Here is a 72,089-nt window from a genome sequence, read left to right on the forward strand (position 1 = left end):
CGATAATAAATAGAAGTAGTGTATACTATATATTACGGTGTGGTATTATGAGACATAATTTTATTTATTTAATTTTTTTAGAGGGTTGATGGGGGAAATTTCTCAATAAAACAGAACATGTGCTGACGTGTACAGAGCAGGACCACCCAGTTGGTGGCAGATCATCTAGGATTGAGAAGAGAAAAAAAGAAAAAAGGAAAAAATAATTGGTCAAAGAGATTAAAAAAAATAACAATTATCCCCACGTTTACACGTGGGACCCATGTAAAGTGGAATGGCATATTCAGCAATTATGACCACACATCAAGGTCAAACTTATAATTATAAGCATTTGACAACAAAAAAGAAAAAAACCTCAACATAAATAGAATATAAAAAATGAAAAAATATATATTATTAAAAGGAAAAGAAAAGAGAGAGAAAGAAAAAAACCTTAAAAATTTTGCTGCCGGGTTAACTCGAGCCAACGTTGTTGCCTGCTTCGAAGCAGACAACGAAAGGGAACGGCAACAACTAACGGTGACGTCTTCCGTTAACTCCGATGACACGCATCTCTATGTCTTTTTACCGTACTTCACTACATTTATTTTATTTCCTTTTTATTTAATCGGCCGTTATCACACGGCAGCCCTCGCCGTAAAGCACTTTCTTTACCTCTACCTCTCCTTTTGGTTAAATTCTAACCATGGTTCTCCTTTCTTTAAAAAAGAAATAATGTAAATGGCCAAAAAAAAAAAAAAAAGCTATAATAGAGTGTGATTTTAAATTTTGAGTATTTAGGAATTTAGAAATTTAGGAATGAAATTAAACTTTTTTTTTTTTTTTGACTTGGGATGAAACAAACATATATATTATCACCTATAAACCTTCGAATTTTCAATCAAATTTATTTATTTAAGTTTAAGTTTGACTAATCGTTTGAAATTTTGAAGCTTATATGGTATTCATTTCAATTAGCAATTTATATGGCATACGTTTCATTTAGCCGAAATCATGTCAAACTCAAACAGAAAACAACGATAACGCTCCTATAGTTTCCTTCAAATGTCCTTAAAATGTGGTATGTTGGTAACTCATTTATACATTTACAATGTAAACTTCTGGAAAAAAAAAAAAAAAACAATTGAAATAGCATGTTATTGAGATTTGAGCTTGCATAACCTAAGTTAAATGAGATGCCTAGATTTAGATCGACCATAAGATTAGTAAATCACATAAACTAAACAAGCAAAATTCATATATCACACACATATGGAAGATGTATTTAAGTTAAAATTAGCTTCATTCTATTTAAAGTAAAATCATCATTCATATACATATTTAGAATATTACATCACATACAGCATGAAAGGAATTCAACCTCCAATTTTTTTTTGGAGAGGAAGTAAAATATGACTTTAACTATTAAACAATGTTATACTTTTATGTATATATATGTATGTATATATAAATAAATAAAGAAAACTATTAAACAATACTAATTAAGGCATGTTTATAAGTGATTAAAAAATAGTTAAAATCACTTTCGACAGTATCAAAATAACTCATAAAATATTTTTAATAATTCAAAATCAATTTTAGGAGTATGAAAAATGTGTCTAAAAGTATAAAGTTAAACATTTAATTGATTTTGAGTGATTAAAGATGTATTTTGAAGTAATTTTAATTGTGTTTAGTGTAATAATTCTCTGATTGTTTTTTATATTCTAAGTCATTCGAATCACAGACCTATCAGTTAAGTTTATAATGTCTTAACTAGTTGAATTATGTAGAAGACAACTATTTTTTTTAGTATAATGAGTGGTGTATGAGGATTTAACTTCTTAATCTCGAAAAAACGAGAACATATCAATTATCGTTAAAACTGTATTTTACTTTGTCAATCATTCTCTTTGATTTTTCTTAATACAACTAGAGTAAAAAAAAAAAATTTAAAAAGTGATAACTAACATATTTATATGTCAATTGAAGTATAATCCGATTATAAAACAAAGGATACACACAATCCTCAACCTCAAATTAAAAACAAAGAAAAAAAAAAGTAGGAGAATGCTTAGGATTTTTCACATTATAAAAAGTGGAAGGTGGAGTGGATTTATTCGATGAATACCCAAAAGAAAAAGAGAAAAAAACATAAGAAAAACAATAGTGTGTGATTGATATCATGTTTATTCTCCTTATAACAAAATCATGGATTGCGACTCTGTTTATTAGAAAATAAAAAAGAAAGTGAAAAAGACAAGTAGAGAGAGAGAGAGAGAGAGAGAGAGAGAGGCAGCTGAAGCAAGAAGGCACCGGTATAATAGGATGCGGGGAAGGTTTTTTTGGCATTCTCTGTAACGGCGTTTTTCCCGGATTCCAAAAAACAAAAAACCAGAGAGAAAGTAGAACAAGAACAAGGCGAGACTAGCAGAAAAAAAGGAAAGCAAAAGCCGTTTTTAGAGTAGAGCTCTCTCTCAAAAACGCTTCTGTAACGGCAATCAAAGGAAGGGAGAAAGTGGAGGCCGGTGGAGCGTTACAGTTTTGCACTTACTCAACGGACAACACTTGTACTTCTTCTTCTTCTTCTTCGTCGTCGTCGTCGTCTACCTGGGAAATCCTTTAAATCCCCCATCAATCTTCATTCTGTTTCAAATCACAACTGGGTTTATGTGTATTTTGCTTTTTGGGCGATACTATTTCTGCTCTGTTTTTGGGTAATCTTCGTCTTCTGTTGTTGACTTGTGGGGGAGGGGGGAAGTTTCATTAATAATGGCTAATCGGGGAGGAGGGTCGTTTTTACCCTCAAATGTCTCGACTCAAGGTAACTTCAAATGGGGTTTTTCTTGTTTTGTCATCTGATTCTGGGTTTAATCTCTCTAAACCTTGTTTTCTCCTCTGTTAAATTGTGGTTCCTAAGGTTGGCGAAGAGATGAACTTTATATTGAGCTATGGAGGGTCTCGGCTGGGCCTCTTGTGGAAATTCCTCGAGTTAATGAGAAGGTTTTATATTTTCCTCAAGGTCACATGGAACAGGTAAGTTCGTTGAAGAATCATTTTGCTGCTTTTTCAGATCGACCTCTGTTGCTGGATGAAATTGTGTTTTTTGATTTCTTTCTTTGATGATTTTGGTTATAGGGTTGTTTTTGTTGTCCCCTTTTTGCGTTTAATTAATTTTTTTTTATTCATATAGTTGGAGGCATCTACAAATCAGGAGCTAAATCAGAAACTTCCTTTGTTTAATCTTTCCTCAAAAATTCTCTGTCGAGTAGTTGATATCCGGCTGCTGGTACCTTCTCTTCCTAATCATTTCTTGTTGTTTGGGGGGGTGGTTTAGAAAACAGCCTCTTGTGTTTCCTCAGGAACCAAACCATGTGATTAGGCCTTCTTGTTTGGACTTTTGACCTCTAAATATTAACCACTTTTGATTGATCCTTTTTTGAAATTATAGGCAGAGCAGGACTCAGATGAGGTTTATATACAGGCAACTTTAATGCCAGAAGCAAATGTAAGAACTCTTTCTTGAGTTTATGTTACTTATCTATTTTGCTAATTTTAGACAAACGAATTTGAGTCTCTGACCTCTTATACTAAAATTGGATTGCTGTTCAGCAAGAGTTACCTACAATTCCTGATCCTTCACCCCCAGAGTGTCGAAAAGCAAAAGTCCATTCATTTTGCAAGGTCTTAACTGCTTCTGATACTAGCACCCATGGCGGGTTCTCCGTGCTTCGGAAACATGCCACAGAATGCCTGCCTCCATTGGTAATTCTGCTTTACCGAGATATCTTTTCCTCTTCTCTTGTATAATAGTTCGAATATCAATTTTGTAATCTTTTCATGTGGATTTTCTTCAGGATATGACCCAGCAGACCCCAACTCAGGAACTCGTAGCCAAAGATCTTCATGGTTATGAGTGGCGATTCAAGCATATATTTAGGGGTGAGCCTCCTCCCTGTTACTCTGATTACAACCAGTTTATGAACAGTTAGCTTCAGCATATAGTCAATTTCGATTCAATTTGTATGTGTTTTTGCAATTATAATACTAAACCTATGCTATGGACAACAGGTCAGCCACGAAGGCATTTACTGACGACCGGATGGAGCACCTTTGTTACTTCTAAGAGACTAGTTGCTGGAGATTCTTTTGTGTTCTTGAGGTATCTTGATTTTCCTTCTGTGGATGTTCGTCAGTGTGGGGGAGGTTATACTTCTTCTGTTAACTCCTTATGAAATGGTTTCTTAGGGGGGAAAATGGGGAATTGCGAGTTGGAGTGAGGCGTCTTGCTCGCCAACAAAGCAGCATGCCTTCGTCTGTGATTTCGAGTCACAGCATGCACTTAGGAGTGCTTGCTACTGCATCTCATGCCGTGTCGACTCAAACTCGCTTTGTTGTCTATTATAAGCCAAGGTGATATGATTTATTTTTGTTCTATGTACTTGAATGATGTTTATCCTTCCAAGTTATTCAATTGGGATGCTCATGTTGCCCGTTTATATCTACCAGGGCAAGCCAGTTTATCGTTAGCTTGAATAAGTACATGGAGGCAATGAACAATAAGTTCTCGGTTGGGATGAGGTTCAAGATGAGGTTTGAGGGAGAGGAGTCTGCAGAGAGAAGGTAGAAGGGGAAAAAAACATGCCATGCTGCAATGCTTTTTTGCGTTCTTCTTTCATGAACTTTCTCACTTACTTTTGTTTTATTTATTCTAAATCACAAGGTTTTCGGGTACCATAGTTGGAGTTGACGACATGTCTTCTCATTGGCCCAATTCAGAATGGCGATCTCTGAGAGTAAAGTCTTCCTCTGGAGTCTTACTGCCGGATTCCTTTTAACAAATGCAATTTCTGATCGTATTTGCCTTTCCTTTTCAGATTCAATGGGATGAACTTGCATCTATCCAGAGACCTGATAGAGTTTCACCATGGGAGATTGAACCTTTTGTAGCTCCTGCGTCCCCAAGCATTCCGCACTCTATTCCCGTAAAGAATAAAAGGCCTCGGCCTCCACTTGAAATTCAAGGTATTGCTAAGAGTTAACTATTCTTTCATTTTTTTTCTCTTTCAACTATTGCTTCCTTTGGATGCATGAGGAGATGAAATAAGTTATTGCTAACCATGACCATTTTTTTATCTTTCATTCCTTCTACATGATACAGATTCTGATAATTCAACTGTAACAACTCTACGACACCCAGGATCAACTCAATCACATGATGATAGAACACAGCTGACTGTTGCTGCTGCTGAAATTAAAAGATTTGAAAATCATGCAACATGGCATTACAAGCAAACAGATGTTAGCAGCAATGAAAATTCTGTATCAAGGACGGCAATGGAGGGCTCTTGGTTAACATCCCCAAGTGGCTGTGTTTCTCAGCATCGGTTACAGGATTTGACAGATGATCGTAAAAGCAGTTCTGTTTGGACGACGGTCTTCCCAGGAGCACCAGCAGCACACTTGACATGTCCAACTCCACGCTCATCAAATCCAAAGAGTGACCAAATACGTGACCTTGGGGAAAAGGGGAGGAAAACTGAGGTGGCTTCAAGCTGTCGCTTGTTTGGGATCGAACTCATCAATCATTCTAAGAGCCCGATTCCTCCTGAAAGGTCAACTGATCAACCAATGAGCACACCAAAAGAAATCACTGATGCAGAGCAGAACTCAAACCAGCCAAAGGTTTCTAAAGAAAGAAAATTAGGACTCTTACAAGTACCTCCTAAAGAGATCCAGCACAAGCAGAACAGCTCGACCAGCAGCCGAAGCCGTACCAAGGTGAGTCTATAAGAGATCTATTATACAGCTGCTTCATGTTTAGGACTCTATGGGCTTAAAACTAATTTATTGTCTTCTTTTTGTTGGTTGTCAATATATTGAAGGTTCAAATGCAGGGGATGGCTGTTGGACGTGCGGTAGACCTTACCACATTGGAGGGGTATGTTCAACTCATTGATGAACTGGAGAAGATGTTTGATATCAAGGGAGAACTCCGCCCTCGTAATAAGTGGGAGATTGTTTTCACTGACGACGAAGGAGATACGATGCTCATGGGCGATTACCCGTGGCAGTAAGTCATACACTTGACCAGTAACCACATTGTTTCATTCTATATCAGTTGCATAATTTAACGTTGGTTTAAACCATCTTGCAGGGAATTCTGTAACATGGTGAGAAGAATATATATATGGTCAAGTCAGGATGTGAAAATGGGTTCAGGTAGCAAACTTGCAATGTCTGCAATCGAATGTGACGGGACAGTAATAACCTCAGAGTCGGCTGACAGCTGAAGCTGGAAGTACATCGCTTCGAAACTTAAATAATCTTTTGGGTTGGGGGGAAATTGGGGGGCTGTGGTGAGAGTTGTTCAAGTCTTTTGTTGTTTGTCTATGGAAAAAAAAAACTGGTTCCAAATTTGATCGAGAGGGGGGGGGTTGGGTTGGGTTGGGTTGGGTGGGGTTGGGGACACAGCACAGAGATACATGAGATAATCTTTGGCTCATTTTCAAAATGCTTTTGGAAGAGAGGTGAAGATTAGAATTTGAAAAACTTTGTTCATTAATGATGAGTGGGTTGGAAAATGTAGAGGTTATGGAGTGAGTAGCCTTTGCTTCTTCTATTTATGTAAATATACCCATTTTGTCAAATGTAAAACTTTATCTTCTAGACTACCACTGCTTCAATTACCTAACTGGATTTGGGTTTCACTTGCACAAGATAAGTATAGTAGATCGGAGTGCAAGTGGGTCGGTTCAAATAGGATTTTAACCTAAATCGGCTCGGAATTGATTGTGATGGTCTGGAAACCAAGTTGCTCTATTAAGTGACTTATAAAATTGACTAACATAAATTCAGTTTAGTGGTATTGACATGTGTTTCGATCTAAGAGGTTGGAGGTTCAGTCCCCCAACCCTATAATTATTGGACTAAAAAAAGTGACTCATAAAATTGAAATAGATGTTGATATTAAGACATATCAAAGGTATGAAAACATTTTTTGATTTTGTAACCATTGATACTTATATTAGTTGGCACTTAAAAAATGTTTCAACATTTCGAGTAAATACTTCCTTATTATCTATCAAATATAGGTTAACTAAAATGAAATTTGTTAGGATGTAATTAGTTTTTTTTTTCTTGGAAAGAATATGATGTATAGTTTGGAACATACTATATTTTTGAAATTAATGTACAACTCATATTAGAGAATGGTGGATAGAATCATCACAATAAATAAAGGATGAGTGGGAGAATCATTAGTGATTTCTTCCATAAGTATAATTGAGCTCATTGCTTTGAAGTTGATCTTGTCCACTCATACACGAAGTGCTCCAACAATTGAATTGCCAATGGGAATAAAATACATGTTTATGTTTATTGCTTTATGAAAATTGTCCAAAAGAAACCTTAAAAAATTGTGGATGGGCTCAAGTCACTTTTATGTATTATTATTATATTGTTATTGTTGGTGTTGTTTTCAATTAAGTTGGTTCATTAAATGGAACACTGTAGTTAAAGCAAACACAATTCAATTGACTTACTTATAGTAAATGGAACACTCAATTGTGGATTAAGTTAGTTTTGTCCTTGGGTTGAGTTGGGTGGAAATTTTTCTATTGTAGTTGGGTTGAGTTGGATTGGATCTTAGGTTGAATAAAAAAAATTCTGAATTGATCAAACAAAATTCAGATTATATATATATATATTTATTTAAGTATTTTTAAATTGATAAAAAAACAATAATCTAACGACTCAACCCAGTCCAATCTGAATTTTAAGGATTAGGTTGGAGATCTTGTTCAGATTTTTCACTCTCTATCTATGGTGGGATATAAAAAGAAATATGAATGGAATATCTTTGGTATAATTCAATGGAAAGAGGAGAAATAAAAAAAATCCATGGAATAACAAAAACTACCCAATTAGAGATACTTGTTTGTAGAGAAAAAAGAAGGAAAGAAAGTATCCTTATTTAAAGCAATTGACCCATAGTAAACTAGTTTTCATCTTCTTCAAAAGCATATTTGAATTTTCGTTTTAAACACATCATAATCTTTAACTTTTTATGATAGATAAATCTCAATTCCTAAAGCCAATCCGAGTAAATAAAGCCATGATTCCTATTATATTCTAAAGTATGAAATTCTAAGGATGCATTACAATAATTTTGGCTTTAGATATCAGTTTTGAACTGTCATCATAAACGTAAATTGTATATATACTATGGTGGTTGTGAACTGTCATCTTATTATAGGCATTTGATGACGGTTAAGAACTGACATCATACCTATGCTGTCATACATAATATGATGACGGTTAGCTACGATGTCAGTTTGTAATAGACGTAATATGGAACATGGATGACAGTTGGGAACTGACATTGATTCTAATCAAAGTTGTTTTGTTTAAATGACGTTTAATAATTGTTATTATTGTATACTACGATTTCAGTTTAACACTGACATCATACCTGTTATATCCTATAACAAATTGTTAGCAAAATATGGAACCCAAATCCTACATAATTTTTATAATACTAATAATTCTAATCCTCTGTTTCAATTAGTTTTTCCACACAAATTCAGCAAAACAAAGACGAACTTCCAGAGAACAAAATTTATCATATCATTTCAGTATTGATGATCAATTCATAATTGAATTTCAATATAGAGCTACATAGCATGTTTTTAAACCTATACAAAATGTATAAAATCTACCAAAATTTCAAAAAACATTTTCAATAGCTTGACAACCAAATGATGCTACATAATATGTAACAAAACTGCATAATGCCTATGATCTACCAAAATTTCAAAAAACTCTCTAGCAACTGCATAACCAAAATGCCTAAAGTGTTGGGGATGATGCCCTAAAGTCTCGTGTCCTGTAGTTTGTAAATAGTTTGTATGAACACTTGTAATATATAATATATGATTTTACTTCACTTCTTGATTTTGCTCATCTGGATGTTTTATTTGCTTTACCACAAACCAATAAACTAAAATCCCTAGTTGTCTTTATGTAACTTAAGCATGTATGTAGTGACACACACTTTATCATGGCCCGAGAGGTGTTCACACATAGCTGGACTATGTTGTATTGTTCATTAGAGGGATCAGTGGTACTTAAGGAGTGAGATGTAACTACAGGGACAAGATGGTAAATTGGCCCAATTGTGCTTATGAGCATCTGTGAAGGGTTATCATGCTCATGATTGGTTAAATTCGATGGACACAGAAATATATCTGTGGTAAAAAGAGTTCAGCTGTTGGTCTTTAGTGGAATGCCTGGCAGTTAATAGATGGTGGATCTCGTGACTAAAGAGTTTAGTTAGCTATTCACGTACCATTGGAGCTTCGAGCCATAGGTCCATAAGGTCCCCTTGGTAGCTTGGATAAAAGTTGAGAATCAGTTTCTGGGTTAGTTTGAAATGTTCAAATTGACAAGAGAGAGTTCGATTATATATGATATAATTGAACTGATTAATTATATATGATATGATTGGCTAAATATATGAGATACATTATTTTGGAGGAAATTGGATATAAATATGATTTATATCATGTAGAGGAGAAAACACTATAGTTGATATATGATACCAAACTATAGGTTAAGAATATAATATGATTATATTTATTATTTTATTAATTTGGCGGTTATGAGATAATTGGTCGAAGTTTTCTCCGAATTCGTGCGATAGTGGGAAGTTCTATTCAGTTTTAGTAATTGAAGAATAAAATGAAAATTGTTTTTATTCTACAAAAGAGAGACGGATAATCACTCACGGTGTGTTAGCCTTCTATCACTTAATGTTCGAGAGCCTATACGATAGTGCCCGCTTACTAAACGATCGCACACCCACACTTTTCTAAACAATCGCCTGTGATTTCCTAAACGATCGCTTAGCGCTTGAGCTGAACTAAACGATGGTATAGACGATCTCTTAACTTTTACTACACGATCGTGTACCCCGCACTAAACGATCAAACACCTAACTATACGATAGTCATTCCTTTCTCCCACTTGCTAGATCGTAGTACACGATAGCCTTTCCTCCTCCCATCTACCATTTCCATAAAAACCCACCCTTTGGATTCTCACTCTGAGAATACTGAAGGCTTTGAGTGGTGGTGTCGTCCCCGTTGCCTGTTGTTCGTGTAGACGATCGTAGAGTGTTGCTGGGCGATCACTTGCTGGACGAGAAAGAGCAAGAGGAGTTCGTTCACGGAGAGACTGAGTTTTGTGAAGAAAGTCTTCAACTGATACGTTCTCTCGGTCTTTTGTTTTTTAGTCCTTTAAGTATGCCAGTAATTTAGTGTAATCAATACATATCTGTTTGTTTGAATGTATATGTGTAAATTTTGTCACAATGAATTGGAAAGATCCGCTTCTGCTCATAGGTATTCTTGTATAAGAGTTCCTTCAATTGGTATCAGAGCCAGGTTTCTGATATTCCAATTTCATTGATGCAAAGAATTGTATATACATTCTTGGTGGGTGCAACATGTCTACTCTCTGTTTTAATTGTTAAATCGTTTGTAGATGCGTGAATTAATGGAGTTTTCTGGGATGAAACCTCGATTTGTTAATTTCTTTTACATTTTTAGTTAATTGTAAAGGAACATGCATTTTTGGGCATAATTAGTTACTATCGAGTCTGTAATTTCAAAGTTAGTTTGAGTTTTGAGTCGTTAGTGAAGAAGTTCGTAGCAAAGGTTGCTGTTTTTCGAGGAAGAAGACGACCAAGCATTGGTCGTGTCATTTAGATGATGGGGTAAACGATCGTTGAGTATCGATGCTCGGGTGTCGTTTAACGAGTGCGCGCACTAGACGATCATATAGTTTAGCAAGTCTCATCGCTTAGTTACTGACTATACGATCGTGGAGTAATCACATGGTAAATCGTTTACCTTTTCGCGTGTTAAGCGATCATCTAGACGATCAGGCTTCGCAACCGCGTTGTCGTCTAAGCGATCGTTTAACTTTTCATGCTATCGTCTAGTGTGCGCTACACGATCATTTACCTAGAGGCGTTTACTAAACGATGGAGCTTCACCCGACGGTTCAAGACCCGGTTCGCCTGTGAACCGATTTACTCGATGAAAAAATGTAATAGATAGAATTTTCATTCCGATTTTGTGTTGGTTCATCCTGGTCCATTAATCTTTGGTTTAATACATGAGATGTATGTTTATTTATATGTCATATTGTATGCACATATAGAAAATCCCAGCTTAGGTTATGCATTGGTCATGCATCATCTCTTTATCATAAATGTTATGATTTAGAGAAGCGTGATTAAATTACGTAAGAGCATGCTCATGCATCATATAATATATTTATGCATGCATAAAAAGCATTGACATGCATACTCACTTACTAGTATATAAAAGTTATTTAAGTTAAACTTTTACTAGTATATAAAAGTTATGTATAGTAGTGACTAGACATTGCATGAAGCATGACACATAGGTTACTTTATAAGCGTTATAAATACCTTTTTATGTGGCAATGTGTTTTAGTTATTTATTTTTAAAGGTTAAAGAGAAATTAGAACTAAAAGCAATAAGAAAAACATGCATGCTCACTTAGGTTTAATTCATGGTTTTAAAATGTTTAAAACTTAGATGACATAGACCTAAGATCACGGTTCTAATATGATTAACAACCCTTAGGCTTTAATCTTTTAATCAGTTTAATAGGATTAAATTGACTAATAAAAGGTTAAAGTGTAGCAAATCTATTTTTAAGGCACCTTTTGTCTAATGCGGGTTTTGTCTAGGCTAGAGTATTTAAGTTAACGGAAGTAACACCCATACCTGGGAACCTACCTAGAAAGATGAATTAGATAGATTTGATGCATGCATGCAAGTTAAGGACAATCCATTAAAGTGTTTAAATATGACTACTTGAACTTGTTTATTTCATAGACAAAAGTTGTTTATGAGCAGATTTAAAAGATGAATTAGACTAAAATCAGTAGCAGGATTGTCTAGGTTAATGAACCCCTAGGTAAAACGTTCAGTGGAGTACTTGGGGCATATGATGCTTCATTTAAATCTTTCATGTTTCTCCCTTATAGTCCACACTGTGAGATCTACCCTCGGCCTCGTGGCACCCTGGGAGTGTCCCCCTAAAGAATGGTATTTGGGTAGGTCAAAATCAAGGTGGATGGAGAGAATGTTCATAGTAAGTGGGAGCGGGAAGTGTAACGACCAGATTCTTACATATTAAAATCCGACCACTACGACATGCATATTTAGACTTTTCTATCATGAGATGAGTTTTGATAAAAATTTCAAAATAACATATCTAAAATTTTATTAATTAGGTAGAAAACTATATAAAAAGTTTATTTTACAAAACACCAGGATCCATAAAACATTAGCGTAGTGATACAAAATGCATATGCATATATGCCCATAATAGTGAGTTTGATGGTTGGCCCTTTGAGCGACGTCTAGTCCTGCCACCTACGCTGTGTTCTTACCTACAAAGTCTGTAAAATATGATGAGTATATAATATACAGTAAGTAGTTCTCACTTAAGGTAGTGACCAAATGCACAATCACATGCAACATGTCATGAAAACATATGATTGGGACCAAAAACATAAAATAACATGAGGTGGTCGGTTATGCTCCAACGTAAATTCCTCCGCTCTGATAGGAAGATGAGGACTTAAGTGGAAACTAATCCATCTGATGATTAGCAGATCATGCAGTCAGTAGGGTCAGAGTCGCATCCAACATCAACCATTAGCATAAACGTAAGATTAGATTAGAGGGGTGTAACCATACATACCCTGCTAGTCCCTAGCATAAACTTGACATAGAATTGGGTCTAGAGGGGTGCAACCATACATGCCCTGCTAGCCCTGGAAGCATAACCTTTATCTAATTAAAATTTAATCTTATTTCATCATTGTGAACAAACATAATGCATGGGGTCCCTTGTCGAGAAACGTATTTTAAACATGTAATGCAACATAACAATAACATAATTATGCAACATAATAAAAGTACACTATTATAAAACACTTAAAGAGAATGTGAGATAAACTACTTACCTCGACTGCGATCATAGTTATTCCTTATTATTCCTTATGGTTTGATCTTATAAAATTTGTAAAACACTTATAATTAAAACTAATTTTAGGACTATTGTGTTAAAGAACTTGATGAATGTAGCTTATTTATCTTGAGAATTATAATCATTAAGTCTTGAGAGTATTAGTGTATTTACGCTTAATTCTTTAACAATGAGATTACTAATACTGATGATGATGATGATGATGATGATAGTATTAGTATAATAATAGTACTACTACTACTACTACTATTAAATTTTAAATTTTAATTTAGCTTACAAATAATAATGTACTACAACTTACGAAACTTGTGTGCATATATTACTATCATAATACTATTTAACTTAGATAAGTTTTATCTTACAAATCACTTATTAACATATTTATAGTCTAAGAATTGAAAATAAAGTTGTAACATTCAAGTATTAATAGATTTATCAAGTTAACAAAAACTTTTTAATGGTTGTAACCCTATATAATTAATTGATTTCTTAAAAAATAACATGTTGAAAGAAGTTGGATTTTAATTTAACTAAAAGTAATTAAAGAAGAAAAGGGAAAGAAAATAGCTTACTTCTCTATCTCCTTCAAGTTGCACTCAACCTTTTTATTTTCAAAACTAGAAAACTATGTATGCCTATATATAGGCTACTTCCACTGTCTCTATTTTTTTTTCTTAACCGACTTTCCTTCATATTTATCTTTTTTTCTTTTTTTTTTCTTAACCAACTTTCCTTCATATTTATCTTCTTTTCTTCTTCTTCTTCTTCTTTTTTTTTTTTATTGACTTTCCTTCATATTTATCTTTTTTTTTTTAATTATTTTTTTAATATGTCATTATTGCTATTTTAAGCTTTCTTCATATTTTAATAGTTTCTATCATTTCATCTAATCTTTAATTGTTGTGGTTGTTTTGTTTTGTTGTTTTTTTTAAACTATATTGTCAATATTATCTTCGTTATTTAATGTCTTATGAGATTTATGAGCCAATTTTAAATTTATGGGCTTAAATTTAGAATTCATTCACATGTTGAACCTTAACTAACATTCAACATTTAATTTCCTATAGTGTATGCATACAAATTTGGATTGTTACAGGAAATGCGACAGCATATCCTACGGTCTCCCTCGTTGGATTGAATAAAGTTTCTACGCATCGCCTCAAGGCACCCTGGGAGTGTCCCCCTATAGGATGACAGCTTTACGTGTTTCTTTATTTGATCTCCCGTAAGAGGTAAGGTTACTTTGTCTCTTATCCTAATCTGCTTCTTCCCTACAGTGGGCTCATTAGAGCGAGACTCTGGCGTCAAAAGTGAGGGGTCACACTTACGCGAAATTGTTAAGGGTTAATAGTTCTAGACCAAATAAATGGTGGCTGTTAGGTTTAGTTCCAAGAGTTGGTTCTGCCTGATGGTTGAGAATGTCTCATCCCAATGAAGAGGCATCTGATCACCCCTCCGGTGACGTTTGTCTTGCCTCGATGGGGCATCATTGCAAAATAGAAGTCTTAAACACTTAAGGTACTTGGAAACTGTTTTGCTAAAATTAATTGGTTACAATGTGGTTTAGCAAAATCTTATAAAAGTTTGTTCGTTTTTCAACAACAAGTTTTAAAATGGCTACAGCTACTATAGCTATGCTTAGCACCGACAAACTTACTGGTGACAACTTTTCAACTTGGAAACATATGATCACGATGATACTAATCAACGAGGATCTGGTGTTTGCCCTTATAGAGGTTTGTCCTTCTATTCTAACTCCCAATGCCGCTCGAAATGTTTGGGAGGCGTACGAGTGATGGACACGGGCAAACGAGAAGGCCTGAGCCTATATCTTAGTCAGTCTTAATGACGTGTTAGCGAAGAAGCATGAGCCCATGGTCTCAGCGCGTGAGATCATAGAGTCCCTGCGGGGGATGTTTGGACAACCGTCTGAACAACTCAAGCACGAGGCTCTTAAATACATCTTCAACTTCAAAATGGAGGAAAGCACCTCTGTTTGTGAACATGTGCTTAATATGTTGGTCCACTTCAATGTGGCAGAGATGAATGAGTCTAGTATCGATGAGGGCAGTCAGGTTAGCATAATCCTGCATTCATTATCGGAGAGCTTCTTGCACTTTGTTAACAATGTGATTCTTAACAAAGTGAAATATACCCTAACAACTCTCCTCAACGAGTTACATACATACCAATCTTTACTGAAAAGTAAGGAGAGGAAAAAGGCTGAGGTAAGTATTGCTTCATCCTCTAGGACGTTCCATCGAGGTTCGACCTCAGCAACAAAGTTTACACCTTCTACTTCTAACTCTGCAAAAGGGAAGAAGAAGAAGGGTGGTAAGGGGAAAGGGAAAGTGCCTGTTGACTCGCCACTTGTCGCCCCAAGGAGGCATCCATTGCCAGTTGAAAAAGGAAAATATTTCCACTGCAACCAGGACGGACACTGGAGGAGGAATTGTCCTCGCTGGCTAAAAGAAAGGAAGGCCGCCAAGGCTAAGTACAAGGCAAACAAAGGTAAATATGATTTACTTGTTCTAGAAACATGTTTAGTGAAGAATGATGATTCAGCTTGGATAATTGATTCGGGTGCCACTAATCATGTTGTTCTTCTTTTCAGGGGATTAGATCCTAACGACAACTGAAGGCTGGTGAGATGACGATGCGAGTAGGCACCGGACACGTCGTCTCATTGTATGTAGTTCCTGAACTAAAGAGGAACCTTATATCTGTAGAGTACCTGTTACAATGTAAATATACGGTTTCTTTTAATGTGGGTAAAGTGTTTATTCATAAAAATGGTGTTGAAATTTGTACAACTTATCTAGAAAGTAACTTGTATGTGCTAAGACCGTTAGCCTTAAGTTCCCTCCATAACACATAGTTGTTTAAATCTGTCATAACTCAATCTAAACGTCAATGAATTTCTCCAAAAGAAAATGCCCAACTTTGGCACCTTCGATTAGGGCACATCAATCTCAATAGGATTGAGAGATTAATGAAGAATGGCCTTCTAAGTGAGTTAAAAGAAAATTCTTTACTAGTGTGCGAATCTTGCCTTGAGGTATATTTGTCCTTGTGTTTGATTGAGGTGCATGATTTTATAAATGATATTATGTTGCATGATGATGATAATAATTTTGGCATGTTGATTGCTTCATGCATTAATCTGGATTCGATGATTCGCATGATTTATCTCTTTCTGTTGTTGATGTTAGCAATTTAGAAGAACCTTCTTCTGACTTCGATATTCTTAATTTACAGGTACAAGGGACTGAGCCGAAGGCTCTCTCTATCCATCTAAAATATGTGTACCTGGGAGAAGGGAACACCCTTCCAGTCATAATCTCCAGGGAGTCGATGCCTGCTCAAAAGGAATCCCTAGTTGAAACTCTAAAGACTTAAAAGGAGGCCATTGGGTGGACTCTAGATGATCTCAAGGGAGTAAGCCCTTCCCTTTGCATGCATAGGATAACTATAGAGGAAGGAACCAAGCCCACAGTCCAACCTTTTAGAAGGCTCAACCCCAACTTGAAAAATTTTGTTCTCAAAGAAATTATCAAGTTCAATGAAACGGGAATTACTTACCTAGTTCCTGACAGAAAATAGGTAAGTCTTATCCATGTTGTCCCCAAAAAACCAACATGACAATTGTGGAGAACGATAAAGGGGAGATGGTGCCGATGTGTGTACAAAACGGGTGGAGAATGTACATCAATTTCTGAAAGCTCAATGAGGTAACCAAGAAAGACTACTTCTTATACCTTTTCTGGATCAAATGGTGGAACGGCTCACCGAAAAACCATTTTTCTATTTTCTTGATGGCTTCTCTGGATTGTACTAAAGCCCCATCGCCCAAGAAGACTAGGAAAAGGCCACGTTCACCTGAACATACGGCACATATGACTTCAGGAGGATGCCATTCGGGCTCTGCAATGCCCTAGGTATGTTCCAAAGGTGTATGATGAGTATATTTTTCGATTTTATAGAAAACTACATAGAGGTGTTTATGGATGATTTTACGGTTTACGGACAGTCTTTCGAGGATTGCTTGTATAATCTTAGCTTAGTATTGAGACGATGCATTGAGGCTAACCTGGTATTGAATTATGAAAAATGTCATTTTATGGCTTCTTATGGGATTGTTTTAGGACATCTAGTTTCTGCAAGAGAAATTAAGGTAGACAAAGCTAAGATAGATGTTATTGCTAACCTCCCCTATCCTACATGTGTTAGGGAGATTCGTTCTTTCCTTGGTAGCGCAAGTTTCTACAGGCATTTCATCAAGGATTTTTTGAAGTTGGTACTACCACTATCAACATTGCTTCAAAAGGATGTTCCATTTGATTTTGACAAGAAGTGTCAAGAGGCATTTGACACTTTAAAGGAGAAGCTGACCACCACCCCAATTTTGCAACCTCCAAGATGGGACGTACCATTCGAGATCATGTGCGATGCTAGCAATTTAGCAGTGGGAGCGGTACTAGGACAAAGGGTCGACAAGAAGAGTCATGTCATATGTTTTGCGTCAAGGACCCTAAATCCTATCCATATTATGCCACGACTGAGAGAATTTCTGGCTATCGTTCTTGCTCTAGATAAATTTTGATCTTACATTCTTGATTTTCCTATTACTATCTTTACTGATCACTCTGCTCTCAGGTACCTAATGACCAAGAAGGAGTCAAAGCCTTGACTTGTGTGTTAGATGCTTCTCCTTCAGGAATTCATTTTGACTATCAAGGACATGAAGGGAGCAGAAAACTTGGTAGCTGATCATTTGAGCAGGATAGTACAAGAAGAAGACCCTGTGCCCTTACGAGAGGATTTTCCAGACAAGTTCTTATTCCAGATTGTCACACCTACTCCATGATATGCTGACATGGTCAATTTCCTGGTTATTGGTAAGTTTCCTTACGACATGCCTAGTTCTAGGAAGGCTAAATTAAGGAGTGATTCAAAGTATTTTGTTTGGGATCCAACACACCTTTGGAAGATTTGTTCTGACCAAATCATTAGGAGGTATGTCCCAGATGAGGAGTTTGAATCTGTGCTTACATTCTATCATGAGATGGCTTGTGATGGGCATTTTAGTCCTAGGAGAATTGCTAGGAAAGTTGTGGCTAGTGGGTTGAGTTGGAATTCTGTGTTCTCTGACTGTTTTGCATTCTATAAGTCCTGTGAGAGATGTCAGAGATCAGGATCTTTGTCTAGGAGGAATGAGTTGCCATTAAATTCTATTCTTGTGTGTGAAATTTTTTATTATGTGGGGTATGGATTTCATGGAGGCCATTATTCTTTGTATCGTTTTATGCATGTTGTAATTTTTTGGGTTAAATGCATAATTTCATTATGTCTCCGTAAAATTTGGAAAAATTGGGACTATCCGCTTTCACTTTATGGTCCCTTCACAGGGTTCCTTCAGAATGTGTTGCAAATTTTGATGAAACTTCTCAAGTGAGCATGTGGGTCTTCACCTGGTCTCCCTCCAAATTGTCTAGCTATCTGAATCATCTGAAGCATGACAGATTTCATTTCAAACCTGGAACCATCTAGTGCTTGACACATAATTCCAGGTGAGAAATTATATAGGATTGGCGAAACATAGTCTCTTATGGGTCTATTGCAATCATTAGCTAGAAGAATGAGATTGGCGAGAGCATTTTGCATTATCATTGATAGCATTTAGCTCTTCTGGATTGTTTCGTTGATCTGTCATCCTCTGAGTCTTGTTCTTTTGTCTTCTTCTTCTGTGAAAGGTCCTCTCGATCTATGGTTCAAATACTAGCTCAGGTGTTGATCCCTTACTCATAAAACTTTTGTACCGATTTTTAGATTAGGGTACAATACACCAAAAATCGAGACCTGCATAAATAAAAAACAATAATCTTAGTGCAACTTAGTTACTGCAATCCCCGACAACAGCACCAAAGACTTGATGTGTTCTATCTATGCGATGAATTAAGTGTTATGTGATACCTTATAAACGCATTGTTTTACCTAGTTAGACCCAGGTATAAATCCAACTAGAATCCTGGTGAGTATACGGTCGAACTTAGGGATTGCATTCTATTGATGCATTGACAATGATTGTTTCGATCTTGACGCGAATTGTTTGTTAAATATGTAATGAGTTTGTTGTTCCTATTCTATCACTAATGAAAATAAATAGTTGTGAATGCGATGGGAATCACAATTGTAAGTAAAACAGCCTATGCGAAGAGATGTAAATTTCAAATGAATAAAAAAAAATAGGGTTGAGAGATATATTTGATGCGTTCGTTTATGCGGTGAACTTATGAAAGGAATTGCGGTGATGGAAAATGCGTTGTGCAACAAGTTTTCTCAGCAGAATCCAAGTATAAATACTATTGAGTTTCCAGGTAAGTCCAGGGTCGAACTCAGGGACTAAGGAAAACAATATGCGGTGATAATTTTTAAGATGACTTTGCGATAACCAATAAGTCAAAGAGTTGTTGTGTTGTTGTTTGCGATATAAAAAGTATATGGCAGATTTGAGAAAAGATTGATTATGCGGCAGATACACTAAGTATGTGGAGGAATGGATTGAAAAGATCTTTAGCTAGCGTTTCCCGAGAATACGTTCAAACTATGCGATCATGCTACACTCATGCGACAACAAATCATTTTCCAATGCAAATGCGGTAACTCCTAATTCTAGGACGCATATGATGAATGCGATAATGTCTATAGAGCTTATTCCTAAGTCTCTACTTCTTGCCTAAGCGATGATGCAAGATGCACACAAAGACAAGGTGACCGCATATAATCATAACCTATCTCTAGAATGCATGCAATGCGTTAATATCAAACAGTGCTTATTCCTAAGCTCCCATCTCCTGATTATGCGTTTTTAATCTGACTCTCCTGAGCCTAGATTCTAACCTGACTTTTTCAAGCCTAGATTCTATCCTTAGACTACCCTCTCGGGTATCTCTAATGGACGAATGACGCATACATAATACAAGATAATCGCATAGAATGAAGATCCCCAGTTATGCTAACTAAGTGTTTTTCAACCCATTCGACAGATTTAGCTACTCAACCATAATAAACAGAGAGTGAACAGATATAAAGAAGTAAATTCCATTTTTATAGATAAGTTCAAAGTATAAAATGACAATGGAAGATAAGGATAGAGAGCCTGGTAGCAATCCCTTGCTTCCCAAGGCTTTTACACTTTTAACTCTATTCTGTTCAAAAGATGTTCCTGCTTTTGCAGGAATTGGCCCTCTCTCTGATCTCGATGCTTCCGGCACTCTTCCAAGTTCATCGGAATGATCTCTCAGTACAATCTCACTTCCCTTGCTTCCGCCTTCTAAATAAAAGAAAAACTAAGAATGAGGTTACTTCTAACTATGGAGAAAATTATCTAACTGTCGAACTCTTTCACTGAAGGTTGCCTTCGGTATTTATAGAGCTTCGGGGTGAAAGGCTTCTTCTCTCTTATGATTGCACTGATGGGATGACATTAATTCTCTGTTTGATGCGCCAAATATTTGTCATCGAAAAGTTGAGTGTACTTGCTATAGTAGTTCGTTAACGGCTTGTCAACTTAATTCGGAATCAACCATCATCAACTTTCTGTCCCATCGTGATTTATTACGCTTTTCACCCGGATGCGCCCATCAAGTTGCACCGGCTCTATGCGGCAACCTTCTTGAGCAGATATTTACGAGCGCAAATCACCGCGTAGCCTTGCGGTAATGCAATCTTTTGATGTGCTCGGCCGTTGATTTCTTTAGATCGCATTTTCCACCTTGCGTCAACGCATATTCTGCACAAAAATACATAAGTTAACTATTTTAATGCGATGGACGCATGCGACCGCAATATTGTGAACTTAATACTTTTTGGACGCAATCTTGTATATTTTTATCAACGCAACCTGCATTGATTTATAACTTAGCACTGTAATAACTTGCATTTCTGCCCGTTATCAATATTCACTAATAATTCCTAAGTAAACGCATAAATCATGCGTTCAAGCCAATCACTCAAAAATCACAACCTACACTTCTCAGTGTATTTGCCACCATATCCTATTTCTAGGATGCATGTGATGGGTATTTGATGCAAAAGATATCTCTTTATTTCTAAAGATAATCTCTTCTTGTTTTATCTAAATTCTTTGCTTTTTCAAACATATATTCATTCTATTTAGAACAATCTTTTGACTTATTCAAATAGTTTATAAAGCATACATAAAACAAGTTGAATGTACAATTAAGTTTTACTTAGTTCAACCCATAAGGAAATTAGTTGCTCATGGTAGAAGATAGAGAGATGGATAAACAATAAACTATAGATGCATTCATATCGATAAAAGGAGTCTTTCAATATTTTACACAATATAAATAACAACAATAGTAAAGGAAAAGACATAGAGATAGAAAATCAAGTTGTGGGGTTCAATTCCTTACTCCTTCTGGCTCTATGGATGACTGCTTCACAAAGATTGTGCTAAAGGTGAAGTTTCCCCTTTGTTTTCCAGAATAAGTCTTGAGCTTTCACTCTAGATGTTACGGCTCGAAGGGAAGTGTTTATGAAGTGAGAATTTGTGCAGAGTTTTCTCCAATGTCTTGGCTATATCTTTTACATGAAAATCTTGTTGAGTATTTATAGGCGTCAAGGAACACTTCTTACTTTCTCACTAATGATTATACTGATAGGATGCATTAATTTCATACCCGAAGTGTCGTCTGCTCCGTGTCAGAAATTCATTGGCTCTGCCAAGAAACTTTCTTGTCAGCTACTAACTTGGTCTTTTATTCGACCTCCACTACCCATGCGTCATGTCACCTTCTATTGCATGAGGATGTATTTCCAACTATGCAATTTCAATGTTGGCGTTAGGAATTCCTTTACGGTGATACCTTGTGATTGCATAAATAGTTTTGCTACATCCAAAAAGCACAATTTTTATATCTTTCATGGATTGTGAGATTTTGTACGCATGTGACTCCATGAAATACTTTTATCGACGCTTACATATGTTGCAAAAGATACTTGCAATGACCATTGATCCATATTTAGCATCAATCTTATATGTTGCTAAAACTTAACTATTAGAGACGAATTTTCAATGTCATTGTTTACACAAATAACGACAAAACATATGTTACTAAAAGTACACTTTTAGTAAAGCATTAACGTCAGTAAAAGTCACGTTTTAGCAGTGCGTAGTGAGTGTTACTAAAATTTTCTACTACACGGCTACCGCAACATTCACAACGACGCGCCTCTACGTGTTGCTAACCTTTTTAGTGGCTTTTTTTTTTTTTTTTTTTTGCTTTTAGCAACGTGTTTTACTCATCACTGAAAGTTATTTTTCTTGTAATGTATGTTGCATAAGAAGTCATATATTTTTGTTTAAATATATGCATATATAACCACATAATATGCTGTTAATCTAGTTCATGAAACTCATAACATTATATGCAATTTTGTGTGTGGAATCATAAAAAAAAAAAATCGTTGATTTTCATTTTTTTTTATTGTATGAAGCCATAAACCTGCACGATTGAGAGACTTTCCAATAGATTTCTATAAACAAAAAAAAATGATTAATGTACCTTATTCAAGCAAAGAACTTTAATTTAGCATCATGTCCTAGACTAAGATCACCATGAGAGGATTTATTTCATCAGTTGATATAGCTAAATGAAGATTCCTAGACTCCAATCCAAATTCAGGCCACATGTTGTCTATTAATTTCTATGATGGGGAATCTGCAGGATGTTGCACGATCTCATCATTTTTCTTTCCTTCAGAATGTCAAGTTAACAGCTTCGCTATTTTAATGCATCTAAACATTTATTGAAATCGAGGGATTGGAAAAAAGTACCACATGACCTTTGTTGGAAAACCTTTCTTAACTTCATTCTAGTTCTTACGAAGTTTCCATCTAGATGTTTTACAAATTAGGCATGAATTTGCATTAGACAGATCTTTTCTAAACAAGATACAGTCATTGATACATGCATGGATCTTTTGGTAATCCATTCCAAGAGTATATAGTGCCTTTTTTGCTTTATACATTGAAGTTGGAGTCTCATTCGGATTTGGCAGAAGGTCATATACTAATGTTAACAACTTAGTGAAACTTTTATCACTCCATCCACATTTGGCTTTTAAGTTATATAATTTTAGTAGTGTAGAAATTTTAGTAAAAGTTTGACAACCCGAGTACAACATATTTGGTCAAAATTTCACATTTGTTTGTAAAATAGTCTTGCACAACTTCAAACAACTCAATTTTGTTCTTTACATAATCGTATTCATTTTTGTAAAAAATATTGACACTTTCGTTCTTATCCTTAATAGACATTTGTTCTCCAGTAAAATCCATGACTTATAACTCTTGTCAATGCCATAGATAAACAAGTGATCTCTAGCTATACCAACATCTTGTTTGAATGTATTTTCACAATTTAAGTACGACACCACATGTACTTTAACCCTTTGGAATGAGTAATTCATTTCCGGTGAAATTTTCAACACCTAAACTATATTCCTCTGACAACCTGTCTTTGCTCATCCAGACTTCTCCATATTGATAATATTTATACAAATATATTATGTACAAAAAAAAATTATCGAAAAATAGAAAGATATATGACATATACAAACAACAATCACATATTTATAACTAACACTAAATATACAACAACAATCATATTCAAATATCATCGTATCATAGGCAACAAAAAGACAATTCATGACTTCATTAAACAAACAATGACCTACATGTTCAAGTCCAAACCTTGCAATTCTCACCATCAATGGCAACACAACATCAACACTAAATATAATTAATTCAAAAAGTTCAAACCTTGTATTGAACAATGTATCTATGGAGTTGATTTGACTCAATTTTTTAAAAACTAATTTTGACCTAGTTATCTAAGAAATCTATTTCCTTCAAATAAACATTAATGTTAGAAATAAAATTTCTCCACGTTATCACTTGATAAAAACTCCTTTTAAATTCATGAAATATGTCCAAACTGGTCAAACAGCACTCCTCAAAGTTTAGTTGAGTTGAGTTTTAATTTCTATTTTTACAACTTCAACTTGCACTTCATTATATAACATTTGAGTTAGAAAATTCTCCTAGGAAGGAGTCAATACCTCCAACTAAAAATCTAATTTACATTCAATATTGGTGGTTTTGATTTTTATTCTGCACAAAGATGTTAAATTTGAATAGTTTCTTCTTTGAATTAATTATCTCTAGTATAACAGAGTATGACTACCAAGTTTTTCATCTCGTCTTTGTCTTCTACAAAGCTTTCACAAATGGAAAGTAGCTCTTCTGAACAGCCCAAGCCCTTATTACTCTAAAATCAAGACAGAATGGAAACTAATCTTTTAATGTATTTTTGACTATCACTTAATCAAAAGAACAATCTCAAAGTCACCTAGAAGCTAAAAACTGTCTAATTGGGATCTAACAAAAAACATAATCCTCTCTTTTGTTTATCAAACCCACTCAACACCCACAAAATTAAAGTTTGTGACTTGTTTGGGGTTGTCATTGAAATTGTTTTGCTTGTTATGAAAACAAAATGTAGAAGAGTTCAGAGAATGTTCACATTAATTATATACTAGCCTACACATTTTGAAAATGATTGAAAAGAATAGATTTCCCATCCAATTTTCCCAATAAATTTTCTTGTATATTAACGTGAACACTGTGGTATTTTTGTTTTACTTATGATTATTATTATTTTGTCAAAGAAGGGTGAACATTGTGATACATGTAAGCCTTGTATTAAAGTCTTTATAGATAAATCTTCAACTCAGTGGCAGAACACATCTATGAGGGAAATAAAGAATTGTTATTTTGTTGCCTAGACCACATCTATTCACAGCCATCAAAGAGTGAGCATTCAATTTGATCTAAAACTTAATAAATAAAGAAAAGATTAGAGAAAACCTTACAAACATGACAAAGAACCGACCAAAATTTCAATGTGGGGTCGTTAGTGAGTCGGAGATAATCGTTTGTGTCATGGAATATTGTAAAATTCTTTGCTCGCTAAAGTTAGTCGTTCAACACTGTGAGCAAGCCGTCGAACCCCAAGCCGTCAAACTCCAAACACCATCGAACTTCGAGCCGAGTGGTTGTGGGAGATTCGGAATGGTTGCCGCACGTTAGAGGTCATTTAATTACGAGTTAGATGACATTTCCAATAAGAAAAACCTATATTTTATTTTCAAATAATAAAATAATAAAATAATAAAATCGATGGCGGTTGATGATGGTTTTGATCAACCATCTTATATGCTTTAAATTTTGGCACGAATTTAAAATTCCTTTCCCACCGTTTTATGTCTATAGGCGGAGGTTCACAACCGCTACTGTAACTACCGTTTTGATGACAGTTTAAAACCATATCTTATATGTATTTTATGTTAATCCACAAAGAATGAGTAAAATGAGGCATTTTTTTTCCTTAAATTTACATCATATAGTCAATCTATCATCATTTATAGAATGTCAACTTACATCTAAAGTCAAGATTATTATAGTGATGATCCGTCACACAGATCACAGATATCCTACAAGACTTCCTAATAATTTTAGAGACAATAACAAAATAATAAACAGTAAATCAAGAATGAACACATAGAGATTGGTAACCAAGTTTGGTGGTGAACCACCTATGTCTGGAGGCAGTGTGACCAGGAAAGATAATTTACTAATATAAAATGTCAAGCATTTACAATGTTGAACTTATCTATAAAATAAAGATAATTACAAAGACACATGTAAAACTCAACGTAATTGATCAACTAAGCTCCCCCTAGATGTAAGACTCCCTCTCAAACAATGCACTCGAACGCAACGACCGGAATAGCCAACAACACGAACACAAACACAACGATCGTCTGAAAGCTCCTCGAACCCAATCGAGTCCAACTTGATTCACAAAGGGATGTAGAATACCACCACAAGTGTTACCTTGGTATTCTCAGTGTGAGAATCCAAGAGTTGTGGGCTCTGTATGATCTTGGATTGAGGAAGAAATGAGGTATACGATCGAGTAAGTGGGAGAAATGAACACTGTCTATCGCATAGACGAAGTAATCAATCGTTTAGAAAATTGAAGCCTATCGCGTAGACTTTACTACTCGTTCGTTTAGCAAGAGAGACGGACGATTCCTTCAATTTAAAAGTGTAGAGTCAAAGTTTAACTCACTAAGAGAAATGGACGACGGACGACAGAGTAGCTGACGAACGAACGGACGATGGATGACGAAAAATGAACGATAAGCAGCTGACGGACAACGAATCTTCGATTTGGGATTTTTGTGTCTGCCTTGATCTGTGTTAGGGTTAGAAGAAGGGAAGAACTTAGCATAACTGAGACGATTTGGGGGGTTTTATAAAGGAACTCCCAACGGGCTACCGTAAACGTTGGGAGTTCCTACCCAACTCCCGACGAATAAAACAATTCGTCGAGAGTTCTTTCATATCTTCCGACGGGCATGGGAAGCGTTGGAATTCCTCCGTGGGGAATGGTCTTCCATTCCCATCTCCCGATGTCGCCCTTATGTAGTTGGGAGAGATCCTCTCTCCTGATGATGTATCTCTCGACGGTCATTTTAATGTTAGTTTCGGTGAAAATCTCAAAGGAAATCAATAGAGTCCACATTATAAATTTGATAAATTAATTACAGTATATTAAGAAAGATGCAGAATTAATTACAGTAGAATTAAAAAGGCTAATAAGGGTATTTTAGGATTAATAGAAAACTTACTCATGCATGTCTCATGTAATTTACTATATTTCAAAAGAATTTTGTGGTTTGTTATTTCTCCAAATGAGAGTGTATCTGATTTTTTCTTGAATTTATTTTATTTTTCTTGGGTTGGGTTGGGTCTAGGGTTGAATAAAAAAATTTTGAGTTGTCCCAACCCAATCTAAATTACACACACACATATATATATATATATATTAAAATTGATGAATTTGTGTATTCCTTATGTTTTTCTTTTAAGAATGTTATTTTTGTGTAAAGTTTGTAATAGATATTATAGATATTTTGTATGTAAGAATTTAGTTTTATGAGATTTTAACTATTAGATATGAGTCGTAGATAAACTTTAAGTATGTTAAATTAAGAAGAAAAATATAATAATAACCTGATAATCCAACTTAACCAATCATGTCCAAAAAAAATGCTACAATCCAATCTATGTACATCCCTAACATAAACATTGAGCAAAATAAATTTAAACTAGTCAAAATGAATACTTGAATTGACATAGTGTTTATTCAATTAACCTCGAATTCAAAAGTTTGATTTCCCCGAGTGTTGTCGTAAAAAAAAAAAAAAAGAAAAAACCAAAAACAAAAAGGAAACAAACGAATTCACACTAGGAAAATAACCCAAAATTATTATTTTCTAACCGTTCTCTTTTCTTTTTCTTAGCAATTTTTAAGGAGTTTAGGGACTATTCAGTCAAATCATGAAATAATTGTGTAGTGGTGTAATAGTTAATTTCCTATAAAAGGAGATTTAATTTCTTCATGTGCCGCACATGTAAAACGACGACGGAACCATGGGCGGCGCCGCCACACCACCTCCACCGTCGCCGCTTCACTCCACTATCTTCTCTCGTTCCACCGCCGCTTTCAACCGCCTCTTCGCGGCTGTCTACGGCGGCGCGATTTTAGCTCTGTTCTATCACCACATCGTTTCGATTCTTCGAAATTCCTCAATTTCATCTTCTTTAATCTCTCTTGCCCTACTCATCTCCGATTTAATTTTGGCCTTCATGTGGCTCACGGCGCAATGTTTTCGGATGATTCCTGTCCGCCGCCGAGAGTTTCCAGAGAAATTGAAACAGGTAGCGAAGGATTTCGATTTTCTGGCGGTGGATGTGTTCATTTGCACGGCGGATCCGTACAAGGAGCCGCCGATGAGCGTGGTGAACTCGGTACTATCAGTTATGGCTTACGACTATCCCGCTGGGAAGATCTCCGTCTATATCTCCGACGACGGCGGCTCCGCCTTGACTCTGTTTGCTTTGATGGAGGCGGCAAAGTTCGCTAGCCACTGGCTGCCGTTTTGCAATAAAAACGACGTCGTAGAAAGGAATCCCGAGGTGTTTTTTGCATCTACTAGTGAGTTTTGGAACTCTGATTCACAGAAGATTAAGGTAATTATTTTTTCAAAAAAATTAAAATCTTTTGTAATTGAAATCCTGATTTTGAAAATTGTTTCTTTTTTCCCCAATTTTAAATAATATATATATATATAATAATAATTATAGTTAAAATAGCCCTTTCGATACTTTTACTTTCGAATTTATTCGATTTTAGTCAATTTACTTTCAAAGATTTAATTTTAGTCATTATATTCTCAAATGTTCAACTTTAATAGGTCAAATGAGTTCAAAACTAATACTTTTTCATTCATTTGGTAACCAATTTAGTTTTTGGTTTTTAGTTTTTAAAAATTAAACATATTTCATCTCAATATCATGAAATGTTTCAGAACTTTCTAAAGTAAAATAGTTGAATTTTTAGTTAAATTCTAAAAAATATAACACTATTTTTTTAGCATTAATTTTCAAAACTTTAAAAAAAAAACAAATGGTTACCAAATGAGACTTTCATAATTGAAATTTGAATTTAGTTTTATTTAGTACTTGAAATTTCAAAAGCAACGTGTTTGATCTTGAGAATTGTATTAGATTTCTAAATTACTCCCAAACTTTATTTGCAATTGGTTTATGATCGGTATAAAAAAATTCAACTTATAATTAAAGATATACATATTAAACAAAATATTTCAACTTATCACAATATCATTGCACTATATGATTAACTAGTTAGCGGTCAACTCTATTTAGGGATCATTTATAAACTAATTTTACACTTCACAAACCAATTAAAATTGACAAAAAAAAAAACATTTATTTTAAATAACATTTAAAAAAACTATTATTTTTTTTTCGAACAATATATTCTAATATAGAAAACTCGGAAAATACATAAACATCATTGCTCACAGACTCTGAGAAGTTACTGAAATAATTGAAGTGATCAAACACTAAATTAATCTTCTTAACCATATTATATTACAAATAAGGAGAAAGAATTAGACCATGTATTATATCATCATAAATACTAATATTTGATAATTTAAACTATGTTAAGGTAATTATGGAGTATAAAAGTATTGTATGTATGATAATAGGAAATGTATGAGCATATGAAAATGAAGGTGGAAGATGTGGTTGAGAAAGGAAAGGTAGGAGATGAGTACATCAATGGAGAAGAAGATAGGTTGACTTTTCATAAATGGGACAAATCTTTCACTCCTCAATCTCATCCTACCATTATTAAGGTTTGTGTCATCTTTTTATCTTATTCATCAAAATTTCACACACACATAATAAGTCAAAGAAGGTTATTTCAATTAAAATTTTAAGGTTATGTTTAACAATCATTTGGGTCCTCCCAGTTGGTTTTTGTTTAAAGTGATTTATGCATCTTACTTTAGTACAATGGTTGAATACTTCGCCAAATTTCAAATTCCAAAAATAACTTTTTGAAAGCTACAGGTTCGTTTGATAACCATTTGGTTTCTAGTTTTTTTTTTTTTTTTTTTTTTTTTTTTAAAAAAAAAAAAAAACATATTTCATCCACATTTCTTACAACAATCTACATCTTTCTTGAGTACAATGCTTGAATTCTTAGCCAAATTCTAAAAACAAAAATAACATTTTAAAAGTTACTTTTTTTAGTTCTCAAATTTTGGCTTGATTTTTTAAACCATTGGTGAAAAGTAGATAACAAATGAAGAAATTTGGAGGGGAAGTAATGTCTGTAGGCTTAATTTTCAACAACAAAAACAAAAAACAAAATAGTTACCAAACGGGGTCTACTTTTTTTAGTTCTCAAAATTTGGTTTGGTTTTTTAAACCATTGATGAAAACTAGATAACAAAGGAATAAATTTAAAGGTGGAAGTAGTGTTCGTAGACTTAATTTTGAAAAACAAAAAAACAAAAACAAAATGGTTACTACAAACAAGACCTTGGTTTGTTGTTTTTAGTTTATGAAAATTAAGCCTTAAACATCTCTTCTCATTGTAATTTTTTTAATCTATTTTTTACCCTTCTTTTAAAGACTAAATTTTTAAAAATTAAAAAAAAAATTCTGTTTGATAACCATTTGATTTTTTTTTTCTTTTGAAAATCAAGCTATAAACACTCATGCCGCCTCCAAATTTCTTCATTTATTATATACTTATTATCAATGGTTTAGAAAACAAACAAAAACTTGAAAACTAAAAAAGATAGTTTTCAAAAAGTAGTTTTGTTTTTTAAATTTAGCTATGAATTCAATAAGTTGTAAATCATTCTAAGAAATAGAAAGAAAATAGACTTAATGTTTAAACAAAAAAAACGAAATGGTTATCAAGTAGGGTTTTAGCTTTCAAAAACTTATTTTTATTTTTGGAATTTAACTATTTTACTTGAGAAATATGCAAACCATTGTAAGAAATTGAGAGAAAATAAACTTCTTTAAAAAAAAACGAAAGAAATGGTTACCAAATGAGACCTAAACTATTACTTTTATGAATATAAAGCTTAAACTTTTATAAATGTATCAATTTATATCCTCCTCAGATTTCATTTAAAAATATTATACGAGACTTATAATTGCTCTAATTAAATTCTAAATTTCATTAGTGAGTCAATTTTGATCCATTATTAAGATTATCTTTGAAAATTATCAATGCATTAATTCTTCACATATGGATTTCTTCAAATTTTAGATTAACAAAATAAACAACTAGAATGATGTATTGATGATTGTTAGATGAAATCTTAAAGACCAAATTGGTTCGCTCATAAATGTTTAGAGGTTTAATTGATAAAATTATAAATCTCACAAGATATTTATCCAAACGAAACATACTCGAAGAAAGAAATAGACATATTTACGAAAATTGAAAATTTAAATTGATATAATAATTAATTTAGAGGGGAAATTAATATAACCTTAAAGTCTAGGTTATAAATTGAGGTTTTATTATTATTATTATTATTATTTCAAATGATTGCTTGAGGATGTGTAGATAAGTACTGTTGACTCGTTGGTTTTGAAATAGGTTTTATTGGAGAGCAAAAATGATAGGGACATGATGGGTCATTCACTACCTAATCTCATCTATCTCTCAAGGCAGAAAAGTAAAGCATTTCATCATCATTTCAAGGGTGGTGCCCTCAATGCTTTGGTACTTCCCAACCCATTACCCATTTTACCCTCTACCATGACAAATTCCTCTCTTTCAATTATATTAAAAATCTCATAATATAAAAGGAAATGACCCTTTTTTTTTTTTTTTTTTTTTTGTAACTATTAAAATTAATTGAAAAATTCACATTATAATTATTTTAAGTTTATTAATTGAAAGTCATTAACACCAAGGATCAAAAGTGAGTACTAATTATTCAAGGTGTGCATATAAAATATAAAAATCTAGGGACTTATATGAAACTAAACTCAAAACTCAAGGATAAAAATGTAAACATTTTGAATCTAAAGATTAAATAGAAACTAAACTAAAATTCTAGATCTAAAAATGCAACATTTTGAAACCTAGAGATCAAATGGAAATTATACTCAAATTTTAGAGTAATTGTTTTAAATGGAAAGACTTTTGAAAATATTTTCAAATATAGCAAAATATCATTGTTTATAAAGGATAGATGTTCTATCATTGTCAATTAATGATAGATACTAATAGATGTCTATCAATATCTATCCCTGTAAACGTGACATTTTGCTACATTTGTAAATAAGTTGGTTCACATCTAAAAACAACTCCAAAATTTATGAACTAAAGAGGTTTTTTTGCCCTAAAAAATAATTAATAATTCACTTCTATGTTTACAAAAATAAAGAAAATACAAAATAACTATGGCATGTGACGTTCCATATTTAAAAGATTAATGAATCTGCAAATTTTCTAAGAAAAAAAATAAATCTATATTATCTTTCGTATTGATTTATATTCATTTTGACAGTAATAATTCTTATTTATTAATATGTATAACTTCTCTTACATTTGTTTTATAAACTTTTACTTGAATGTAATGAAGCTTCGAGTGTCATCAATAATGACAAATGCACCAATGATTCTAACCCTCGATTGTGATATGTACTCGAATGACCCACAAACTCTATATAGAGCTCTATGTTATGCATTGGATCCAAAACTGAAAAGTAATTTGGGTTACATTCAATTTCCTCAATGCTTCAAAGGAGTTAGCAAAAATGACATCTATGCTTCTGAGATGAAGCGCTTATACAACATTAATCCTACTGGTCTGGATGGGCTTTTGGGCCCAGATTACTTTGGAACTGGCTGCTTTTTTATTCGACGGGCCTTCTTTGGCGGCCCATCATCTTTTGAATCTTTGGAATCTTCTCAAGTTAGTCCTGATTATGTTGTTCACAAGCCCATTCGTTCTCAACAAACTTTGGATTTGGCCCATTACTTTGCAGCTTCTGATTATGAGAATGGCACTAAATGGGGATCCAAGGTATGAATGCTGTTACTTTTTCACAAGTTTAAACGTTTTGGAGTGGAAATTTCTTAGAATTTTGGAGAAATCGAGATATAAAATGGTGTAACAGTGATTTAAAATAAAGATTTGGAAACATTTTAAAAGATTTGTTTTTGTATAAATCTCGAAAAGGTGGGCATTCGATATGGATCATTGGTGGAGGACTTCTATACAGGCTATTGCTTGCAATGTCAAGGATGGAAGAGTATATTCTGCTATCCAGATAGGGCGGCTTTTTATGGCAATGCGCCTATTAGCCTTCTCGATGCTTTGGTTCAAAATAAGAGATGGGCCGTGGGCTCGCTCGAGGTTGGTTTATCCAAGTCCAGCCCAATCACATTTGGGACGAAATCCATGGGCCTTCTTATGGGCCTTTGTTATGCTCACTATGCATTTTGGGCCATTTTGTCCATTCCAATCACTGTCTATGCCTTCCTTCCACAACTGGCTCTCATCTATGGCATCTCAATTTTCCCAAAGGTAATTTCCTAAATTTCCTCTTCCAAATTGCAAAGAGAAAAACCAAACATATTAAACCTCGTTAAAGAATCTGGTTGAAATGACTTTCGAAGTAAACTCATAGCTCTATCTAATATAGGTTTCAGAGGGTGAATTCATATTATACGTGTTTCTTTTCCTTGGAGCTTATGGACAAGATTTACTCGAGTTTATCATTGTCGGAAGCACATTTCGAAAATGGTGGAACGAACAAAGAATGTGGATGATAAGAGGAATTTCAAGTTACCTTTATGGATCGATTGAATTCACACTAAAATCTTTGGGCATTTTTTCGTATGGGTTCGAAGTAACGAGCAAAGTAATGGACGAAGAACAAAGCAAACGATACATGGAAGAGTGGTTTGAGTTTGGGGCTTCTACACCAATGTTTGTACCAATGGCAATGGCAGCAACACTTAATTTGGGATGTTTAGTGAGTGGATTTATGAGAATTTTCAAAGGTTGGAATAATTGGGAGGAGATGTTTGGCCAAATGTTTATAGCTGGATTTATCACTCTCAATTGTTGGCCAATTTATGAAGCTATGGTGTTTAGGAGTGATGCAGGAAAAATGCCTCTCAACATTACCTTTATGTCAATATTATTTCTACTTCTAGGATTGCTTTGCATACCTATTTCCATTTCTACTTCACCTAATTACCTTTTGCTATTTTGAACTTTCTTTTGGTTTTCTATTGGAATGATGTGTTGTAGTGATGAACAATTATGATGAAATAAATAAGACTTTCTGTTTATTATTATTATTATTTTTTTTTTAGTTCAACAAAATTGTGGAGATAGAGAAATTCACAAACCTTAAGCCTTGTGCGGTGGGGGACTTGTGGTAAGCATTTATTCAAAAGTTCAATGGTTCTTGGTTTTTTTCCCATTTTTTTTCTTTTTGAAAGGGTTTTTTTTTTTTTGGGAAATACAATTATATACTCATGAACACCAGCATTAAGGTTAGTCATTTCGAAATCTTGATTTTTATTATTGTTTTTTTTTTTTTAAAAAAAAACAAATTACAAATTGAAATCATTTAGGTTTGTGTTTGATAAAAATTGTTTAATGGGAGCTTTCCAAATTTCTAATTTTCTATTGGATAGATCTATAACATATTTAAAATTTTTAAAACTTAATTGAAACCTTTCATTTGTCCAGTAAAATTTATTAGACATTAGTTTAAGATCATTTTTAAAGTTCATTAACTAACACACAAAATTAAAAGTTTGATAACATATAGATATTTATTAAAGTTCAGTTAGACAAAATAGGGGAAAAAAAGGAAACTAAGAGACTTCATTTTTGGAAGAATAAGTAATATTTTGATCTATGAAGCACAGATGTGGATACAGATATATGATATAGATATGATAACATATATTGATATATCAATTTCTAGAATACTGATATATTGAAGATAGTTTTTTTTTTTTTTTTTAAAAAAAAAGATATAGATAAATCTAACGTAAAAATATTACATGTAAGTCACTAAATCCACAAAAAAATCATAAAATGTCAATTTAATGGTAATAGCACAAAATACAATATAAACATTGAAATACAATACAAAAAGCAACATCAGAGATGTTGAAATATAATAGTTAATAGAATGCAATAAGAAAGGGACTCAGATTGATCAAAGAAGAAGAAGATTAGAGGAAGAAGTATGAAGATAAACTTTTGTTAAATTGTTGGAGATATTCAAATGGTGGGTTACATTTTGCAGAATTTTGTGGAAGCTCAAAAGTGAAGATAAAGATTAGATGAATCTAGAGTTTGGTCTTTATTATTATTTTTCTTTTAATTTTCGAAACATTTTTGGTTGAGAAAGATTAGATGAGCTGTTTTTATTTTTGTTATTTAAAAAAATGTCAATGTAAAATAAATACGTCAAATTGTATGTAAAGTATCTGATATCAATATGTAATACAATTCTTTAGGCTTATTTTTAAATATAAAAAAGCTTTTTCATGATTTTTTATCCCTGAAATCTCAATCAACATCAAACATTTTTTAAAAAATATTATAAAACTGCAAACATCGACAAATTGATATAAAAGTCACTGTTATCTACAACCTTAGCATAACCAAAACCACCCAAAATTTTAAACATCAAAACAATTGATGGAGGAATACAGAGCACGCGCCGCCGCCGGGCCATTGCCACTTCACTCCCAATCCCAACACATCTCTTACCGTGCCACCACCTTCAACCGCCTCTTCGCGGCCGTTTACTCCGTCGCCATTTTTGCTCTGTTTTACTACCATTTAGCTTCACTTCTTAATCCCACCTCCCTTACTTTCTTCTTCATCTCTCTTTCTCTGTTTATCTCCGACGTCGTTTTAGCCTTCTCGTGGGCCACCACTCAATGCAACCGCATGAATCCCCTCCGCCGCCGCGAGTTTCTCGAGAACCTGAAACTATTGCTCAAGAAGGATTCGGATTTTCCGGCGCTGGATGTGTTCATTTGCACGGCGGATCCGTACAAGGAGCCACCGATGAACGTCGTCAACACGGCTTTGTCTGTCATGGCTTATGATTATCCGACATGGAAGATTTCGGTGTACGTCTCTGACGACGGCGGCTCTGCTATGACACTCTTTGCTTTTATGGAAGCGGCCAAATTCGCCGTCGAGTGGTTGCCGTTTTGTAAGAAAAACGACGTCGTTGAGAGAAATCCTGATGCATTCTTTGTTTCCAACAAGGACTATTGCAACTCTGAGATGGAGAAGATCAAGGTATTATTATGATTATAAATCAAAATTAGTCAAATTTTTTTTAATTAATTATTAAAAATATATAAACTATTTAGACTTAATAAATTTCAATTAATATCTTTACTATGCTATCTTAACTTTTTAATATGAATTATTATTGTTAATTACCAATATACTAATTAATTAATTAATTAAATTATTATTAATAATTAATTTAATTATGTTTAACTAAAAGGTATTTATTTATTTATTTATTTTGGTAATTAAATAATCAATTAACATAACAATAAATTAATTAATATTAAATTTAATTAGACAATTATTTACTTTTAGCTTCTATATACAAATTATTGAATTGAACATAACTATCAAACTTTCAGACATTTAATTATCCTACACATCCAAACACAGATATTAATTAGACAATTTTTCTTGCTACTCGATAATATTCATATTCTCTAACCATTTCAAGTGATCATAGTTTTAGTGGGAGTGGGATCTCATATCTAATTTTGTTAAAAATCCAATTTAGTATATGATTTTTTTGGTAAGCTATAGACTTTCAACTTTGTTTCACTTAAATACATAAACATTCAAGGATATCTATTCCAGTTCCTGAAATTAAAAAAGAAAAAAAGACAATCCTTTTTAGTGTTGCAAAAAAAAGAAAAAAAAAAAAAAGAAAAAATAGAAACTTTTTAGTAGTGTATTTTTCATGGAATGATGAATTCTCTTTAAATTGTAAACATTTGAAAATTATGTTTGGATGTTCAGATAATGTATGAGAAAATGAGAACGAGAATAGAAAATGTTATGGAGAAAGGAAAGGTTGAAGATGAGTTCATTAATGGAGAAGAAGAGCATTTGATTTTTGATAAATGGACAAAATCCTTTACTCCTAAGAATCATCCTGCTATTATTCAGGTATTGCTTCATTTCCATTCTAATATTCTTATTTTTAGTTGAAATTTGTTGGTACAAAGTTGATTTATATATTTATTATTATACTAGTAGGTCACGCATTGTGTAAAATTAAAATGATAATTTTACTTTATAAAGATTTAATAATAGCAAAAATAGTTTTGACATGGCCAAAATCACTCCCAGATGTACTCTTTCATTAGTTTGATAGTTTAAAATACATGTTTACTTTTAATTTACAGTTTATTATTATTATTATAATATTATCTAATAATAATTAAATTAAAATATAGTGTATAAAATAGTATACATTAAATCAAACATGAGAATTACCATTTCAATATAATTTTACTTTTACATTCTCACAAATATAATAATAATAATAAAAAGAAGGATTAGTGTTGTTTATGAAAAATTAAAAGAAACAAAATCAAGAGAGAAAAAAAGAGTAACTATATAACCACCAATTAAGGGACGACAAAAAAAAAAAAAAAAAAATTAAAATTAAAAGTTTCTCCCTTATAATATAGATTTGGCTGTGGTATTTAAAAGTTAGATAATTGAAATTACATAGATTAAAATAGAATAAAACCAAAAGTACATGAACAAAAATAGTAATTTAATATAATCTAAACTCAAAATTTATGGAAGGCTAATAGAGAGATTTGGCTTTTTGGAAAGTTAATCGTAAATTATATGTATATAGACTAACTTTAAAATTTATTTAAAGTATAAATATTGAAGTTAGACATTTGAAAACACATAGAAGATTCCAAAGTACGGATGATAGTTTAACTATTTTTTAGTATTTAATAAAACCAAAATAGGATTTTATGGAAATTTATGTGTGTGATGTAGGTATTATTGGAAAGCGGTAAAAACAGAGACATTAGTGGAGAGTCGTTGCCAAATCTCATCTATGTTTCAAGGCAAAAGTCTACAACTTCTCATCACCATTTTAAGGCTGGTGCTCTTAATACTTTGGTAATTAACTCTATAACTCATTTACTTTGTTTATTTTTTAAAGATCAAAGCTACAATCTTTCTTCTTTTCTCTCCTCATCTAACTCTATTGTTTTTATTGTAATAGCTTCGAGTATCAACTATAATGACCAATGCACCAATTATTCTCACTTTGGATTGTGACACGTATTCCAATGATCCACAAACACCAAATCGGATCTTGTGTTACTTCTTGGATTCAAAACTTGCAAGCAATTTAAGTTATATTCAATTCCCTCAACGTTTTTATGGAGTTAGCAAAAATGACATCTATGCTAGTGAGCATAAACGATTATATATATTTAATCCAGTTGGTATGGATGGGCTATTAGGCCCAGCTTATCTTGGCACAGGGTGCTTTTTTATTCGGCGAGCTTTCTTTGGAGGCCCATCATCATTTGAGTCACCTGAACTTCTTGAACTCGACCCGAATCATGTTGTGGAAAAAGCCATTGAATCTCAAGAAATATTAGATTTGGCCCATGTGGTTGCAGGTTGTGATTATGAAAATGACACCAAATGGGGTTCCAAGGTACGCTTGATATTTATTGAAAATTCAAATAAACAGTTTACTCTTTTCTTTTTTAAAAATTGAAATAAGATGTTAAAAGGAAAATAAATCAATTCAATTAGAATAAAATTTATATTCGTATTACTTCCATCATTGAAGTTAAAGGTTGGATTCCTCACGGTAAAAGAAATGAAACCAACTTTTTTTTTTTTTTTTTTGTTCATAATCAAGTTTATCAAAGTACCATGATATTTTGTCTGAAAGTTTTATTGAGACATTGTATTTGCAGTTGGGTTTTAGATATGGGTCATTAGTAGAGGATTATTTCACAGGGTATTGTTTACAATGTGAGGGGTGGAAGAGTTTATTCTGTAATCCAGAGAAGGCGGCTTTCTATGGGGATGCACCAATGAACCTCCTAGATGGGCTGAATCAAATGAAAAGATGGGTTATTGGGCTTTTGGAAGTGACATTCTCAAAGTACAGCCCAATCACATTCGGCGTAAGGTTCATGGGCCTTCTCATGGGCCTTTCTTATAGCCACAACATTTCTTGGGCCTTTCTCTCCATTTCACTCTTTGTTTATGCATTTCTCCCCCAATTGGCTCTCATCAATGCTGTATCCATCTTCCCAAAGGTAATTCCCATCACTTTTAACCTTTAACCTTAAATTATAAGTTTCTTAAATAAATATCTAAATCCTTATCATTTGATCGTCAGTAGGTTACAGATCCATGGTTTGTATTGTATGCATTCTTGTTCTTGGGAGCTTATGGACAAGACCTTCTTGAATTCATATTAGAAGGAAACACATTCGAAAAATGGTGGAATGATCAGAGAATATGGAGCATAAGAGGTCTGTCTAGCTACTTATTTGCATTCATTGAGTTCTTCTTCAAGTCCTTTGGAATTTCTGTTTTTGGTTTTAATGTCACTAGTAAAGTAATTGACCAAGAACAGAGCAAGAGATACAAGCAGGAATTGTTCGATTTCGGAACCCCATCCCTAATGTTCCTGCCAATGGCCACAGTGGCCATCGTCAACTTCGTCGCCGAACTCATTGGAATTTGGAGATCATTGGGTGGCGCTTGGGAACAACTCTTCCTTCAAATATTTTTAGTTGGATTTGTGGTGGTGAATTGCTGGCCAATTTATGAGGCCATGGTGCTTAGGAACGACGAAGGAAAATTGCCCCCTAAAATCACTTTTTTATCTCTCTTACTCACTTTGTTTCTCTGCTCTTTATTCTCTACTTTTTGTCACTAACAAATGTTTTGGTTGCATTGCATGTGTTCTGAAATTTATTTGTAATTTGCACAAATAATGGATTATTCTTAATCCTTGCAATGTTGTTTTTAATGGCTATGTAACATCCACAACATATATCAATTTATTAAGGCTTGTGTATTCTTGATAGGGTGGTTAGAGATTCGATCTCTCACCTCCATATTTGTTGTTGCACATAGTTAAATGCAAATGGTTTTTTATGCTGCCAATAAAAGTAAAACTATTATGCTACCTAAGCTGTATCTAATCCCATGCATCATATTTTCTTTACTTGGTAAAAAACAAAAATAATTTAATTAAATTTTTTTTCTACATGGCATATTTTTATTGGGTACTGTCTAGGCTATGTAAAGATGGATGCCTTACCCAGTTCCCAAAACTTGGAAACAAGAATTTGTCAAGGGATCTTATGATCAAATGAATTTTATAATATTGATCTCGAACCACTACAGAGTAGTATTAATAACAAGACTGAGTTGATCCGCAAGGAAGTGGAATGATAGTTTTGCACTAGTTAAATTCCTAACTCAAACAGTAAATTAGGGTGGGGGTATTGGTGTGAATTTAAAAGGTAAAACACGTAAAAATTAATATTATTGAGTAGTATTAATAACAAGACTGAATCAATCCGAAAGGAAGCGTGATGACAGTTTCGCACTAGTTAAATTCCTAGCTCAAGGAGTAAATTAAAGTGGGGTGTTGGTGTAAATTTAGAAGGTAAAGCACGAAATAATAAAACAAGGGAAAATAAAGTGAAATAAAAGCGGCCTAGCCTAGGATTTAAGAACCACCAAATCCTTTGATTGATCATAGCACTTTAAAGATAATTTTATATTCATGCATGTGCTTAGCCTAATTACCTGCAAATGCTATCACAAGTGCATTTTTTTTTGTTAATACTAAGATACCCTCGTAAGAATCTTTAATTTCACATGTTCTTCCAATTCACAATTTGGACGGGTATTCCTATCAAAATCTTAAATACATTCTCTGTTTCCGTGAGACTGTTAGCTTAAATTACTATACAAATATAAAGAATCTTCAAATCTAGGTTGGAAGACATTCTGATCCTTTTTTTTTTTTTTTTTTTTTTTTTAAATTAAAGTGTTTTAAGAGACTTTCAAATGATGTATTAATCAATAAGTTAGGAAAAAATAATTTTTTAATCAAATAAATCTCGGTGGTTGATCTTGTTAGGGTTTATGTCCTAAAACTCATGGTTTGTAAATAATAAAACTTATTCTGAAAATTCAATAAGTTGTTATTGAATATATGAATTGCTTATTTCGTTTTAGAAATAAATCCAATAAACTAAAAGATCCATGACTATTACATGAATAATTGAACTTTATGTGGAGACATAAAAGTGGATCAGGTTCGAGAAATAGTCAAAATGATCTATAGTATATAAATAAGGTTGGGTATCTTATTCTGGTAACACTATTGGATGTGGCCCACTCTGTAGTTGTTACAAGGAGTTGTAAAGTACTACAGACGATGTGATCCTAACTCGTACATGTTATGACATGAGGAATGGAGGCATCCTGCGCAATAGGTTTGTACAAGATCGGACCGTGAAATCAGTCATTCTTACTTTATAATGTTGTTTACTATTTAAGACTAACTATTTCAAAGCGATGACCTAGGTAACTTGACCTTAATCCTAAGCTAACTATGAACTCCTATTTATTCAGAATTATCCTTAGATTTGCATAGATGAGCGTTGGCTTAATAGCGTGAGCTCAATAAACCTCAATTTCAGGGGTAAGAATGGGTAGATAGCTGGGGACGTAGGGTATAAGATGAAATTCACTCCTACCCACTTTCAAGGATAGTAGAGAGGTTGTTTCCTTAAATGCTGACTTCAGGTCTTGAACAAGAGGCCACACCCTCTCATTGGCCTAAGAGAGACTCAATTTGTTGATCGGATTACAAACCAATTGTTCATTAGAGGATCAGTGGGACTTAAGGAACAAGAGATAATCTCGGGGGTAAAACAGATATTTGACCCAACCATTATTATGAATAACCTGTGAAGGGTTAACTTACTAATCATGGTTATATCAAGTAGACACAATATATCTACAGTGAGGGTTGTGCAACTATGGGCCCATTAATTCACGAATGGGGGATAATTCGGTGTAAAGAGTTTAGCCAATTAATCTCGGATTGATGGAGCCTATGATTTGTAGGTTCACGAGGTCCCCCTACTAGCTTGTAAATAAATTAGCCTTAGAGTAGCATGATAAGTTAATTTGAAACGTTCAAATTAGAATTAAGGGAATTAGTAATTATATGTGATATAATTACGCATTTAATTTTGGAATTGAACGGAATTGGAGAATCAATTAATATTCAAATATGATTTAAATATTAAATTCATGAATAGGGATTCATGAGGGAGGAATTTGTATAAAATTAATTTAATATTTGGTATTAAATTAATTAGAATTAATAAAATTGTTTAATTAATTAATTTTGTAAAATTAATAAAGTTATCAATTTTGAAAACAAAATTGATTTTGGAAATCAAATTTGTAAAACAAAGATTGAAAACGTGAAAATGGAAAAAGTGGGAGAACTCCACTTTCTTCTTTGTAGTAGCTCACTCATTTCCCACCAATTTGATTAAGTCAAATTTCCAAGCATGAGTTGCTCTTCATGCAGCAATCTTCATTGCATGATAATCCTGCAATAAATAGAGAAGATTGAAGTGGAAATCGGGCATGCAAACTAATGCAATTCATGAGTTTTTGTTGAAAAACTTGAGAGGTTGAAGAAGGTGTTCTTCAAGTTGTAGCAGTGTGCTTGTTCTTCAACTTCCCTTTATTCAAGCTTATTTTGAGTCTCACAACTCAATCTAAGGCTCCAAGAGAATAGTAGGAAAGGCCTTGAGGTGGTTCACAAGTAGATTTGGAGAAGACTTGCAGCTAAATTCGAGATTTAAGTGGTTCTACAAAGGTATGTTATGAAACCCTCTTATTAGTTTATGAGCATGCTTAATTTATAGCCAAAATTAATGAATTAGAATGCTTATTGATCCTTGTTGCTTCTGTCGCATGCTGGTATCTTTTAACAATTGGTATCAGAGCATCATTTAAGCATTCGATTTGGTTTAATTTTGGTGTGGTGAGTGTTTTTTCATAAGATATATGAAAATTGTGCACTAATATGGTTTTCTGAGATTTGGCATTTAAATTCTCTTTGATTCCTTAGTTAAATTTGTAATTTCCTCTTGTTTGATGAGTTTATATGTGTACTCAAGAGTCTGTAATTTATTTGGAGTCATTAGAGTTGAAATTAAGTTGTAATTGAAGAAAGAAGTGAAAAAGACCAAGTTGTAGAAAACTGAATCGTCAGCTTCTGTCCAGGCAGTGTTGCAATGCTGCCCTTAAGCATTGCGACGCTGCTCATAGTCGAGCGAGGAACGAGTTTCATCGAAGAACAAGGATCGAGTTTTCATCCAACCAGTCGTCGAGGATCGAGTTCCATCTGAACCAAACGAGCAAGCAGCTACACTGACCGGCTTGACATGCATTGACCGCGCGAGGATCTTTAAGGATTGACCGGTTTGATTGGTTTTCTACAAATTCTATCCAATTCAGCTTCAAAAAGGTGTTGGCTGGTTCGATTCAAGCGGTTCATGTCCTGTTCAAGATGTTCGGGTCCGATTTGGAGCGGTTTGAGCGGTCTGGAAGAGTTTTGGAGCTGTTTCTTGCTGTTTTTATAATAAATAGGTCTTTGTTTACTTGATAATGCAAAAACTAAAACCATATCAGTATGTGTTTAATTATTTATACATGTGATATATGTTATAATTAAATAAATCTTATATGTGCATAAAAGTATGCTATGTAGATTTAAAATCCCACCATAAGAAGCATGTTACATGCAATGAAAGTATGTTATAAAGTGTTATAATATATAGTATGCATGTTTAGGGTTTCTTTTATTTAATATAAGTGTTATATGAAATATTGAATGCCTTTGTTGTATGTTGTGGATGTTTAGCATGTTTAAAATTTTGTAAGTTGTTATAAAATTGTGTTAGATAATTAAAATCCGTAACAAAGAACAGCTGCATACTCACATAGGTTAACCACTCATTTTAATAGTTAAAATAGGTCGTTAAACTTATAAAACTTGGGTTACAAACTCAACCGATATATAATCCTGTCGAAGGCTGGGGGTATTTAAGTTGACGGTCTACGGAGCACCTCTTACTTGGGGATTATGGTCGAATTATTGAGTGTTGTTAACCGATTTTATGAGTAATCTGTGAGTGATGTGAGGTTTTAAAACTGATTTATCACCTAGACATCGTAGGTTAAATCCAAATATAAACGTTATACTTGGATAAATGCCTAAACTTAGGTTGTTTAATTAGTCGGAACAAGCCTAAGGAAATGTATACCCCGTTTAACGTCAGAACACTTCAGTGGGAGTTTAATAACATATATGATATGCTATTAGAACACTTTAGTAAAAATCAAATATCGTATATGATATGTTAGAACACTTCAGTGGGAGATTAATAAACATATATATGATATGATTATTTTTAGCTCTCACGTCCCTAAGAGTTCACGATCGAAATTCATGTGGCACTTCGTGTCACCCTGGGAGTGACCTCCATTCGGAAAGTGTTTGCGTGGGTTGATCATGGTGAATGAGGGGAAACTGTTCAATGGAAAATCAAATATTGATTTCAATTCTCACGTCTCTAGATAATTCCCACCGTGAGATTCGTGCAGCACTTCGTTTCACCTTGGGAGTGATCTTCTTCGGAAAATGTTATTCATGAGATCAAGACCAAAGTGAATGGAGAAAGTAGTTCATAGTAAGTGGATGAAGGATATGTGTCAACATATCCTACTATCTCTTCTGTTGGTTTGGATCGTGAGTTTTCTATGTTGCGCTTACTTGTCGTCTTTAAGTCGATCTTGCTAGTCGTTTAACAATGACTATCCCCTCGGAGGGTTTTAACATAGAATTCGGAATAACTCAAATTTCAGAAATGGATATGATTTCTAAATTTGGTTTCAACTTTGACTTTCCATCTTCGGGAACATCGTTGGGGTCAACTTCTAAGGTCTGAAAATAGAGGGTTACACTTACAGAATTATTAAAGAGTTAGTAATTTGGTAGCTAAATAACTATCGAATATGAGTTTTTCTGGAGATAGTATTTAGTAAAGAATGTCTTGTTGTAGTATCGTTGCAAAATTAATCTTGGGTATATTATTACTTTGCTAAAAACTTGATTGGATTTAAAAAGCAATTCACTCATAAAATTTGTTTATATTTTTCAGAATGACGAGTTCATTAATAAATTGTTGGCGACTGATAAACTGATTGGGGATAATTATGCCACTTGGAAATAAAACCTGAATACTATACTGGTGATAGACGATTTACGGTTCATTTTAACAGAGGATTGTCCTCCCATTCCTGGCTAAAATGCAAACCAAACTGTTCGGGATGCGTACGCTAGATGGATCAGAGAGAATGACAAAACCCGTGCCTATATCATTGCCAACATATCTGATGTCTTGGCAAAGAAAAACGAGAGTATAGGTACTGCCAAAGAGATTACTCTCCGAGGGATGTTTGGACAACCGTCCTTTTTCCTAAGGCATGATGCTATTAAATACGTTTATAACTGCCATATGAAATAAGGGGCCTCTATTAAAGAACATATCCTAGACATGATGGTTAATTTCAATGTGACAGAAGTAAATGGGGTTGTTGTTGACGAAAGGAGTCAAGTCAGTTTTATTCTTGAATCTCTTCCGAAGAGTTCTCTACAGTTCTGCAGGAACGAGCTTATGAATAAAATAGAATACAGCTTGACTACTCTTCTAAATGAGCTACAGGTTTACCAGATAATGATGAGGGCTAAAGGTCTAGAACTAGAAGTAAACGTTACTACCGTTGAGAAGAGAGGAACGTCCTCCAAAAAGTCCGATGGTACTTCCTCTTCATAGAGTAAGAGTATTCATGTTAAGAAGAACAAAGGGAAAGGGAAAAAGAAAACCGCCGGTAGAAAAGGCAAGGCTAACACTGTGGACAAAGAAAAGTGTTTCCACTGCAACGATGAAGGGCACTAAAAGAAAAACTACCCTCAGTACCTTACTGAGAAGAGAGCAAGAAAGCAAAACAGGCAAACTAGTTCCTAAAGATTGCTTTCTGTCCTCAGAATGACCAGTGGGAGATGTTGTTATTTGAAGATAATCTTATTTGCTTTTGTTATGTTATCTTGTTGTAAAGAACAAATTGTATATATTTTTGTAAATGAAATGTTCATTAGCGAAAGTTATGTTTGTTTTACCGCATAGCGACTTCTGTTAAGAACCAACCTAGTTAAAGGCCATTTGCAAATATTTAGATATTTAAAACGGCTAGAAAATCAATAAGGGCAAGTAGTTATTTAACCTAAGTGATAAGTTTAGAACACTTGAAAAGTTCAGAGTGTACAAAACTTGTTAAGTAAAATAAAATCGAAAGACTTCGATTGGATCAAAGTATAGAAAGTTTCAGATTTCTAGATCTATTTGATAGAACATATCATCTAGTGAAAAATTTTCTAATTGCCTTAATTGTTTTTCTCAATATCATTCCAATTTTAAGGTATTTTTGAAATCCATATAAGATATGGCGAACTCATAAAAGCTGTTTATTATATGTAAAACTTGTTTACATAATTTAGAAATATGAAAAAATCGATATAAGTGTTAAGATTGAACCTTTAAGTGTTGGAATATTGTTCCAGATCACTATGTATTATTTGTTTCCATAAAAGCTTGTATATATCAATAAAGAGTTATTAAATTGACACTAGAAACAAAAGTTATTTTAGACAAGTCAGATGCATCTTACTCAAAGAGTTGAGAGTATCTCTATGTAGTGGGAGGAATGTATGACTTCCTAGCCATTATTGAGAAACAAGTGTTGTGGAAATAAGTTGCATTTCCTATATAGTTTAATAAAGAAGTCTACTGTACACTAACATGTTTACAACAATTCTCTCGGCTAAAGTGTTTGAGAATCTCTTAGTAAGACTAGGAATATCAAGTATATAACCTAGGGCAAGTAGGAGAAAAGCTGGGTATGGGATATCGAAAGGTAAACCATGGGTATATGATACCCTAGTTTATTGTATTTCTCTGTAAAACTCAGAAACTCAATATTATATATTCGGATATATAAGTTACCACTGAAGTTTTAGTCCAAGTGGGAGTTTGTGTGTTTTATGTCCTAAAACTCATTGTTTGTAAACAATAAAACTTATCTGAAAATTCAATAAGTTGTTATGGAATATATGAATTGCCTATTTCGATTTAGAAATAAATCCAATAAACTAAAAGATCCATGACTATTACATGAATACTTGAACTTTATGTAGAGACATAAAAGTGGATCAGGTTCAAGTAAATAGTCAAAATGATCTATAGTATATGAATAAGGTTGGGTGCCTTATTCTGATAACGCTATTGAATGCGACTCACTCTGTAGTTGTTACAAGGAGTTGTAAAGTGCTACAGACGATATGATCCTAATTCGTAGATGTTATAACATGAGGAGTGAGGGCGTCCTGTGCAATGGGTTTGTACAAGATCGGATCACGAAATCAGTCACTCTTACTTTATAATATTGTTTACTGTTTAAGACTGACTATTTCAAAGCGATGATCTAGGTAACTTGACCTTAATCCTGAGCTAACTATGAACTCTTATTTTGCATAGGTGAGGGTTAGCTCAATAGTGTTGGCTCAATAAAACTCCATTTCAGAGGTAAGAACGGGCAGATAGCTGGGGACATAGGGTGCAAGATGAAATTTGCTCCTACCCGCTTTCAAGGATAGTAGATATGTTGTTCTTTTAAGTGCTGACTCCAGGTCTTGAACAAGGGGCCCCACCCTCTCATTGGCTTGAGAGGGACTCAGTTTGTTGATCGAATCACAAACCAATTGTTCATTAAAAGATCAATGGGACTTAAGGAACAAGATGTAATCTCGGGCGTAAAACAGACATTTGACCCAACCGTTATTACGAACAACCTGTGAAAGATTAACTTACTAATCGTGGTTATATCAAGTGGACATAATACATCTACAGTGAGGGGAGTGCAAGTATGGACTTTAGTGGAGTGATCGATTAGTTAACGAATAAGAGTTAATTTGGTGTTAAAAGTTTAGCCAATTAATCTCAAATCGTTGAAGTCTATGATCTGTAGATCCACAAGGTCCTTTACTAGCTCATAAATGGATTAGCCTTAGAAAAGCGTGATAAGTTAATTAGAAATCTTCAAATTAGAATTAAGAGAATTAGTAATTATATGTGATATAATTACGCTTTTAATTTTGAAATTAAACGAAATTGGAGAATCAATTATTATTTAAATATGATTTAGATATTAAATTCATGAATAGGGATTCATGATGGAAGAATTTGTGTAAAATTAATTTAATATTTGATATTAAATTAATTAGAATTAATTAAATTGTTTAATTAATTAATTATTATTTATTTCATTAGAAAATTAATTAATGAATAGGAATTTTTTCCTATAAACGTGTTAAACATGAGAGGAAAATGCTCTTTTGTTCATTAAATTTTGAGAAGAATTATCATTTGGTTTCTAGCACTATAAGAAAAAAGGACTCTCTCGATGCTAGAAACAATCGTCTGGAGTTTATAGTCAGTAATTAGACTAACTCCCAACGTTATAAAGTTGGCATCTGGAGAGTGAACTAACTCCTGACGTTGTATATGATCATCAGGAGTTAGTCTCAATTTCCTAACGCTTAACATCGGTGCTTGATAACTCCTACAAGTAAATTAACTCATTAGGAGTTAGTATAAACTCCAGATGGGTTTGATAAACTGTCGAGAAATGGGGTTTAAACCCCTGGATTTAAAATCGACAAACAACTAAAAATTAAGGATTTTCCTTTCCACCTCTTTCTCCTCTCTTCGACATCCCTCTGTTTCTCCATCCCTCCAGTTGGACAAACGTCCCAATTGTTGGAGTTTGATCTAAATCTCGTAGGATCCTATAGTTTGTAAACATTATTGAACAAATTCTTTATGTATTTAATAAAATATTTGATATTTTATTCATTGTCTATAAAATATTTGATATTTTAGTTGCATTAACCACAAACCAATAAACTAACATCCAAGGTTATCTTTGTAACTTAAACATGTACGTGGGGACATACGGGTGGATCATGTTTAAGTGATAATCTAAATGGTTTGTAGTAGATGAATAAGGTTGGGTACTGGTGACACTACGAGTATGACCTGCTTTGTAGGTTTTAAAAACTAAATCAATTTTAAAAATTAAAAAAAAAAAAAAATTTTAAAAACTTATTTTTGTTTTTGGACTTTAGCTATGAATTGAATCATTGTACTTAGTAAATATATAAATCATTGTAAGAAATGAGGAGGAAATAAGCTTAATTTTTAAAAATAAAAAACAAAAAACGAAATGGTTATTATACCAGGCCTAAATTGTTATGATATGAGTTTGAATTAAATTTAGGTCCTCCTTGATAGATGTTTTAGTTTAATCTAAGGCTCCAAGAGAATAGTAGGAAAGGTTTTGAGGTGGTTCACAAGTATATTTGGAGAAAACTTGTAGCTAAATTCGAGATTTAATTGGTTCTTCAAAGGTATGTCATGAAACCCTCTTATTAGTGTATGAGCATGCTTAATTTATAGCCAAAATTAATGAATTAGAATGCTTATCGATCTTTGTTGCTTCCGCTGCATGCTTGTATCTTCTAACCATTAGTATCAGAGCATCATTTAAGAATTCAATTTGGTTTAATTTTGGTGTGGTGGGTGTTTTTTTATAAGATATATGAAAATGGTGCACTGATATGGTTTTCTGAAATTTGGCATTTAAATTCTCTTTGATTCCTTAATTAAATTTGTAATTTCCTCTTAATTGATGAGCTTATATGTGTGCTCAAGAGTCTGTAATTTATTTAGAGTCATTAGAGTTGAATTAAGTTGTAATTGAAGAAAGAAGTGAAGAAGACCTTTTGGAGCTGTCTGGAAGAGTTTTGGAGCTGTTTCTTGCTATTTTTATAATAATTAGGCTTTTGTTTACTTGATAATGCAAAAACTAAAACCATATCAGTATATGTTTAATTATTTATACATGTGATGTATGTTATAATTAAATAAATCTTATATGTGCATAAAAGTATGCCATGTAGATTTAAAATCCCACCATAGGAAGCATGTTACATGCATTGAAAGTATGCTATAAATTGTTATAATATATAGTATGCATGTTTAGGGTTACTTTTATTTAATATAAGTGTTATATTAAATATTGAATGCCTTTGTTGTATGTTGTGGATGTTTAGCATGTTTAAAATTTTGTAAGTTGTTATAAAATTGGGTTAGATATTTAAAATCCATAACAAAGAACAGTTGCATACCCACATAGGTTAACCACTCATTTTAATAGTTAAAATAGGTCGTTAAACTTATAAAACTTGGGTTACAAACTCAACCGATATATAATCCTATCGAAGGCTGGGGTATTTAAGTTGACGGTCTACGGAACACCTTCTACCTGGAGATTATGACCGAATTATTGAGCGTTGTTAACCGGTTTTATGAGTAATACGTGACCGATGTGAGGTTTTAAAACTAGTTTATCACCTAGACATTGTAGGTTAAATCCAAATATAAACATTATACTTGGATAAATACCTAGACTTAGGTTATTTAATTAGCTGGAACAAGCCTAAGGAAATGTATACCCTGTTTAACATCAGAACACTTCAGTGGGAGTTTAATAACATATATGATATGCTATTAGAACACTTTAGTGAAAATCACATACCATATATGATATGTTAGACAAGTTAGATGCATCTTACTTAAAGAGTTGAGAGTATCTCTATGTAGTGGGAGTGTATGACTTCCTAGCCATTATTGAGAAACAAGTGTTGTGGAAATAAGTTGCATTTCCCATATAGTTTAATAAACAAGTCTGTTGTACACTAACATGTTTACAACAATTCTCTCGACTAAAGTGTTTGAGAATCTCCTAGTAAGACTAGGAATACCAGGTATATAACCTAGGGTAAGTGAGAGAAAAGCCGGGTATGAGATACCGAAAGGTAAACCATGGGTATATGATACCCTAGTTTATTGTATTTCTCTGTAAAACTCAGAAACTCGGTATTATATATCGGATATATAAGTTACCAATGGAGTTTTATCCAAGTGGGAGTTTGTGCGTTTTATGTCCTAAAACTTGTGGTTTATAAACAATAAAACTTATTATGAAAATTCAATAATTTGTTATGGAATATATGAATTGTCTATTTTGTTTTAGAAATAAATCCAATAAATTAAAAGATCCATGACTATTACATGAATACTTGAACTTTATGTGGAGACATAAAAGTGGATCAGGTTCCGGAAATAGTCAAAATGATCTATAGTATATGAATAAGGTTGGGTGCCTTATTCTAATAATGCTATTGGATGCGACTCACTCTATAGTTATTACAAGGAGTTGTAAAGTGTTACAGACGATGTGATCCTAATTCGTACATGTTATAACATGAGGAGTGGGGGCATCCTGTGCAATGGGTTTGTACAAGATCGAATCAGAAATCAATTACTCTTACTTTATAATATTGTTTACTGTTTAAGATTGAGTATTTCAAAGCAATGACCTAGGTAACTTGACCTTAATCCTGAGCTAACTATGAACTCCTGTTTATTCAGGATTATCCTTAGATTTGCATAGGTGAGGGTTGGCTCAATAGCGTTGGCTCCATAAAACTCCATTTCAAGGGTAAGAACGGGTAGATAGTTGGAGACATAGGGTGCAAGATGGAATTCACTCCTACCCGCTTTTAGGGATAGTAGAGATGTTGCTCCATTAAGTGCTGACTCCAGAGCTTGAACAAAGGGCCCCACCCTCTCATTGGCTTGAGAGGGACTCGGTTTGTTGATCGGATCACAAACCAATTGTTCATTAAAAGATCAATGGGACTTAAGGAACAAGAGGTAATATATCTACAGTGAGGGAAGTGCAACTATGGGCTTTAGTGGAGTGTCCCATTAGTTAACGAATAGGAGTTAATTCGGTGTAAAGAGTTTAGCCAATTAATCTCAGATCGTTGGAGCCTATGATTTGTAGGTCCACGGGGTCCCCCTACTAGCTCATAAATGGATTAGCCTTAGAATAACGTGATAAGTTAATTTGAAACTTTCAAATTAGAATTAAGGGAATTAGTAATTATATGTGATATAATTATGCGTTTAATTTTGGAATTAAACGGAATTGGAGAATCAATTAATATTTAAATATGATTTAAATATTAAATTCATGAATAGGGATTCATGATGGAGAAATTTGTGTAAAATTAATTTAATATTTGATATTAAATTATTAGAATTAATTAAATTATTTATTATTAATTTTATTAGAAAATTAATTAATGAATATGAATTTTTTCCTAAAAGCGTGTTAAACATGAAAGGAAAATGCTCTTTTGTTCATTAAATTTTGAGAAGAGTTATCATTTGGTTCCTAGCACTACAAGAAAAAAGGACTCTCTCGATGCTAGAAACAACTGTCTGGAGTTTAATAGTCTGTAATTAGACTAACTCCCAACGTTATAAAATTGGCATCTGGAGAGTAAACTAACTCCTGACGTTGTATATAATCATCAGAAGTTAGTCTCAATCTCGTGACGCTTAACATCAAGAAGTCGGGAGATGCTTGATAACTCCCACGAGTAAATGAACTCATTAGCATTTAGTATAAGCTCCTGATGGGTTTGATAAATCATCGGGAAATGGGGTTTAAAACCTTGGATTTAAAATAGACAAACAACTAAAAATTAGGGACTTTCCTTTCCACCTCTTCGTCTCCTCTCTTCGACACCCTCTGTTTCTCCATCCCTCCAGTTGCAACGAACGTCCTAGTTGTTGGGGTTGATGCCCTAAATCTCGTAGGATCCTATAGCTTGTAAACATTGTTGAACAAACTCTTTATGTATTTAATAAATAATTTGATATTTTATTCATTGTCTATAAAATATTTGATATTTTAGTTGCATTAACCACAAACCAATAAACTAACATCCAATGATATCTTTATAACTTAAACATGTATGTGGAGGCATACGGGTGGATCAAGTTTAAGTGATAACCTAAATGGTTTATAGTAGATTGATAAGATCAGGTACCTTATCCTTGTGACACTACGAGTATGACCTGCTTTGTAGGTTTTAAAAACTAAACCAATTTTAAAAATTAAAAAAAGTAGTTTTTGAAAACTTGTTTTTGTTTTTGGACTTTAGCTATGAATCGAATCATTATGCTTAGTAAATATACAAATTATTGTAAGAAATGAGGAGAAAATAAACTTAATTTTTAAAAATAAAAAAAAAAAACGAAATGGTTACTAAACCGGGCCTAAATTGTTTTGATATGAGTTCGAATTAAATTTAGGTCGTCCTTGATAGCTGTTTTAGTTTAAGTCTCTTTTTATATTTCTTAAATAAATATTTAAATTCTTATCATTTGATCGTTAGTAGGTTACAGATCCATGGTTTGTATTGTATGCATTCTTGTTCTTGGGAGCTTATGGATAAGACCTTCTTGAATTCATATTAGAAGGAAACACATTCCAAAAATGGTGGAATGATCAGAGAATATGGAGCATAAGAGGTCTGTCTAGCTACTTATTTGCATTCATTGAGTTCTTCTTCAAGTCCTTTGGAATTTCTGTTTTTGGTTTTAATGTCACTAGTAAAGTAATTGACCAAGAACAGAGCAAGAGATACAAGCAGGAATTGTTCGATTTCGGAACCCCATCCCTAATGTTCCTGCCAATGGCCACAGTGGCCATCGTCAACTTCGTCGCCGGACTCATTGGAATTTGGAGATCATTGGGTGGCGCTTGGGAACAACTCTTCCTTCAAATATTTTTAGTTGGATTTGTGGTGGTGAATTGCTGGCCAATTTATGAGGCCATGGTGCTTAGGAACGACGAAGGAAAATTGCCCCCTAAAATCACTTTTTTATCTCTCTTACTCACTTTGTTTCTCTGCTCTTTATTCTCTACTTTTTGTCACTAACAAATGTTTTGGTTGCATTGCATGTGTTCTGAAATTTATTTGTAATTTGCACAAATAATGGATTATTCTTAATCCTTGCAATGTTGTTTTTAATAGCTATGTTACATCCACAACATATATCAATTTATTAAGGTTTGTGTATTCTTGATAGGGTGGTTAGACCTCCTTATTTGTTGTTACACATAGTTAAATACAATGGGTTTTTATGCTGCCAGTGAAAATAAACTATTATGCTGTCTAGGTTGCATCTAATCTCATGCATCTCATTTTTTTTACTTGGTAAAAAAATAAAAATAATTTAATTAAATTTTTTTTCTACCTTGCATATTTTTGTTGGGTACTATCTAGGCTACATAAAGATGGATGTCCAACTTAGGTTTTTTTTCCCAAAACTTAGAAACAAGAACTTGTCCATTTATCTTATGATCAAATGAAATTTATAATATTGATCTCGAACCACTACTACTGAGGAGTATTAATAACAAGACTGAGTCCATCCACAAAGAAATCGATAGTTTCATACTAGTTAAATTCTTAGCTCAAGCAGTAAATTACGACAGGGGTGTTGGTGTGAATTTAGAAGGTAAAGTGCGAAAAAATGGGGAAAGTAAAGTGCAGGAAAATAAAGTTCAAGAAAACAAAAGTGGCCTAGCCTAGGATTTAAGAACCACCCAATCCTTTGATTGATCGGACTCTAAAGACAATTTTTTATTTATGCATGTGCTTAGCCTAATTATCTGCAAATGCTATCATAAGTGCATTTTTTTTTTTTTTTTGTTAATACTAAAATATCCTCATCAGAATCTTTAATTTCACTATAATTAATTCTTCAAGTTCACAATTTGGACGGTTATTCCTATCAAAATCTTAAATAGACTCTCTGTTTCCATGAGGTTGTTAGCTTAAATTATGGTACAAATATAAAGAATCTTCAAATCTAGGTTTGAAGATATTTTGATCATTTTTTTTTGTTGTTTAATTAAAGTGTTTTAAGAGACTTTCAAACAATGTATTAATCGATGAGTTAGAAAAGATAATTTTTCAACTAAATAAATCTCGTTGATCTCGTCTGAGATTGTTGGCTTTTTAGCACTTAATTCCAAATTAATTTATTTTAATTAATTAATTAATTAATGTTTTGATAATAATAAATTTGATTCTATTTATTAATAATTTTAATATTTTGAATAGTCCATAGTGTAGAGCTCGGAACAACGATTCCGAGCATCTTGAATCAACCAAATCGGAGTTCGGATGAAGAAGATATAACAAAAAGAAGCGTAACGGAAACATACCCGAGATGGTGACAAGGCAAATTAATCATCAAATTGGACCAATTAAAGAAAGCCACTTGGAGCTATAGAGTGAGTGACATATCGGGTTTTAAATTTGCAATTGGTGGATTTTAGTTTTTATCAAAAGAAAAGAGAACTAAACGAAATTGACTTTGTAAAAAAATTAATTTTGTTAAATTAAAAAAAAGAAGGAAAATGAATTTTAAAAATTTGAATTTAATATTATTTTATGTTTGTGTCTAACGCCTAGTTTTTGACAAATGACTCATGTTTTTTGTTGGGTTTTAAAAGAAATGTTTTTAAAAAATATATATTATTATATTATATTTTGTTTGTGTTTAACGGCTAGTTGAATTTAAATCTTAACCATTCAATTTAACTTTTTAAACAATCCAATGGCTCGAATTAAAACTTTTTTTTTACCTCACTTCCCTCTCTTTTTATAATTCATCTTCTCCAAAATTATTTTTAACTTTTCACATTTTACCATCCTCAAAATTAGCGGAAAAAAAAAACCACTATTGTTACTCTCTCTACAAGCTTCCAATTTCTTTATTTTCATCTTATTCTTGAGAGAAATTTCAATTGTATTGTGAGTATTAAAGTGTGTAAGCTCAATCTTTTATACCCACTCTTTTTAGAGATTTTCATTGTGTGATTTAAAGTTTCAAAACATTGTAACGGTTGGATTCTAACCCGTGGAAAGAATCGAGCTTGCTCTTGAACCCGTAAAAGGAGCAAGGTAGCGGTTCAGCTTTCATCCGTGGAAAGAGTCAAAAGAAGATTTTTTAATCGAAGTCCCAAGGCTTGGGAAAGTGGATGTAAGTCGTGTTTGACCGAACCTCTATAAAAACCACGGTGTCTTTTTCTCTATCTCTTTCTTAGTTATTCTTGCATTTAATTTTAATTTCTTGTTTTTATTGGTTGAGATTGATTGAGTATATTGTTACATAATTTTTATCAATCTTGTTATTTAGCATAAATTAGAGTTTTTATCAATTTAATTTAAAAATATATAATTAAATCAAATTGAGCAAACTTTAAGAAAAAGTTTAATTAAACCCTATTCATCCCCTAGGATTGCCATACCGATCCAAAAATTGGTATCAGAGACCGGGTTGCTCTCTTGAAATTTAATTTTCTTGATAAACTTTATTGTTAGAGCATTATGACAAACCTAGTAGCAAATGAAATTGTTGAAGGGCAATCTACTTCTAGACTTCCTTATTTTGATGGTTAAAATTATGCATATTGGAAAGCTAGAATGAAAATTTATTTGCAATCTATTGACTATAATTTGTGGTTAATTGTTGGTAAAGGTCCTTATGTACCCATGAAAAAGGTCGATAATGTTGATAAGCCTAAATTAAAAGAAGAATATGATGAAAATGAAATAAAAAAGTGTTCTTTTAATGCTAAAACTATTAATTGTTTGTATTGTGTTTTGAGCAAAGATGAATTTAATAAAACATCCATGTGTTCTTCCGCTTAAGAAATTTGGAATACTCTTTAAATTACACATGAAGGAACAAATCAAGTTAAAGAGTCTAAAATTAGCATGTTTTTTCATAATTATGAATTATTTAAGATGGATGTTAATGACTCTATAACGGATATGTTTACTAGATTTACTAACATTATCAATGCTTTGAAGGGACTTGGTAAAGTCTATACAACATTGGAAAATATTAGAAAAATTCTTAGGTCTCTACCCAAAACTTGGGAAGCAAAGGTGACGACAATCCAAGAAGCAAAAGATCTCATCAAACTTCCATTGGGAGAACTCATTGGTTCACTCATGACCCATGAGATTACTATGAAGGAGCACTTGGAGGATGAGGCCAAAAAGAAGAAGAGTATTGGATTAAAGACCATCTCCTTGGAAATTAACTCCGAAGATGAAGATGTCCTTGATGAAGATGACATTGCTTATTTTTCACGTAAGTACAAAAACTTCATCAAGAGGAAGAAACAATTCAAGAAACACCTATCAACCTAAAGAGAGTCAAAAGGTAAGAAAAGCAAAAAGGATGAGGTGATTTGTTATGAATGCAAAAAGTTGGGTCATATAAGAATGGATTGTCCACTCCTCAAATCATCTAAGAAATCCAAGAAGGCAATGAAAAATACTTGGGATGATATTAGTGAAAGTGAAAGTAGAAGTGATGGTAAAGAAGTGGCACACCTTGGTCTTATGGCCCACAGTGAAAAAGATAATGAACTTGATGATGAGGTAACTCTAGAATCCCCTTCTTATGATGAATTGTTTGAAGCTTTTGAATTTTTGCAAAATGACTTAGAAAAACTTAGCTCAAAATATTTTGTGCTTAAGAAGAAATACAATACTTTGACTAGTGAAAATAAGTCTCCACTTGATGAAATTGCTTGCTTTAAAGAGAATAAACATGTATGTGATTGTGATGAGAAAAATGCATTGTTTGATAAAGTTAGATTTCTTGAGCATGATGGTTGTGAAAAAGATAATATGATTAAATCACTTAAAGAAAAAGAATTAAATGTTTTGCAAGAACTTGATAAAGCCAAGGAGTCTATTAAAAAGTTGACAATAGGTGCTCAAAGATTGGACAAAATAATTGAAGTAGACAAACTTTTTGGTGATAAGAGAGGTTTGGACTATATTGATGAATGTTCTCCTCCTTCAAGTTCTAAAACTATATTTGTTAAAGAATCTTCTATTGTGCGTAATCTGCCTAATGTTGTGTCTAATAATGCTAAATTTAGTTTCATGCCTATATGTCATAATTTTGGTGTTGAAGGTCATACTAAACCTAAGTGCTTTAAATTGAAGTATGGTCACACTACTTCTTCAAAAAGAAACTTTTCTCAAAGGGCAAAGTTTTACAATACTCCAAGAAAGAATTTCTCCGAGAGTAAAGTGCATAAATTTGTTGTTAGAGATAAATCCTTGCATAACGTTGTTTGTTTTTCTTGTGGCAATTATGGACATAAAGCTTATTCTTGTTACTTATCTAGATCCAATGCTTTTAATGCTAATGCAAAAATGAAATGGATCCCTAAGTTTGTAATTGTTAACACTATTAGACTCAAATAAGTATGGGTACCAAAGAATCAAACTTGAATTTTTTGTTTGTAGCTTTGTTTGAAAGCCTCCAAAAAAAAAAAAAAGTGGTACTTGGATAGTTATTGCTCGAAGCACATGACGGGAGACCCATCCAAGTTTGTCTCTCTCTCCAAAAAGGATGGAGGTCTTGTAACCTTTGGTGACAACAAGAAAGGTAAAATTATTGGCAAGGGCAACATAGGTAATGAATCTTCTATTTTAATTGAAAATGTACTTTTGGTTGATGGTTTGAAGCATGATTTACTCAGTATTAGTCAATTATGTGATAAAGGATTTAGAACCGTGTTTGATAAAAATGATTGCATCATTAAAAATATTTGTAATAGAAAAGACATGTATGTTGGAAATAGGGATGAAAATGTGTGTATACCATTGACTTGAATTATTATCCTATTATTGATAATTGTCTTTCTGTGTTGCAAGATGATTCTTGCTTATTACATAGAAGACTAGGACATGCTAGCATGCACTTAATTTCAAATATTTTCAAAAATTATTTGGATAGAGGTCTTCCTAAATTTAAATTTGAAAAAGATAAAGTTTGTGATACTTGTCAAATGGGAAAGCAAACTAAGTCTTTTTTTCAAATCTAAAAATGTGATCTCTACTACTAGACCCCTACAACTATTACACAAGGACTTATTTGGCCCTTCTAGAATTGTTAGCTATGGAGGAAATTATTATGCATTTGTGATAATTGATGATTTTTCTATATTTACATGGGTTTTGATGATAAAATATAGGATGATGCTTTGAAAAGTTTTATTAGTTTGCTAAAAGATTTCAAAATGAAAAAGGATTTTTTATTTCCAAGATTAGGAGTGATCATGGAGGAGAATTTGATAATGATATTTTTAAAGCTTTTTGGGAAGAAAATGGTTTTTCTCATAATTTTTTTTTCTCTCCAAGAACTCCCCAACAAAATGATGTGGTTGAAAGAAAAAATCATACTTTGTAAGAATTTGCAAGGTCAATGTTGAATGAGTATTGTTTACCTAAATATTTCTGGGCGGAAGCCAATAATACTGCTTGCTATATCTTAAATAGAGTTTTAATTAGACCATCTTTAGATAAAACTCCTTATGAGCTTTGGCATGAAATTTTTTTTAACTATTGGGTATTTCAAAATTTTTGGTTGCAAATGTTTTATTTTGAATAACAAAGAAAAGTTTGGAAATTTTGATTTTAAGACGGATGTCGGTATTTTCCTAGGATATTGCTCTACTAGTAAAGCTTATAGAGTTTTCAGTAAGAGAATTTTAGTTATTGAGGAATCTATGCACAACTCAAGTATACAAGAAGCGAGCATCAATGAAAATAATGTAGATGATATTTCATCAATGCCTAAAGAATAGAGATATGCTCCATCCCATCCCAAGGATTTGATTCTTGGTGATCCTGAACAAGGTGTGAAAACTCGTTCTTCTCTTAATTTATTTAGTAATCTTGCTTTTGTTTCTCAAATTGAACCTAAAAGTTTTAAAGATGTCGAATGTGATGAGTTTTGGATTTTAGCTATGCAAGAAGAATTAAATCAATTTGAAAGGAACAAAGTTAGGGAATTAGTCCTAGGCTTTCTAATGCATCTATAATTGGAACTAAATGCTTATTTAGAAATAAAATGGATGAAAATGGAAATATCATTAGAAATAAAGCTAGACTTGTAGCTCAAGGTAGTCAAGAAGAAGGCATATATATGAAGAAACTTTTGCACCGATTGTTAGATTAGAAACTATTAGAATGTTGCTTGTTTTTTCCTTTTATAAAAATTTCATTTTGTATCAAATGGATGTGAAGAATGTCTTTTTAAATAATTATATTATGGAGGAAGTTTATGTAGAACAACCTCCAGGTTTTGAAAGTTTTGATTTGTCTAATCATGTTTATAAGTTGGAAAGGCTCTTTATGGCTTAAAACAAGCCCCAAGAGCTTGGTATGATAGGCTTAGCAACTTTTTACTTGAAAACGACTTTAAAATGGAAAAAATTGATACTACTCTCTTTATTAAGGTTAAAGATAAGATATGCTTATAGTGCAAATATATGTGGATGATATTATATTTGGTTCTATTAATCCATCTTTGTGTGGAGAATTTTCTAAATGTATGCATAGTGAATTTGAGATGAGTATGATGGGAGAACTTAATTTCTTTCTTGGACTCTAAATCAAACAACTCAGGGATGGTATCTTCATAAGTCAGGAAAAATATACAAGGGATTTGCTCAAGATATTTAAATTCAATGAAGGTAAAATTACAAAAACTCCTATGAGCACTACCACTAAGCTCGACAAAGATAAAAAAAAAAAAGATAAATGTGTGGACATAAAGACTTATTGAGGTATGATCAGATCTTTACTTTATTTGACTGCTAATAGACCAGATATCATGCTTAGTGTATGTCTATGTGAAAGATTTCAATTTTGTCCTAAGGAATCACATTTACATGCCGTGAAAAGAATATTTAAATATTTGCTTGGAACTATTGATGTAGGCTTATGGTATCCTAGAAATATTGAATTTAATTTTGTTGGATATTCCGATGCGGATTTTGCTAGTAGTTTACTTGACTGTAAGAGTACTAGTGGAACTTGCCAATTTCTTGGTTGTTCCTTAGTATCTTGGTATAGTAAAAAGCAAAACTTGGTTGCTTTATCCACTACTGAAGCATAATATATTTCGGTTGCTAGTTGTGTGCACAAATTCTTTCGATGAAACAAACTCTTTGTAATTTTGGATTAAAGTTTGATAGTGTGCCCATATTTTGTGATAATACCAGTGCTATTAATTTGACTAAGAATCCTATCCATCATTTTAGGACTAAACACATTAATATTAGACATCATTTTATTAGAGAGCATGTGCAAAACGGTAATATTACCCTTGAATTTATAAGCTATAATAATCAATTAGCGGATATTTTTATCAAGCCTTTGAATGAAGAAAGTTTTTTTAAAAAATAGGCTTGAGTTTGGTATTATTCATTGTGATGTATCTTGATTTCCTATTATACTTGATATTATTATATAATGCATATTGATAGGGGGAGAATTGGAATCTTTGTATATGTTATATTTTTAGGGGGAGCATTTATATGTTTATTGTTATTTTTTATTATTCCAAATGGAGAGAAGATAAGAAAAATGTGTTATGATTGTGTTGAATGTATTATTTAGGGGGAGGATTAGTTAGAGAGAAGAAATTAATTCTTTTGAATGAATTTTAAGCATGATCTTTGTGATGATATGTATACTTGATATTAAAATTACTTGTTAGTCATATGTGTTGCTATGGTTATATGCATTTCAAACTATTTTTCTTCTATGGTTTGTCGTCATAAAAAAGGGGGAGATCGTTGGTTTTTTGGCCCTTAATCCCAAATTAATTCATTTTAATCAATTAATTAATGTTTTGATGATAACAAACTTAATTCTGTTTACCAATAATTTTATTATTTTGAATAGTCATAACGTAGAGCTCAGAACAACGATTCTGACGCCTCTTGAATCACACAAATCAAAGTTCGGATGAAGAAGATATAACAAAAAGAAGCGTAACACAAACATATCCAAGATGGTGACGTGGCAAATTAATCATCAAATTGAACCAATTAAAGAAAGCCACTTGGAGCTATAGTGACATATGGGACTTTAAATTTGCAATTGGTAGATTTTAGTTTTTATTGAAAAAAAAGAGAATTAAAAGAAATTGAATTTGTAAAAAAAAATTGATTTTGTTAAATTAAAAAAAAAAAAAGAAAAATGAATTTTTAAAAAAATAAATTTAATATTATTTTATGTTTGTGTCTAATGGCTAATTTTTGACAAATTGTGAACTCTTGTTTTTTTGTTGGGGTTTAAAAGAAACGTTTTTAAAAGATATATATTATTATATTATATTTTGTTTGTGTCTAATAGTTAGTTGGGTTTAAATCTCAATCATTCAATTTAATTTTTTGAACAATCCAATGGCTCAAATTAAAACTTTTTTTTTACTTCACTTCCCTCTCTTTTTATACTTTATCTTCTCCAAATTTATTTTTAACTTTTCACATTTTACAATCCTCAAAATTAACAAAAAAAAAAAAAAGAAAAAAAAAGCCACCATTGTTACTCTCTCTATAAGCTTCCAATTTCTTTATTTTCATCTTATTCTTGAGAGAAATTTCTATTGTATTATGAGGATTTAAAGTGTATGAGCTCAATCTTGTATACCCACTATTTTTAGAGAGTTTCATTGTGTGATTTAAAATTTCAAAACATCGTAACGGTTGGATCCTAACCCGTGAAAAGGACCGGATTTTCTCTTGAACTTGTAAAAGGAGCCAAGTAGTGGTTCGATTTTCATCCGTGGAAAGAGTCAAAAGAAGATTTTTTAATCGAAGCCTCAAGAGGCGTCTGGAAAAGTGGATGTAGGTCGTGTTTGACCAGACCATTATAAGAACCACAGTTTTTTCTCTATCTCTTTTCTAGTTATTCTTGCATTTAATTTTAATTGCTTGATTTTGTTGGTTGAGATTGATTGAGTATATTGTTACATAATTTTTATCAATCTTGTTATTTAGCATAAATTATATTTTTTATCAATTTAATTTAAAAATATATAGTTAGATTAAATTGAGCAAAAGTTTAATTAAACTCTATTTACCCTCTCTAGGGTTGCCATACCGATCTAACAGAGATAGATTGAGAAAAACTATTTGAACAAATTTTCAAAAAGGGTGCTAGTTTTGTAAAATGAAAAGTTCAACGTGTTATTTCTGAAATTTTTCCTAAATTTTTCTCTTTCAATTATATTAAAAAAAAAACTCGTAATAGTAAAAGGCTTTTATCAATAGGAATTTTTCCTAAACGCGTGTTAAACATAAGAGGAAAATGCTCTTTTGTTCATTAAATTTTGAGGAGAGTTATCATTTGGTTCTTAGACTAACTCTCAACATTGTAAAGTTTGCATCAGGAAAGTGAACTAACTACTGACGTTGTATATGACCATCGGGAGTTAGTCTCAATCTCCTGACGCTTAACATCATGGTAATTTCAATCTCCTGACGCTTAACATACGTGTCGGGAGATGCTTAATAACTCCCGGTGAGTAAAGGAACTTGTCAGGAGTTAGTATAAACTCCCTATGGGTTTGATGAAACATCGGGAAATGGGGTTTAAAACCCTAGATCTAAAATCGACAAAAAATTGAAAATTAGGGATTTTCCTCTCCGCCTCTCTGTCTCCTCTTGTCGACATCCCTCTGTCTCTCCATCTCTTCGGTCGTGACGAACATCCCAGTCGCACCAATAGTCAGTTTCTGAAGCACTGTTGCCGACTGACGTCTAACAATCATTGTTTGTCTGCATTTTTTGGCATTGGTCAGATTGAGCTCGTCCACGCGGTGCACATCATATCTCTCTCTTCTTTGTTGATCTCTTTCTCACATGATCTCCCTTTTCTGCCAGCCATTAGCCGCTAGCCTTCGTATTTCTGGTGCAGATCCGACCATCAGCATCGTCCATTGATCTCAGTATGATAGTCTTAAATCTGCCGTGCTTGTGGTTTTTTGTTGGAGTTTTTGTTTGGATAAGGATCTGGTTAATTTTGAGAAATTTTATGGTGTATCTTGAATACCCAAAAAAATTTGGCCTAAATTCTTTTCGCTATTGGCATTTTAAGGTTGTATTGGAGTTTCTAGAAGAATTTGAGGTGTTGTTCAGTAGGTGTTGGAGCTCAATTTTGGTAAAAATTAGTACGTGTAAGTTTTTTTTTTTTTCTTTTTTTTTTATGTGTGTTTGTGGAGGGGTTGGTGTGGAATGTTAATGATTTGGGGTTGCCTAGTATCTTAGGATTGTTTGTAGGATTCATTGAAATGGGTTTAACTATTAATAAGACTAATATACTATTGAAGTGGGTTGAACTGATAAACTACTAATAAGCTAATTATTCTTTAGTACACCTATCTCTCCTATATGTAACAACAATATTAAGAAAAATTTTGTTTTCTTTTTGAGTGTGTGAAAAAAATTTCTTTGCTCAATTATTATTGATTTGGGTTCTAACTTCTAGGTTTGAAGATCAACATTAAAAATAATTAACTTAATAATGAATATTCTAAAAAGAAAAATAAGAATCTCCTAACGATTAAACACCTTGTCGGGAGATTAATGAGCAATTCAGACATAATGAACTTCCGACACTGTTAGCCACCCTATCAGGAGTTTAGCTAACTTTCAACACCGTATGTACGATGTTGGGAGTTAGCTAAACTCCCAATGGGGTGGCTATCGGCATCGGGAGTAAGTCTCTTAATGGCGATTTTTCGACTATCTCCCGACGACGCCAACAGCATCGGGAGATCATCTCCTGATGTCTTTTCAACTATTTTTCGACGACGTTAGACATCGAGAGAGTACCTTTTTCTTGTAGTACAGGTTTTAAAATGTTATACTTTTAGTCTTGTTTTGAGTGTACTTTCTATTTGCTTTCTAAGTTTAAAAATGTTACAATTTTAGTTTTGAGTACTGAGGTTAATTCCATTTGGTTTATAGGTTTCATGATTTTACACTTTTACCCTTAGATTTTCCCTAATACAAGTTTTTTTATTAATTAAATTAAGAGATTTATATTAATTATAATTAAATTGATTTTCATTAATTTATGCTGACTAGCAAAATTGATTGAAAAATTCACATCATTATTATTTTAAATTAAGTAATTAAAAGTTAACATTCGAGACCAAAATCGACAATTAGTTACTCGGGTGTAAACATGTTAAATCTGGAAACTTAGGAACCATAAAAAACAAAATTGAAAACTCAAAGGTAAAAATATAATATTTTTAAATATAGAGACTAAATGGAAATTAAACTAAAACTTAGAATAAAAAAGTATCATCTTAAAATTTAGGGACCAAATGAAAATTATACTTAGACTAAAATATTTTTTCTTCTAAAAATAAAAAACAATATTTCATTTCTATATTTAAAAAATAAACAATATATGAAAATGAAAATGATACTTGACCTTCCATATTTAGAAGATTAATTGATACGCAAATTCTCTCTATATGTAGAAAAAATTAAATAAAATTAAAACTATCTTATGTTATTATGTCATTAAATGAGTATATATATATATATGTATCAAATCCATAAACTCTATAAAGAGCTTTATGTTATGCATTGGATTCAAAACTAAAAAGTAATTTGGGTTACATTCAATTTCCTCAATGCTTTAAAGAAATCATCGGCTTATATTTATATAATAATGAAAAATAAAAAATAAAAAAAAAAGATCAACCTCCCCGTATGATATAATTCATTTTTAATATAGATGGCAAATTATCTGAATTAGCCTCCAAATGTTTCATCTTTCAGAACTAGCATCTTATTGAAATACTTTTTCTTGGTCCATCTTGATCGAGATCGACTACTGAAATTTAGATAAAAAGTTAACTTTTTCATTGTATCTAATCTTTTGGATTTTCTCGATAAAATCTTGAGCAGACTAAAATTGAGATTTTATATATTTCTCAGATCCTCGCTTAATTTTTTACAAAATTTGATCTTTCCCAAAATTTAAAAATCAAAATGCAATCACATGAAACAGAAATTGGGCGAAATATATATTTGAATAATTATGTAATATTTTATATAAAACTTGGTATTTTGAAGAAAATTTGAAAAGATATAAGATTTGGTATAAGATTTAGAAGGATCAATATAATATTTGAAAAAATTAGTAGAATCTCAGTGTTAATCTCATGCGCGATATTTCATCGAGATAGCTTAAAACAATCGATGAGAGAAAAAGTTGTTTTTTAAATCCAAATCTCGTTGGTCGATTTCGATCTAGATGGATTAAGAGAAGACTGTTTTAATGAATTTTTTAAGAGGATATTAGTTTTGAAAGATGAGAATATTTTTAGGTTTATGACAATTTAATATAAGTCATGTCATGCAAAATAAGTAGATGGATGCAGCTCCTTTCTTCAATATTATATAAAATTGAATGCTACAGTTTAGTTTAGTATTCACAAAAATAATAATAATAATAATAATAATAAATCAAAAAAAAATCAAAAAATCAAAATAAGTTTAGCTTAGCGATAATTGTCATGATCCTCTATCGTAGAGGTGGGTGTTCCCTCCCATAATTATCTTGTTGCTCGTTAACATGAGCATGATTTCAAGTAAAGAAACATTCTTGACCAGTGAATGATAAATATAAAAATAGTATTACAATTACATTTTAAATATTCAAAAATCAAAATAGTTTTTAAACCTTTATAAACTATCAAGATTATTCTATTTATTTAAAATATCGGTTTTAATTTCTAAATTTCAAATTTTTTTACATTTATTCTATTTTCATCAACGTCTTATCAATTCATTAACATTTAAAAAATATTCATTCATATTTAAGGTAATTAAATCAACTCTCATACGAGTTCTCGGTGGTTCATTCATCTTATTGCAGATTAGAGCCATTTTGATTATTCAATGTATTTTTTCATTAACTATTCCAAATTCTACTCCATGAAAAGATTATTTACTTCACAACTATGTTCACCTACTCCTCTAAGTATGGATACACCTCCATAGACTTTGACAATGCTCTTGGTCAATTTTATAATGAATATTGTTTTAAACTACTTAAAATGCTTATTTTAAGACTTGTTTGGAATGACATAGAAAAAAAATATATTTTTCAAAAATTTATTTTAATTTAAACACTTTTGATAAGAACTTCTTTGTCAAACCCTGCCCTGAGCCCGCCTTCTGAGCCCGAGGGGAGGCCTGAAGGACGGTAGATACCTACCGCCCATCTCTACCTTACTACATTTAGTAAACTTTAAGCCAAAGATGTAATCAACAATTATTTGACTAACTCATTTTATTACAAACAGTATAATGTTTATACAAATCCCAGACTTAACTATAAAGTTTACATCAGCAACTCTAAAACCCGGAAGTATGTCTGTGGCTATGGCAGGCCTTGACCTTAGCAACATCTTGGAACTCTTCACCTTTCACTACCTGGTTATGCGTACCAAATGTTGCTCAACAACGTATATTGTCACAATGCCATGACTCACCATATGGTGGGCACTTTGGAGGGCAGCGCACCGTAGCCAAAGTTTTGCAAAGTGGATTCTTTTGGCCTACATTATTCAAGGATGCGGCTGACTATGCAATGAAATGTGATCGGTGCCAACGCACAAGCAACATTTTATGGAAGAACGCAATGCCAATGAACACTATCTTGGAGCTGGAATTATTCGACGCATGGGGGATTGATTTCATGGGACCATTCTCCCTTTCGAATGGTAAACACTATATTTTATTAGTCGTCGATTATGTCTCCAAGTGGGTCGAGGCAATAGCATGCGCCGCAAGTGATGNCGTCGATTATGTCTCCAAGTGGGTCGAGGCAATAGCATGCGCCGCAAGTGATGCAGCGGTAGTCTCCCAGTTCCTGAAGAAAAATATCTTCACTCGATTTGGTACTCCTCGTGCCATCATAAGTGATGAGGGATCCTACTTTATCAATCACAATATCAAGGAACTACTGTGCAAGTACAATATCCTCGACAAAGTGGCCACCGCATACCATCCGCAAACGAATGGCCAGGCTGAAGTGTCCAATCGTGAAATTAAATTGATACTTGAGAAGGTAGTAAAACCATCATAGAAAGATTGGGCAATGAAGCTTGATGATGCGTTGTGGGCATACCGGACCGCATTTAAAACAGCAATAGGTATGTCCCCCTATGCGTTGGTATTTGACAAGGCATGTCATTTGCCTTTGGAGCTGGAGTATAAAGCATTGTGGGCGGTCAAGAAACTAAATTTTGATTTGAAGAAGCCAGGGGAAGTACGAAAAATGCAGCTGGTCGAGCTAGAAGAATGGAGGATCAACACATATGAGAATGTGAAGATTTATAAAGAGCGCACCAAGTGCTGGCATGATAAACGCATATGCGCTAGAAACCTCCAAGTCGGGCAAAAGGTCTTGCTTTTCAATTCAAGATTGCGGCTCTTCCCGGGAAAATTAAAATCGCGCTGGCCTGGTCCTTTAATCATCAAAGAAATATTTTCGTATGGTGCGGTAGAACTGATCACCGAGGATGGCAGTCGAACATTCAAGGTCCATGGACAGCGGATTAAGGCATATTGCTGAGGAGATTTCTAGCCAGAAACAGCCTCCGCAAAATTGAAAAATCGGGACTACCCTCTCTCATGACTTTTGAACTCTCTTTCCTTCGTCACTTTACTTTTATTCAAGCTATCTACATCTTACTTATTCTTATAATTTCTTTCTTTCTCTAAAAAAAAAAAACAAAGAAACTTGTTGTTTTGTTTTAAAATCATTTGACCCTCTCTTTGTCTGTTTACAATGATTAAGACACAGGATTGCAGAGATATTACCAGAAGAAGCAAATGATCACACTCCATCACTGCAATCCACAGAAGTAAAGATTGCCGCAATGATGGATGCATCAATCCACACTGCAATGCGACAACGTAAAATTTGGGGGTGTACTCTTCCTTATCCTTATTTCAAATTTTGCGCTATCACATTGCATTTCACTTTTCAAAGTTTTATCACCGCATCCTTCTTGATTACCGCAATCATTTAACAAGTAGATAAATTTAGTCATTTACCGCATTCTGTTTAGTCATTTACTGCATTTTGTTTCTTTGCCAAGTATGATTTCAATAATGACAAATATGCTTCTATCTCTTCTACATATATTAGAGTCAACTTAATCTTAAGGTAGTCACCTCATGAAATATTTCTAAAAGTTAGGGGTTTGCTAGCTTTCTTTCAAACTCTCTTTACAACACATTCTATGACCATCGCATGACTTATTTTAATTTGTTTTGGTAATGAGTACATTGCCGCATTTTAAATTGGGGGTGAGGTATTTATTTTCGACCTTGCTATAAAAATAATAATATTATTATTATTATTATTTTTTTAGAATAACAACTCCACTATCAACGCAATGGGAAACACATGTTCATAAGAGTTAAGTTGTGAAAAGCATTTACCCGTAGTTGGATGCCTGCATGACACAAGTGGGGGCAAGCCAAAACGAAAGTAAGTTACCAGGATCAATGCATAAATCAATGACTGCAAAACCAATGCCAAATCAGTATGAGTTTAGTCTGAGAAAGAGTGCATTGCTCGTAGTTGGATGTTTGCATGACACCCGTGGGGGCAAGCCAAAACGAAGGCAAGGCACTCGGATCAGCGTAAGGTCAGAAAAAAAATAGTAATAAAGAAAATTTTTGTGCAAGGATAAATCATTTGACACCCCGGTGGAAAATTTTCTTTTTGAAATAAATCATGCGATGTTCCGGAATTTAGTAAAGTCCTTTTGAAAGTTAAACTTGCAGTCCCTAGGTCTTAGAAATATTTTAAGAAGAAACTTGAATAAGACTTAAAAAAAATCTGGTATATAGGACTTGAATGAAGCATCCTTGAGAAATCTAGAAAAAGAACTTTGCGGTGGAATTGCTAAAGGAATCTTTAGCTTATGCTTGAGGACAAGTATTGTTTAAATTTGGGGGTGTGATAACGGGCAGAAATGCACGTTATCATAGTGTTAAGTTATTAAACAATGTTGGATTTATTTTGCGTCCATTAAGTATAAATTCTATAATATTGTAGTCGCATGCGTTCAGCGCATTAGAACTATTGATTTTTGTATTTTTGTGTAGAATATGCATTAACACAATGCAAGATTGCGATTATAGGAAATTATCGATCGAGCGCAACTTTGCCGCAAGACTTTGCGTTGATCTTGCTCGCAAACATTCTCCCGAGAAGGATCGCCGTAACTTGGTCACCGCAACATGGTGGGCGCATTTGGGTGAAAGGTCAATTAAGAGTGATGGGACAGAAAGCTGATGACAGTTGAATCCAAATTATGTTGACAGCCGATAACGGTCATAAAGTACATTCAGCTTTATCGGTAACAATCATTCGGCGCGTCAATCAGGAATTAAAGATGTCTCATCGGTACAACCGGGAGAGAAGCCGCCTTTCACCATTGATACCCTATAAATATCAAGTGCATTCTTCAGAAAAAGGGTTAACAAGTTCACGACTTTTACACTCTTTTGTTCCATTTCGCACGTCTTCGTTTTTTGTTTTCTTTCGTTTTAAGGTGAACGCGAGGGAGAAATTGTGTCGGTAGATCATTCCGGTAAGCTTGGGAGAGCGCTGGAAGCTTCAAAGATAGGAAGAGGGCCGACACCTGTGGAAGCGAGAATATCTTTAGATCAGAATAGAAATTCCAGTGTGAAAAGCCTCGGTCAGCAAGGAATTGCTACCAGACTCTCTACTTTAAACTTCCTTTGGCATTTTGTACTTAACTTATTTATAAGAATGGAATTTCTTTCTCTATATCTGTTCACTCTCTGTTATTCACGCATGAGTAGCTAAATTAGTTGAATGGGTTAAGAAGCATTTAGCTAGCACAACTAGGGAATATTCATTCTTTGTGATTATCTTGTTTATGTATGCTTCATTTGTCCATTAGGGATACTGGGGATGGTAGTCTAAAGACAAGATCTAAACTTGGGAAGGTCAAATCAGAATCTAGGCTCAGGAGAGTCAGATTAGAACACATAATATAAGAGATAGACACTTAGGAATGAGCACTATTTATTATCAACGCATTGCATGCATTCTAGAGATAGGATACGATTGTATGCGGTCACCTTGCTTTCATGCATTTTGCATCATCGCATAGGAAAAAAGTAGAGACTTAGGAATAAGCTCTATGGACATTTTGCATGCAACACATGCATCCTCGATTTAGGAGCATCGCATTTATATTGGAAAATGACTTGCTGTGCATGGTAGTAACATGATTGCATGATCTGACGCATTCCTAAGTAATGCTAGCTAAAGATCTTCTCAACCTGTCATCGCATACTCATTGCATCTATCAACGCAACTTTCGTTTCTCAAATCCACCGCATTTATTTATTTCTTTTTAATCAACGCAATCAACAACCAAACACTTTATTTATTTTCCCGGTTACCGCAAAGTTTTCATAAAAAAATATCAATGCAATCTATTTTCACAAGTCCCTGTCTTCAATCTTGGACTTACCAAGATACTAAAAGGAATTTACACTTGAATTCCGCTAGGGAAACTTGAGTGCACAATGCAATTTCATCAACGCATATCATCCATATTTCTACTTAATAAAATAACGCATCAATCTATCCTTTAACACTCATCCTAATGTATTTGAAAAGAATTTGTGTTTTGAACTGAAGAGACACTTTGCAGTGGTATTTATAGGCCAAAGGAACCAATCCTTCTCATCTTATAAAGATTCCAACGCATGACACCTCCTTTAGAAACTTTTGGAGTGTTTGCACTAAGCTTTGCCACCACCTACTTCCTTGCCATTTACCTATTTCCATGCCACTCACCTACTTGTATGAAGTTTGAGTTTTCTTCCTCATGCATAAGTCTTCCTTGCATGAAACTCTATTTGTCCACCTCCTGCTAACTCAAGCTCATCCTCCTCTCTGTACAGCCACTTACCCAGGTGAATCCATCAGTCTTGTGTAACGCAAGCCTCAACAATGCATTAACACATGGCCCATCGTCTAGCTCTTGCATTTAATCGCATAGCTCCATCGTTTAGTTAATCTCTCGCTGTTTCTTATCACCTAACAATATCATTGTCGCTCATCATTTAACGCACAGCCTATCACATAGCGCCTATGCCTATCGCATAGTTCATCGTTAGTGATCTCTCACTGTTAATGATCTCGCTGTCACTCGTCGTGTAGTGCTGACGCCTATCGTCTAACGCATCACGCCTATCATCTAGCATGTCCGTTTATCGTGTAGTGCCATCGTCTAGTGCCTACATCTATCGCGCAACGCCCATCGTCTAGTGCTTCGCCTATC

The 72,089-nt window shown here is 33.2% G+C and overlaps 3 protein-coding genes across 3 annotated transcripts; all 3 read left to right on the top strand.

The window, feature by feature from the left end:
- The first annotated feature begins 2,751 nt into the window (after positions 1-2,751).
- On the top strand, positions 2,752-6,653 carry LOC120092040 (auxin response factor 9). The gene is made up of 14 exons (XM_039050233.1): positions 2,752-2,803; positions 2,900-3,015; positions 3,173-3,268; positions 3,431-3,487; positions 3,592-3,744; positions 3,837-3,921; positions 4,051-4,141; positions 4,228-4,392; positions 4,489-4,602; positions 4,703-4,775; positions 4,857-5,004; positions 5,141-5,760; positions 5,865-6,052; positions 6,137-6,653. The coding sequence occupies exons 1-14, from the start codon at positions 2,752-2,754 to the stop codon at positions 6,270-6,272; spliced, it is 2,094 nt and encodes a 697-aa protein (XP_038906161.1). The 3' UTR covers positions 6,273-6,653.
- Positions 6,654-27,558: 20,905 nt separating this feature from the next.
- On the top strand, positions 27,559-33,944 carry LOC120068007 (cellulose synthase-like protein G3). Its single transcript, XM_039019669.1, has 6 exons — positions 27,559-28,264; positions 29,308-29,457; positions 31,230-31,355; positions 32,224-32,667; positions 32,824-33,171; positions 33,290-33,944. The coding sequence occupies exons 1-6, from the start codon at positions 27,665-27,667 to the stop codon at positions 33,863-33,865; spliced, it is 2,244 nt and encodes a 747-aa protein (XP_038875597.1). The 5' UTR covers positions 27,559-27,664; the 3' UTR covers positions 33,866-33,944.
- A 1,302-nt stretch (positions 33,945-35,246) lies between these two features.
- On the top strand, positions 35,247-39,840 carry LOC120086469 (cellulose synthase-like protein G3). The gene is made up of 6 exons (XM_039043144.1): positions 35,247-35,931; positions 36,685-36,834; positions 37,690-37,815; positions 37,922-38,365; positions 38,634-38,981; positions 39,068-39,840. The coding sequence occupies exons 1-6, from the start codon at positions 35,317-35,319 to the stop codon at positions 39,608-39,610; spliced, it is 2,226 nt and encodes a 741-aa protein (XP_038899072.1). The 5' UTR covers positions 35,247-35,316; the 3' UTR covers positions 39,611-39,840.
- The last annotated feature ends 32,249 nt before the right edge of the window (positions 39,841-72,089 follow it).

The sequence above is a fragment of the Benincasa hispida genome, chromosome 1, assembly GCF_009727055.1.
Source record: "Benincasa hispida cultivar B227 chromosome 1, ASM972705v1, whole genome shotgun sequence".
NCBI lineage: Eukaryota > Viridiplantae > Streptophyta > Magnoliopsida > Cucurbitales > Cucurbitaceae > Benincasa > Benincasa hispida.

Bases quoted from the DNA above. Each gene is read 5' to 3' on its own strand.
- LOC120092040 (XM_039050233.1), top strand. From the start codon at position 2,752: ATGGCTAATCGGGGAGGAGGGTCGTTTTTACCCTCAAATGTCTCGACT. The intron at 2,804-2,899 runs GTAACTTCAAAT...GTGGTTCCTAAG, and splicing joins CTCAAATGTCTCGACTCAAG to GTTGGCGAAGAGATGAACTT. The intron at 4,776-4,856 runs GTAAAGTCTTCC...TTTCCTTTTCAG, and splicing joins CAGAATGGCGATCTCTGAGA to ATTCAATGGGATGAACTTGC.
- LOC120068007 (XM_039019669.1), top strand. From the start codon at position 27,665: ATGGGCGGCGCCGCCACACCACCTCCACCGTCGCCGCTTCACTCCACT. The intron at 28,265-29,307 runs GTAATTATTTTT...GTATGATAATAG, and splicing joins CTGATTCACAGAAGATTAAG to GAAATGTATGAGCATATGAA. The intron at 31,356-32,223 runs GTACTTCCCAAC...AATGTAATGAAG, and splicing joins GTGGTGCCCTCAATGCTTTG to CTTCGAGTGTCATCAATAAT.
- LOC120086469 (XM_039043144.1), top strand. From the start codon at position 35,317: ATGGAGGAATACAGAGCACGCGCCGCCGCCGGGCCATTGCCACTTCAC. The intron at 36,835-37,689 runs GTATTGCTTCAT...TGTGTGATGTAG, and splicing joins ATCATCCTGCTATTATTCAG to GTATTATTGGAAAGCGGTAA. The intron at 38,366-38,633 runs GTACGCTTGATA...TTGTATTTGCAG, and splicing joins ACACCAAATGGGGTTCCAAG to TTGGGTTTTAGATATGGGTC.